The sequence below is a fragment of the Salmo trutta genome, chromosome 13 (assembly GCF_901001165.1).
Source record: "Salmo trutta chromosome 13, fSalTru1.1, whole genome shotgun sequence".
Lineage (NCBI taxonomy): Eukaryota > Metazoa > Chordata > Actinopteri > Salmoniformes > Salmonidae > Salmo > Salmo trutta.
The window spans coordinates 84127877-84188636 of record NC_042969.1 but is presented as its reverse complement, the minus strand read 5'-3'; the positions used below and the strand labels follow the sequence as shown (position 1 = coordinate 84188636).

The 60760-nt window shown below is 43.9% G+C and overlaps 1 protein-coding gene across 1 annotated transcript; it reads left to right on the top strand.

Moving 5' to 3' along the window:
• Positions 1–2241: 2241 nt before the first annotated feature.
• gmps (guanine monophosphate synthase) lies at positions 2242–59450 on the top strand. The gene is made up of 17 exons (XM_029773795.1): positions 2242–2537; positions 5301–5476; positions 6560–6674; positions 39055–39152; positions 40191–40294; positions 40473–40666; positions 40962–41127; positions 41568–41719; positions 42453–42626; positions 45091–45196; positions 46491–46606; positions 46825–46950; positions 55975–56090; positions 56196–56326; positions 57199–57371; positions 57480–57610; positions 58576–59450. Exons 1-16 carry the CDS (start codon positions 2511–2513, stop codon positions 57579–57581), a joined length of 2076 nt encoding a protein of 691 aa, XP_029629655.1. The 5' UTR covers positions 2242–2510; the 3' UTR covers positions 57582–57610; positions 58576–59450.
• Positions 59451–60760: the final 1310 nt, after the last annotated feature.

The following is a 60760-nucleotide window of genomic DNA, read 5'->3' as shown; positions in this document are numbered from 1 at the left end:
ATATCAAATTATGTATCCAGCAGCTTTCTTTATTATTTTACATAAGAGGATTTACTTTTAAAATAGAGATAAGAATCCTAGGTGAATCAAACCAGTATGTTCCGCATGAAACTGAAAGGGTGAAACACGATCCTGCAGCACAAACAGTTAGATCATTTATTTATTATTATTATTTATTTAACTCGGCAAGTCAGTTAAGAACAAATTCTTATTTACAATGACGGCCTACTAAAAGGCAAAAGGGCTTCTGCGGGGACGGGGGCTGGATTAAAAATAAAATATAGGACAAAACACACATCACGACAAGAGAGACACCACAACACTACATAAAGAGGAGACCTAAGACAAGAACATAGCAACCACATGACAACAACATGGTAGCAACACAACATGGCAGCAGCACAAAAACATGGTACAAATGTTATGGGCACTAGACAACAGTACAAAGGGCAAGAAGGTAGAGACAACAATGCATCACACGAAGCAGCCACAACTATCAGTAAGAGTGTCAATGATTGAGTCTTTGAATGAAGAGATGGTGGCATTGTCTTTTTGCTGTGAGATTCCTCTCCACTGCCCTCCTCAGCTTTTTCATAATTTAACGGAAGGTACACAAAACAGAGCCTGAACATAGGTTCACACATACATCCTACATCCACTCCAACAGCTGGGAACATTATTTAATAGTCCCTTTCAGAAAGTCAGAAGACCCTTCTTCATATTTGTCCCTTACATGCAGTTTACATGCAGTGTACCATGTTTACATGCAGTGTACCATGTTTACATGCAGTGTACCATGTTTAAATGCAGTGTACCATGTTTACATGCAGTGTACCATGTTTACATGCAGTGTACCATGTTTAAATGCAGTGTACCATGTTTACATGCAGTGTACCATGTTTAAATGCAGTGTACCATGTTTACATGCAGTGTACCATGTTTACATGCAGTGGACCATGTTTAAATGCAGTGTACCATGTTTACATGCAGTGTACCATGTTTACATGCAGTGTACCATGTTTACATGCAGTGGACCATGTTTAAATGCAGTGTACCATGTTTACATGCAGTGTACCATGTGTACATGCAGTGTACCATGTTTAAATGCAGTGTACCATGTTTAAATGCAGTGTACCATGTTTGCATGCAGTGTACCATGTTTAAATGCAGTGTACCATGTTTAAATGCAGTGTACCATGTTTACATGCAGTGGACCATGTTTAAATGCAGTGTACCATGTTTACATGCAGTGTACCATGTTTACATGCAGTGTACCATGTTTAAATGCAGTGTACCATGTTTAAATGCAGTGTACCATGTTTACATGCAGTGGACCATGTTTACATGCAGTGTACCATGTTTACATGCAGTGTACCATGTTTACATGCAGTGTACCATGTTTAAATGCAGTGTACCTGGTTTACATGCAGTGAGTGTGCAAATACTCTGTTTCCTCGAGTTGAAGTTGAATCTATGATCACGACTTACTGGTGTCTGGATTTCCTTTCATAGCTCCTGTTACACTTCACCCACAGAGGGATCCAAAATTATCCCCTCCACTGATAGGAGAAAGAGAGGGGGACAGCTAGCACACAGCGCTCACCTGAAACCAAAGAGGCCTCTTGGAGGCTGGATCTGATTCTCCCTGTCTACTACTTTACCCTACCGACAAAAGGAGAGTAGTAGCCCAGCCTGCAAAAATCCACCAGACAACTAAAACCAACACACACACAAAGAGAATGGATACATCCCTTGCTATTTCTTTGTCATGATTTCCCTGGAGAGTGGCTGTCTTCTAAATGGTTTTAAACCACATTTTGAGTGTTGTTTTTTGTCCTTTGTGTCTTTGATAAATTGACACAATTGTGTGCCCCTTGTCTCCCAATGACGTAGTTCTGGATTCAAGGGTTACAGTAGATGCTATGGCTGCTATATGAAGGTGCTGAGGTGTTGGGGCCCCAGAGGAACACAGAGGTGCTATTTCTGTTAAAGTTCATGGCGGTCAACATCATGGTAAGGGGTGTTATGATTTAGGCCTAGTGCCCTAGGATAACATAAATCCTTCATTACATTGCGGACTAAACTCCACTCTATGGTGAAGGAGTTCATCAGTAAGTTATTTCACCATGGAGTTGGAGTTTTAATCCGCTATGTAATTACATAGCCGATCTAAATTATTCACGTGATATAGACAATTGGACATAGGGCACTTCTTCCGCTGGTAAACTGCTGAAGATTTTCCATAATAAACTTTTTCATTGAATTATCCAGGAGTAATTCGTCCGTAAAAGCCCAAATTCCCACGCAGACAGCCATTAGTACTCACTACTCTCCGAGAAGGGAGGGAACAGCCACATGCATTGAGCGAAGTAAGTCGAACAGCCAGCCAGTGAGTATTGTAGTAGTGAAGTACTCGTTAGCGCACCAACTCGGCGAGCATCCCCACTAGTCTCTGTTGCCTACGAGATCTGGAAGACCGAGGAGGAGAGTTCATTCCGCTACAGTCATCCATGGCTCTGTGCAACGGAGAAACCAAGGTCAGTCAAACAACGGCCTATGTGCCGCTATGGGAGCAACACAGCCTGTTTCTTGTTCAAATGTTTTGGCTGCAGTTCATGGGCGCTGGGAGAGTCCCCGGTTAGCTACGGCCTGTGTCGTGTTTTCAGCAAACTTGCGGCGTGCGTGCTCCCCCGTCTGGGATGCCTGTCGCCTCGTCTTTTAAACGTATGTTTATGGAGTGTTTTAAAAAAAACATCCAGCATACAGTGAATGTAACTTTTATGCCACTGTGGCATCTTTCATTGTGTACATATTGCTAGCTAGTCGGCTAGCAGAAGCCGCGTGGAATGTAGCCTAGCTAGCTAGCTGCCGTCGCACAGCTGGATATGTAGCTAACGTTGGCTACAGCCCGTTATATAGTTAACCCACACTAGCACAACAGCTAGCAGTTTCAGATGGTCGTGGACTTTATATCATGTTTAACCCTTATAGCAACAGTTGGAGATTTCGTATTACGAGCATGTACATTTGTTGGGTAATTGAACATAAATAATCGGGTTGACAGCTAACGCTACATGGCTAACTATGACTTGTTAGCCAGCTAGCGCCCGGTCTCCAGTCCGTCCACCCACCACAGTTGTACCAACTGCAACATAGGCCAACCATCGTATTATTTTCATATCCACAAGTACTCCATTTTACTTTCCAAGGAAAACAGGCCCAGTGTGACAACTCGGCATCGAAGTGGTTTTATATTCAATGTTTTAGTGCTTTTATGGTGTCACTTGCCGTGCTTGATACACGAGCGAATGCCTGTTGTTTTTCATTGACGGAAGCACGTAGTGTCAGAAACCACGTGGGGACCCGCTGCTCTCTATTTCACAGTTTACTTGAGTGGTACATTTCATGTTTTGCCCATATCTAATGCCCCAATGTAATGCATGAGAAATGTACAGTTTTGATAGGAATATTAAGCTTGTAAACCATAATGATAAGACAATCTCCCTTGGTAACATTGACTGATCACATCAATTTATCAATGGCTGCCTACATCAATCATGCATAAGGGGCAGGCATATATATTTGTATATTTAACTGTGAAACAACTTGTGTAGATCTATCTATTCTAAAGTAACGTCCATTGGCTTGTGAATCCTGGCTAGAAACATCTATAGAGTCACTAGAAATTTAAAAGGGTGGGTTAAAGCCTCCAAGTTTGGCATCCGCTACTTCACTGTACGGTCTAGCTGGCCCCTACTGGACCTGGGCAGTCCTCTAGCTGGCCTCTACTGGACCTGGGCAGTCCTCTAGCTGGCCACTACTGGACCTGGGCAGTCCTCTAGCTGGCCACTACTGGACCTGGGCAGTCCTCTAGCTGGCCACTACTGGACCTGGTAAGTCCTCTAGCTGGCCTCTACTGGACCTGGGCAGTCCTCTAGCTGGCCACTACTGGACCTGGGCAGTCCTCTAGCCCTCCACTACTGGACCTGGTCAGTCCTCTAGCTGGCCCCTACTGCACCTGGGCAGTCCTCTAGCTGGCCACTACTGGACCTGGGCAGTCCTCTAGCTGGCCTCTACTGGACCTGGGCAGTCCTCTAGCTGGCCACTACTGGACCTGGGCAGTCCTCTAGCTGGCCACTACTGGACCTGGGCAGTCCTCTAGCTGGCCACTACTGGACCTGGGCAGTCCTCTAGCTGGCCACTACTGGACCTGGTAAGTCCTCTAGCTGGCCTCTACTGGACCTGGGCAGTCCTCTAGCTGGCCACTACTGGACCTGGGCAGTCCTCTAGCCCTCCACTACTGGACCTGGTCAGTCCTCTAGCTGGCCCCTACTGCACCTGGGCAGTCCTCTAGCTGGCCACTACTGGACCTGGGCAGTCCTCTAGCTGGCCTCTACTGGACCTGGGCAGTCCTCTAGCTGGCCTCTACTGGACCTGGGCAGTCCTCTAGCTGGCCACTACTGGACCTGGGCAGTCCTCTAGCTGGCCACTACTGGACCTGGGCAGTCCTCTAGCTGGCCACTACTGGACCTGGGCAGTCCTCTAGCTGGCCACTACTGGACCTGGGCAGTCCTCTAGCCCTCCACTACTGGACCTGGTCAGTCCTCTAGCTGGCCCCTACTGCACCTGGGCAGTCCTCTAGCTGGCCCCTACTGGACCTGGTAAGTCCTCTAGCTGGCCCCTGGTAAGGCCTCTAGCTGGCCTCTAGCTGGCCCCTGGTAAGTCCTCTAGCTGGCCTCTACTGGACCTGGGCAGTCCTCTAGCTGGCCCCAGGTAAGGCCTCTAGCTGGCCCCTGGTTAGGCCTCTAGCTGGCCCCTACTGGACCTGGCAAGGCCTCTAGCTGGCCCCTGGCAAGGCCTCTAGCTGGCCCCTGGTAAGGCCTCTAGCTGGCCCCTGGTTAGGCCTCTAGCATCTGTGTGACTCATGTGATCCTCATGAGGGACTGAATGAGTGTGTAACGTCTCCTCACGTGTGTCCTCTTCTCAGTGCTGAGACTCACATGTCTCAAATTGCATTATGGCATTAACGAATCTCGTTCCTGTGAGGTTGGTGAAGTGGAGGCCATTCACCATTGCAAATGTTTTGCCTGTCTTTGAACGAGTACAAAGTTTTGCAACGCTTTTTTGAACACCCCTTGATTCAACCACTGTTGGGAATTTAGGCTGTTGTATCTTCATTCAAAACATCCCTTGATGAGTCTATATGGCTGAAGGCTATTCCACACGTAGGCCTGTGTTGTTGTCCTGATTGAGTGTTCGTACGTGATCAGGACAGTGTGTGTGTGTTTTTTCTCCCCCAGCTGGACATCAGCAGCGTTGAGCCTCAGAATGGTTCATGTGAGGGGGCGGTGGTCATCCTGGATGCCGGGGCTCAGTACGGCAAGGTGATTGACAGGCGGATCAGAGAGCTGTTTGTCCGCTCAGAGATCCTCCCACTAGAGACGCCAGCCTTCGCCATCAGAGAACAAGGCTTCAGGTGAGACTGACTGACAGCACACTTGCACCTAGGTGGCATTTACAAGTCAACAAACCTGGACCGAACGTTTTGAAATGAATAAGAAAAATGCATATGGTGTGAAAGAGAGAACCTGTCAGAACAATAACACTAGTGTGATAATTTCCAAGATCTCCTCTTTCTGTCCATCGTCTTTGAAGTCTGTGGAGGAACACAGTGGTCAGGACAGCCTGAGAGAGAGTCTGCAGTTCTATATAAAAGGAACACAGTGGTCAGGACAGCCTGAGAGAGAGTCTGCAGTTCTATATTAAAGGAACACAGTGGTCAGGACAGCCTGAGAGAGAGTCTGCAGTTCTATATTAAAGGAACACAGTGGTCAGGACAGCCTGAGAGAGAGTCTGCAGTTCTATATTAAAGGAACACAGTGGTCAGGACAGCCTGAGAGAGAGTCTGCAGTTCTATATTAAAGGAACACATTGGTCAGGACAGCCTGAGAGAGAGTCTGCAGTTCTATATTAAAGGAACACAGTGGTCAGGACAGCCTGAGAGAGAGTCTGCACAGACCAGTGACTAGACTAAGCAGGTCTTTGTAAGTGTGTTACATGTTTCTATATATTTTGTCTGACATTGAAGGAAGGGAGGGAGTGTTCACACAGCATTCTACTGCTTAGGACAGGTCCCCATCTCTCTGCAGAGGAGTGAGACGGAGAGCTTTTTAGGAGACACTATTTTTTCCATTACAGTTTGTGAGAAATCATCACTCCACCCCTACAGAATAGATGTACCCACACCATTCTAGAATGCTTCAGTTTAAACAGACATATGTCTGATCGATGAGCAGACTCATGTTTGTGTGTATGTTACTAGTCCTGAAAATGACTACTCTTGAGTATGGTTACATTTTAAATCCCATTTAGTAGAGGCTTTTATCCAAAGTGACGTAGTCATGAGTGCATACGGGTGGTCCCGGGAATCGAACCCACAACCCTGCCGTTGCAAGCACCATGCTCTACCGACTGAGCCATACAGAAATAGATTGTTTGTCTTTGAATATTTCTCCTCCCTCGTTCTTCACTCTTTACTCCTCCCCCTTTCTCTCTCCAGAGCCATCATCATCTCTGGCGGTCCTAATTCTGTGTATGCTGAGGATGCCCCCTGGTTTGACCCTGCCATATTTACCATTGGAAAGCCTGTCCTGGGTATCTGCTATGGAATGCAGGTAGGAGGGCCCTGAGAAATACACATACAGCGCCTTCGGAAAGTATTGAGACCCCTTGACTTTTTCCACATTGTTTGGTTACAGGCTTATTCTAAATAGTTTTTTCCCCTTAATCTATTCAAAATACCTCAATGACAGCAAAACGTTTTTTAGAAATGTTTGCCAATTTATTTAAAATAAAAAAGAAATGGAAATATTGAATGTACATAAGTATTCAGACCCTTTACTCAGTACTTTGTTGAAAAACCTTTGGCAGCGATTACAGCATCAAGTCTTCTTGGGTATGACACTACAAGCTTGGTACACCTGTATTTGGGGAGTTTCTCCCATTCTTCTCTGCAGATCCTCTCAAGCTCTGTCAGGTTGGATGGGGAGCGTCACTGCACAGCTATTTTCACGTCTCTCCAGAGATGTTCGATCAGGTTCAAGTCCGGGCTCTGGCTGGGCCACTCAAGGGCATTCAGAGACTTGTCCTGAAGCCACTCCTGCGTTGTCTTGGCTGTGTGCTTAGGATCCTTGTCCTGTTGGAAGGTGAACTTTTGCCCCAGTCTGAGGTCCTGAGAGCTCTGGAGCAGGTTTTCATCAAGGATCTCTCTGTACTCTGTTCATCTTTCCCTCGATCCTGACTAGTCTCCCAGTCCCTGCCGCTGAAAAACATCCCCACAGCATGATGCTGCCACCACCACCATGCTTCACCGTGAGGATGGTGCCAGGTTTCTTCCAGACGTGACGCTTGCCATTCAGGCCAAAGAGTTTAATTTTGGTTTCATCAGACCAGAGAATCTTGTTTCTCATCGTCTGAGAGTTTTTAGGTGCCTTTTAGCAAACTCCAAGCGGGACGTCATGTTCCTTTTACTGAGGAGTGGCTTTCCGTCTGGCCAGTCTACCATAAAGGCCCGAATGGTGGAGTGCTAAAGAGATGGTTGTCCTTCTGGAAGGTTCTCCCATCTCCACAGAGGAACTTTAGATCTCTGTCAGAGTGACCATCGGCCCTTCTTCCCCGATTGCTCAGTTTGGCTGGGCGGCCAGCTCTAGGAAGAGTGTTGGTGGTTCCAAACTTATTCCATTTCATGGAATGATGGAGGCCACTGTGTTCTTTGGGATCTTCAATGCTGCAGAAATGTTTTGGTACCCTTCCCCACATCCGTGCCTCTATACAATCCTTTTTCCGAGCTCTACGGACAATTCCTTCGACCTCATGGCTTGGTTTTTGCTCTGACATTCACTGTCAACTGTGGGACCTTATATAGACAGTTGTGTGCCTTTCCAATCATGTCCAATCAATTGAATTACCACAGGTGGACTCCAATCAAGGTTGTACAGAAAAATCTCAAGGATGATCAATGGAAACATGATGCACCTGTGCTAAATGTCAAGTCAGCATAGCAAAGGATCTGAATACTTCTGTAAATAAGGCATTTCCGTTTTATAATTGTTAGTCATAATGGGGTATTGTGTGTAGATGCTGATTACTTCCTTTTTATTCAATCCAATAAGGCTTGTAACGTAACAAACTGGTTGGGGTCTGAATACTTTCCCGAAAGGCACTGTACATAAACCTCTGCCCAGAATCCCCTAGCATAAAACTCAGGGTTCATGACTTCACCACCTACAGTCAATTACCTAAAAATAAAAAAACCCGCTAAGAATCACTTTTCTTATACATATAAATTTAAATGACATCTTTCAATCAATAATTAAAAAAATGGAAAACAACTGATTTTAAGAGGCTAATGATGTCCTCTCCCAGATGATGAATAACGTTTTTGGAGGAGGACAGTACACAGGAAGAGTGTGAGAGAGGATGGAGTGTTCAACATCGGACTGGACAACACCTGCTCTCTCTTCAGGGGGTTAAGAACAACTAAAGATCTTCAGAGTAGACAGCTAGAAAAGAGTTTCACCAGAACCACTCAGAGGCTATTTCAAGAACAAAGTTTTTTTTTAACCGTGGGTTTGTCCCAGAGCCATGTGTTTGACGCCGACTGGACCCAAAAATTCCACAACAGTCACATCGTTTCAGTGGCTGTCACACAAACACTCCAAAATAAGAAAACCACAGTCCTCCCTCTCAGACATTACACACAGTTGGACCACAAAGCACATTGAGTTCCAAAAGGCTTCTGAACAGCTTCTACTCCCAAGCTATAAGACTCCTGAACAGCTAATCAAATGACACCTGAACCTTTAGCATTGACCCCCCCCCCACACTAATCTCTTATCTATGCATAGTCACTTTACTTCTACCTAAATGTACATGTTAGTTCGACCAACATTGACTCTTACCGTAACACCCTGTATATAGTCTCCACATTGACTCTGTACCGGTACCCCCTGTATATAGCCTCCACATTGACTCTGTACCGGTACCCCCTGTATATAGCCTCCACATTGACTCTGTACCGTAACACCCTGTATATAGCCTCCACATTGACTCTGTACCGTAACACCCTGTATATAGCCTCCACATTGACTCTGTACCGGTACCCCCTGTATATAGCCTCCACATTGACTCTGTACCGGTACCCCCTGTATATAGCCTCCACTTGACTCTGTACCGTAACACCCTGTATATAGCCTCTACTGTTGTTTTATTGTGCTCCTTTAATTTTTAATTTTAATTTTTACTTCAGTTTATTTTGTACAGTTTAGTTTACTTTTTTAACCAACAATGCAGTTAAGAAAAGTTAAGAGCTTTTAAGTAAGCATTTCACTCTGTCTACACCTGCTGTATTCGGTGCATGTGACTAATACAATTTGATTTGATGCTTGCTGCCACTTTTTCCCTCTGGTTCCAGATATGGGTGGAATTGTTTCATTGTGATTGTGTGTGAGTGTACTTCCTTTCTGACCTTTGACTCTGTCTGTCACCTGATTGTTGTCAGGGGCTGCAGAAAGAGGAGCTGGTGCTGTTGACTCATGGGACAGTGTGGACAAGGTGGCCGATGGCTTCAAGGTGGTGGCCCAGTCAGGGAGCATCATTGCAGGTAAGCATTCTGGGAAAGCATCCTGGGCCTAGGATCCTAGTCTACCACCATACTTCCCTAATTTCAGTCAATTCCACAATATGATCATGAAGACCTTGGCCCTCAATGCTCTTCCTCCCTACCCTTTGACCATTCCCACACCTCACCACTGCCCCCCCACCGTTTGTTCTCCGACCGGTATTGCCAACGAGCAGAAGAAACTGTATGGGAACCCAGTTTCACCCGGAAGTGGAACTGACAGAGCGGGGCACAGAGATATTACGTAACTTCCTGTTTGAAATCGCCGGATGCACCTCCAACGTTCACCGTCCAGAATCGCCAGCAGTCCCTGCATCACAGAGATCCAGGAGAAAGTTGCAAGTCCAAAGTACTGGTGAGAATCTACACTATGGTTAGATGCCAGTATGTGGGCCAGGTATATGCCCCATAGTATAGTAACATAGGACCCCTGGAGGGTTGTAGTACGTTAATCTTGAGCTATTTTAAACACAGGAAAGTAGACAAGCGATATTGAACTGTGTTCCTCTGCTTGAAACATCCATTGTGATCGACTCTCTGCTCCAGAAGTGGGTTTGTCCCTCCAGAGAGCAGAAACGGGCGGGAGGTGAAGAAACAGAGATCTGTGGGTTTTGAAGTCATTCTAGTTCTGTTGATTGACATGTCTGGTTCCAATGTTGTCCCCAGGTTCTGATGAGTGGCAGGGGGGACTCCACGGGTGTACGGCCCTGCTGAACAAGCTTGAACAGGAAGCAGGTCATCGCGGTGCACCATCGACAACGGCTTCATGAGGAAAAAGAGAGATGCCAGAGCGTTGAGGAGGCCCTCACAAACTGGGCATCAACCTCAAAGGTGAGAGGTCAATCCAAACTGGGCATTAACCCAAAGGTGAGGGGTCAAGTTAGGCGTCAACACCTCAAAGGTGAGAGGTCAAGCCAAGCTGCTGTCCCACACATGTCCAGAATGACTCAAATGTAGCATTGTGGAATGTAGCTGTCAGTCTTCAACCAGACCATACATGTGCCTGTCCTCTCTCTCTCTCATATATATATATATTTATTTATTTATGGCTATGTGTTGTGACAACGTGCAAGTAGTTGAAGTATAAAGATAGAATACAACTTATCTTATCTGTTTATTTAATGTTGTTTGTGTTCCACTGGTTCCATTTTTCTCATGGCAACGGGCCACACATCTTACTGCTGTGATGGCACACATGGGAGATATGAGAGTTATAATGTTTGATTTGTTTTCAAGTTCTTTGTGGGTCTGTGTAATCTCTTCTCCTCCAGTGGTGAACGACAGCACACACTTTCTATAACGGCACGACGACCCTGCCATCTCCGACGAAGACCGGACGCCACGGAAACGCATCAGCAAGACCCTCACATGACCACCAACCCAGAGGAGAAGAGGAAGATCATCGGAGACACCTTCGTCAAGGTACTGCCTGTCTGTCTTCAGCTGAAGATGACAACGGCTAGAGGATTCTAATATGCCACGACAACGGACCAGCTATGGTAGTTATAGCAACGGTGCTGGTAGTTATAGCAACGGTGCTGGTAGTTATAGCAACGGTGCTGGTAGTTATAGCAACGGTGCTGGTCCCATGAATCTGTTTATTTTCAAATAACTTCCACATGGAATCATAACTTGTCCTAACATTTATCTTCAACCTAGTCTGTTATCTGCCTCTGTCTGTTATCTGTCTGTTATCTGCTTCTGTCTGTTATCTGTCTGTTATCTGCTTCTGTCTGTTATCTGCCTCTGTCTGTTATCTGTCTGTTATCTGCTTCTGTCTGTTATCTGTCTGTTATCTGCCTCTGTCTGTTATCTGCTTCTGTCTTATCTGTCTCTCTGTTATCTGCCTATCTCTTGTTATCTGCCTCGTCTGTTATTCTGTTATCTGCTTCTGTCTGTTATCTGGTTATCTGCTTCTGTCTGTTATCTGCCTCTGTCTGTTATCTGCTTCTGTCTGTTATCTGTCTGTTATCTGCTTCTGTCTGTTATCTGCCTATGTCTGTTATCTGTCTTATCTGTCTGTTATCTGCTTATGTCTGTTATCTGTCTCTGTCTGTTCTGTCTGTTATCTGCCTCTGTCTGTTTGTCCCTCTTTAAAAAAAATAATCTAATACTATGAATGGACTTCCTTTGTGTGTGATTGGCGTCTGTAGGTGGCCAATGAGGTGATAGGGGAGATGAACCTGAAGCCGGAAGAGGTGTTCCTAGCCCAGGGCACCCTGAGGCCAGACCTCATAGAGAGTGCTTCTCACCTCGCCAGCGGCAAGGCAGAGGTCATCAAAACACACCACAACGACACAGAGCTCATCCGCAAGCTCAGAGACGAGGTACACACACACAACACACTCACTGCAATAAACTTCCAACACAACCTTGTTGGACCACCTCTGGCTCTTCTGTTGGAGCCAGAGAAGTCTCAAGTCGTGTCCCAAATAGAACTGGTTGAGTCAAGTTCAAGTCCTGCATTCTATAAGCAAGTCAAGTCTCAAGTAAAAAAAATCCCCATCTTAACAGGCAATGACTACAAATCTTTGTCTATTTATTGAGGCTACCAGACAGCCATTTTCATTATTTTGTCTACAACACATGATTATGTAATAATACATTTTAACAACAAATTCCAAATGCTTCACAAGCAATGTTGACATACCAAAAGACCAGTAGACCTATGCTAGTAATTGGTTCTTGATGCCTCATTGCTGGTGAGCTTGCAAAGTAAATAAATAGTTCATATTCGTGATTACTAAGTTTTTATTTTTTTGGAGCTGCGTGTTTATTTATTATGGCAATCCTCTCTCCCTAAAAATGTGACTTTCGTGCTGCACCCGATCCTATATCTGTACAGCAATCTGTACACTTGCTCAGTGGTTTTCAGACTTTAGTCCCACAACCCCTAAAAAGGAGTGGTTCAGAGCTTGCGAGCTCCGCGAATGCAGCCTGTCATTATTATAGCCATAAACAGTGATGCGTTTTTCAAAACGCAAGATCCAGAAATAAACCCCGCTTTGATCTGAAAGTCTTTCATCGTAGCAGTCAATATCAACTAGGGATAATATCATGTCACATTGTCCCTTCTCTGAAGTCCAGAGCAAGCAGGATCATACGCCTGTACGCAGCGGATCAGATGAAATGCATGATCTGTCTGTAGGCTTTTTCTTCCTCACAAATATGGTAATGAATTGGCCAGAATGTTACATCTTCAGCCTATAAGTATTGAAGGTAGTGTGACATCACACTATCTTGAGACATACAGACAGAAGCACCACTGAGGTCTAGAATTATAACCCACCCAAACTAGGCCCAACTGAAACATGAAAATAATCAGTGAGATCACCTGCTAGCCTGTTGTTGTGGCAAAGATGTGTTTGTAGCAGATTGCTAAACATTACTTTATATGGATTAAATATATATATCGTAACAAATAAATAAGAGTGGGGAAAAAGTTGCGGAAATTATATGACTACCGTAATTTCCGGACTATAAGCCGCAACTTTTTTCCCAGACTTTGAACCTCGTGGCTTAAACAATGACGCGGCTATATGGATTTTTCACGCTTTCAATTTTTTCTCTCCAAAAAAACACATTGTGACGTGCTCAGTTTTTTGGCGGCATGAAGCTTTCATTAGACCAATGAAATTGCCGAACGGGTTAAGGTCAAACAACTTTTGGTTTACTGTTTAGATTAAATCGAGCGCTCTCAAACTTCCCATCATTCTGATTACGGTAGTCATTTTGTCACCCTCATCATGGCAAAGACATGGAGAAATGCATATGATGCAGCTTTCAAGTTGAAGGCGATTGATCTGGCTGTTGGAAAAGGAAATAGAGCTGCTGCACGGGAGCTTGGTCTTAATGAGTCGATGATAAGATGTTGGAAACAGCAGCGTGAGGAATTGACTCAGTGCAAAAAGACAACTAAAGCTTACTGCTAATTATTATTTTTTTGTTACAAGCCGTGTTTCGTTAAAGTCTATTTATTTTGTTACAAGCCGTGTTTCGTTAAAGTCTATTTATTTTTGTTACAAGCCGTGTTTCGTTAAAGCCTGTGTAAAGTTCATTTGTTTCAATGTACCGGTAGGCACCTGCAGCTTATTTATGTTCAAAATAATCATTTAAAAAAATTCAGTGGGTGCGGCTTATATTCAGGTGCGCTCAATAGTCCGGAAATTACGGTATATAAATATATATTATATATAATATATATGACTATATAATATATGCTATTTTGTTTTTGCCAGGTAAAACTGGAGAAAATATATTAAATAACCCGCCTTTTTGAGACAAATGCTGATGACTGGTCATTGGTCAAAATGTGCAACATTTTGGTTCTTAAGCACAGATTAGATGTTTTTGAAACAATAATTTTGTGCTTATGTTAGTCACCAGATCGAATAAGCAAAGGTATAAATACAAATGTTAGGAATAGCCTATTAAAATAGTCAGTTCACACTTCCCCTAAAACTGACTGTGCTAGCTGACCTGACCTGTGTTGATTGACAGTTTGCTTGTGCGTTTCACTAGGCAATCTTTTTTTTTTTTTTTTTTGCATGTGCAATTCTGTCTCTGGCTGCGTGGAGAGTATTCCACGAATGCTCGGTGACTCAAAATGAGTGACATTACGTTCCAAAACCTGGCCAGATAATTAAGTCATGAGTCTCAAGTCAAAGTCGAGTCTGGCTTATTTATTTCTTATTTTAAGTCTAGTCTCAAGTCATGAAATGTTGTGACTCGAGTCCCACACTCAGGTCTGAGCTGTCTCCTCTCCTCACTCCCTCCAGGGAAAAGTCATTGAGCCGCTGAAGGACTTCCATAAGGATGAGGTTCGGGCACTGGGCAGAGAACTGGGACTGCCAGAGGACATCGTCTGTCGACACCCTTTCCCTGGTCAGTACCCCACCGTACACAGTGTACCCCACCGTACACAGTGTACCCCACCGTACACAGAGTACCCCACCGTACACAGTGTACCCACAGTGTACCCCGCCGTACAGTGTACCCCACCGTACACAGTGTACCCACAGTGTACCCCGCCGTACACAGTGTACCCACAGAGTACCCCACCGTACACAGTGTACCCCGCCGTACACAGTGTACCCACAGAGTACCCCACCGTACACAGGGTACCCCACCGTACACACAGGACAGAATGTTATATAGTCATGGAACATTTAGAACCAACACAGGACAGAATGTTATATAGTCATGGAACATTTAGAACCAACACAGAATAGAATGTTATATAGTCATGGAACATTAAGAACCACAGAATAGAATGTTATATAGTCATGGAACATTTAGAACCAACACAGAATAGAATGTTATATAGTCATGGAACATTTAGAACCAACACAGATAGAATGTTATATAGTCATGGAACATTTAGAACCAACACAGACAGAATGTTATATAGTCATGGAACATTAGAACCAACACAGAATAGAATGTTATATAGTCATGGAACATTTAGAACCAACACAGGACAGAATGTTATATAGTCATGGAACATTAGACAGTAGAACATCACACAACAAATATAGTCATACATAAGAACCGACACAGAATAGAATGTTATATAGTCATGGAACATTTAGGACCAACATGGAGCATAGCAGAAGTATGGCTGTGATGTTAACCTCATCCTCTCCTGTAGGTCCTGGCCTGGTCATCAGAGTGATCTGTGATGTTAACCTCATCCTCTCCTGTAGGTCCTGGCCTGGCCATCAGAGTGATCTGTATTGTTAACCCTCTCCTGTAGGTCCTGGCCTGGCCATCAGAGTGATCTGTATTGTTAACCCTCTCCTGTAGGTCCTGGCCTGGCCATCAGAGTGATCTGTATTGTTAACCCTCTCCTGTAGGTCCTGGCCTGGCCATCAGAGTGATCTGTATTGTAAACCCTCTCTGTAGGTCCTGGCCTGGCCATCAGAGTGATCTGTATGTTAACCCTCTCCTGTAGGTCCTGGCCTGGCCATCAGAGTGATCTGTTATTGTTAACCCTCTCCTGTAGGTCCTGGCTGGCCATCAGAGTGATCTGTATTGTTAACCCTCTCCTGTAGGTCCTGGCCTGGCCATCAGAGTGATCTGTATTGTTAACCCTCTCCTGTAGGTCCTGGCCTGGCCATCAGAGTGATCTGTATTGTTAACCCTCTCCTGTAGGTCCTGGCCCTGGTCATCAGAGTGATCTGTGATGTTAACCTCATCCTTCCTGTAGGTCCTGGCCTGGCCATCAGAGTGATCTGTGCAGATGAGCCCTACATCTGTAAGGACTTGCTTGAGACCAACAACATCCTCAAGTCATCACAGACTTCTCCGCCATGGTCAAAAGGTCAGAGAGCATCACTTGTCTATGACAGGAAGAACACTGTGCTGATAACAGTGTTTGTCTCAATTCCATTTCAATTTGAACCAACTGGACATACAATTCTAGAATGGACTGTAGATGGAATTGACCCCAACTGTCCTTCTTTATGCACCAACATGCTGATAAGTAACTGTCTAGTATGTCAGACTAGCTAATAATAATCATCACTTACTCTGTCCCTCCAGCCCCACACGTTGCTGCAGAGAGTGAAGTCGTGTATATCAGACGAGGAGGAGGAAAAACTCCTGCAGATCACCAGTCTTCATTCACTCAATGCCTTCCTGCTGCCAATCAAGACTGTGGGAGTCCAGGTAACACACTTTATACAGTATACTCACACTCAGCACTGCTCGGCCACGAGGCTGCTCTGTCTGTCTGTCTGTCTGTCTGTCTGTCTGTCTGTCTGTCTGTCTGTCTGTCTGTCTGTCTGTCTGTCTGTCTGTCTGTCTGTCTGTCTCTGTCTGTCTGTCTGTCTCAATGTAATGTAATGTATGAATGAGACCTCTGACTTGTAGAAATGTACGGGTGGCCCCGGAAAATTGATCCCACTATTCCTGGCGTTGCAAAAGCCATGCTCTCATCAAGTGAGTGACAGAGGACCACTGATCTCCAGTTATCTACTGGTCACCTGACTGAGGCCTTTCTTAATGGTCTGACTGCTCGTCTATAGTAGAGCAGGAATAGATGGCTTTATCTGATTCTTAGTGCTGAGTGATTTGAGGTTGGTTCGGATTTGGTTTCGGTTTGGATTTTCATTTAAACAAAAGGTTAAAGGCATTGTGGGTGGAATGTTGTAAGAACACCTAATAAAAACAAACTGCCACTAACCATCATTTATTCACATGACTTAAATAAAATATTTTTGGTTCTGTATATTACATATTTGTTATTAGTATGATGATGACTTTATTATTTATAAATCCCCAGTGATGGTTGGCTAGTGACTTCCTTTTGTAGTTTATCACTATAAAGCTGTCGTGAGTGGCGCAGTGGTCTAAGCCACTGCATCTCGGTGCAAGAGACGTCACTACAGTACCTGGTTAGAATCCAGGCTGTATCACATCCGGCCGTGATTGGGAGTCCCAAAGGGCGGCGCACAATTGTCCCAGCGTCGTCCGGGTTTGGCCGGAGTAGGCTGTCACTGTAAATAAGAATTTGTTCTTAACTGTCTTGCCTAGTTAAATAAAAAAAATAATTCACATTACTTTAATTTCAGTTGTGATGTAATTGTTGCTTCTGTCCGTCTTCTCGCCCCAACTGGGCTTGAACCAGGGACACTCTGCACACATCAACAACTTGCCTCCCACGAAGCATTGTTACCTATCGCTCCACAAAAGCCGCTGCGCTTGCAGAGCAAGGGAAACTGCTTCAAGGTCAGAGCGAGTGACATCACCGATTGAAACGCTGCTAGCAGGCACCGCTAACTAGCTAGCCATTTCACAATGGTTACATTTATTTCAGTTGACTGATTTCCTTCTATCAACTAACTCAGTAACGTTTTTGAAATTGTTGCGTTTTTATATTTTTGTTCAGTATAAATATATTTAGGTTACAAGCTTTGGTTTTTTCCATTTACGTTTTGAGGTTGGACTTTAGCCACATAAAGCTTGTTAGCAATGTAGGGCGCACTGATTGGTGTCACCTCATTAGTCAGTATGTGTTACACCTGGTTTCCATCTCGTTAGTGGGAAGGTGTTTGTACCTGTGCTGGTTCCATCTCGTTAGTGGGAAGTGTTGTACCTGTGCTGGTTTCCATCTCGTTAGCGGGGGGGGAAGGTGGTTGTACCTGTGCTGGTTTCCATCTCGTTAGCGGGAAGGTGTGTACCTGTGCTGGTTTCCATCTCGTTAGCGGGAAGGTGTTGTACCTGTGCTGGTTTCCATCTCGTTAGCTGGGAAGGTGTTGTACCTGTGCTGGTTTCCATCTCGTTAGTGGAAGGTGTTTGTACCTGTGCTGGTTTCCATCTCGTTAGCGGGAAGGTGTTGTACCTGTGCTGGTTTCCATCTCGTTAGTGGGAAGGTGTTGTTACTGTGCTGGTTTCCATCTCGTTAGTGGGAAGGTGTTGTACCTGTGCTGGTTCCATCTCGTTAGTGGGCAGGTGTGTACTGTGATGGTTTCCATCTCGTTAGCGGGAAGGTGTTGTACCTGTGCTGGTTTCCATCTCGTTAGTGGAAGGTGTTGTACCTGTGCTGGTTTCCATCTCGTTAGTGGGAAGGTGTGTGTACCTGTGCTGGTTTCCATCTCGTTTAGCGGGAAGGTGTTGTACCTGTGCTGGTTCCATCTCGTTAGCGGAAGGTGGTTGTACCTGTGCTGGCCCAGGTGCTATTTAAGAGTGTCTGGTCCTGTGCACCAGTTGTCTTGATAGAGGGTTAACACCTTTAGTTGGCTCTCCCCATTTTGATTTCTAGACAAATAAGCCTTTATCTGATTTTTGTTTTGCTCACCTTTTTGGTTTGCTTCCTGTCTTTAAGTTTGGTTTGGGTTTTTTCTTTTGTTGCCTCATGGTTGGTGTCTTTTTAAGTTCTATTTGTTGTTGCTAGTCAACTTTCAGGGGAACCCCTCATGAGTGTCTTTCAGAACCCTCTAAAAAACCCACCTGTTTCGTTTTGGTGGATGGTCAGTGACTTTGCTAGTTCCCTCTTCTGTTTGAGCAACATTTTGGGTTTTCTTGCTGGGGAACATAACATGTCACCAAATAATTGATTTAAAACACACTGTTTTGCAATGGAGGTCTACAGTAGCCTCCACAGCACTCTGTAGGGTAGCACAATGGTGTAGCCAGAGGACAGCTAGATTCCGTCCTTCTCTGGGTACATTGACTTCAATACAAAACCTAGGAGGCTCGTGCTTCTCGCCCCTTACATAGACTTCCATAGTAATTATGACAACTTCTGGAGGACGTCCTCCAACCTATCAGAGCTCTTTTAGCATGAACTGACAAGTTGTCCACCCAATCACAGGATCAGATAATTGTTCTAGTACTTAAGCATAAGCTACTGCTAGTTAGCACTGCAGTGCATAAGATGTGGTGACTAGTGACTCAAAGAGAGAGAAAATAGTTGAACAGTTTTGAACAAATTAAGTTCTTAAAAATGAAAGAAGCGAGAGCTAGCTAGCTATATTTCGTTGTATTTTTTTCCCCCTCCTTTTTCACTTAGCTAGTTTAGCCTACTCAAACCCCTGGCTCAAACAGAGAGGGATGGTATGTTAGCTAGCTGGCTATGGCTGTTTAACACTGGAACTGTTCCAAGTCAAGGTAAGCTTTTGGTATTATTAATTTATTGCCACCGTGGCCCGCGAGTGTAACTGCTACACTGCTTGCTGACTGTACACTGTACTGCATGTTGGAGCGGGTTTACTAACGCATTAGTTCTAGTAGCTATGTTGACTAGCTATGAAATTAGCTAATATGGTGACAACAATGTAGGCTGTGTGTAGCAGTTAGCGGTTATGATATGAAGGCTTGGCAAGGTTTTTTTTTCTCCTGGTCACAGACAGCTGATGTGGTGTTCACTGAAGTCCACAAGCAAGGGAAAAGGTGAGAGGAGAAGAGCACGTAGATGTGGGAAGGAATTCTACAATGAGCAAAATGATCATGCTGTTTGTATGTGGCTGCTATGAAAGTGAACTGTGTCTGCGTGTGATCAGGGGTGTCTTCATTCTGCTGATTCTGTTGGGGGGAAAACCATTTTAAATGGAAGCAAACAGAACAAAACGGGGATAAACATACTTGAATTTGTCCAATAGAAACGCTCTCGTTTGCATCTGTTGGACTAATGATTACACCCTAGATCAGCTAGATGCAGGCAAGGTGGGATTTAATGTCAGTCTGTCACCTTGATTGCTCACATTTTTCTCTCTACCTGTGCGCACGTACGTTGTAATCTTTCATTCATAGGGTAGGTAGTAACAACCTCATGATGGGTATAGGGAAAATTAGAGTATCATGTAGTAGCCTAAACGTATCGATGTTACATTGAACTGGGTGAATGGAATATGAATGACAGTCATCCATTATGCTGTAATACCGCCAGTGTAGGGAACATAGAGCTGCGGAAGTTTGTCGTCGCACCAGTGGTCAACAGCACCCTCTTTGACCCAATTGGCTGAATGTGTCTGTCTGCCCATTTACTTCACCTAGGCTCTGTGTTCAACAGCACCCGTGATGTGGGCTATATGTTGCCGTTTGCCTCGTTTACATTACCTCGGCTCTGTGTTCAACAGCACCCGTGATGTGGGCTATATGTTGCCGTTTGCCTCGTTACATTACCTCGGCTCTGTGGTCAACAGCACCCGTTATGTGGGCTATATGTTGCCGTTTGCCTCGTTACATTACCTCGACTCTGTGGTCAACAGCACCCGTTTATGTGGGCTATATGTGCCGTTTGCCTCGTTACATTACCTCGGCTCTGTGGTCAACAGCACCCGTTATGTGGGCTATATGTTGCCGTTTGCCTCGTTACATTACCTCGGCTCTGTGGTCAACAGCACCCGTTATGTGGGCTATATGTTGCCGTTTGCCTCGTTACATTACCTCGGCTCTGTGGTCAACAGCACCCGTTTATGTGGGCTATATGTTGCCGTTTGCCTCGTTACATTACCTCGGCTCTGTGGTCAACAGCACCCGTTATGTGGGCTATATGTTGCCGTTTGCCTCGTTACATTACCTCGACTCTGTGGTCAACAGCACCCGTTATGTGGGCTATATGTTGCCGTTGCCTCGTTACATTACCTCGACTCTGTGGTCAACAGCACCCGTTATGTGGGCTATATGTTGCCGTTTGCCTCGTTACATTACCTCGGCTCTGTGGTCAACAGCACCCGTTATGTGGGCTATATGTTGCCGTTTGCCTCGTTACATTACCCTCGGCTCTGTGGTCAACAGCACCCGTGATGTGGGCTATATGTTGCCGTTTGCCTCGTTACATTACCTCGGCTCTGTGGTCAACAGCACCCGTTATGTGGGCTATATGTTGCCGTTTGCCTCGTTACATTACCTCGGCTCTGTGGTCAACAGCACCCGTGATGTGGGCTATATGTTGCCGTTTGCCTCGTTACATTACCTCGGCTCTGTGGTCAACAGCACCCGTGATGTGGGCTATATGTTGCCGTTTGCCTCGTTACATACCTCGGCTCTGTGGTCAAACAGCACCCGTTATGTGGGCTATATGTTGCCGTTTGCCTCGTTACATTACCTCGGCTCTGTGGTCAACAGCACCCGTTATGTGGGCTATATGTTGCCGTTTGCCTCGTTACATTACCTCGGCTCTGTGGTCAACAGCACCCGTTATGACACAGTAGACTATATGTCTCTGTTCTTGAATCTGTTTTTCTTTCGTGAATTCAGACAAGCTGTTTGTATTAAGGAGAAATCCATAGTGCCTACATTGTAGAACAGAACAAACCTCAGTCTCATTCTTCTTTGTGTCCCTCTCTGACAGTGTGGTGTAGCTAGGCCTAATGTTAGCCTGTGGTTTGGGTTCTGATGCCAGGACTGTTATTCCTTCACTGAGCAGCCATGTCAAGACTAGTTCGACTCTCCCTGTTATTCCACTTAGCAGCCATTTCAAGACTATTTCGACACTCCCTGTTATTCCTTCACTGAGCAGCCATCTCCCTCTCACTACAACATGAGGACACTGCTACTGTCAGGGCTGAGTAGGTGAAACTCTCCCCTAATCACTGATACCGTGTCAGATATGTGTTTTTTGTATCCTGCTAAGGGTTAGGATTGGGGCAGGTCAATCTGATCCTAGATCAGTGGTTAGGGGCGATGTCTGTTTGGCCTCTCAGCGGTGTCCTTCATTTCCCTTCAGCCTCAGGTTGTGGGATCCACGCGGGGTCGTCGTGGCTACACAATGTTTTGTTTGTTTGACAAGTGCATGGGTAATGGAATGATGACACAGCTGGCTCCGCCCATTCAGTAGTGGGTGTGTCTCCCCTTCACTTCCTGCCACAGAGGACTAAATTTACCCCAGAAAGAGAGAGTGTGTGTGTGTGACTGTGTGTGTTGGTAACAGTGGGCAGGAGACACGGCAGTATAACAGAAGAGCGTATTATTCTCTGGAGTTACGGTGAGAGAAGAGGGAAATAACAAAGGCCTCAAATCCCCCAGAGTCTGTTTTAATGAAGTCTGAATGTGAAGGATGGACCCCAATAGATCACTTCCGATGAATCATCCCAGTAATGAAGTGTTGGTCAATAGAGAACCTCTGTAGCATACAGGACTGGTCCTAGCTGGAGCTCTAGTGTGTGTTCTCTCTGTGGGGGGGGTGACTGTCGGTACTATAGCTGTGTGGGGGGTGACTGTCGGTACTATAGCTGTGTGGGGGGTTGACTGTCGGTACTATAGCTGTGTGTGTGGGGTGACTGTCGGTACTATAGCTGTGTGTGGGTGAATGTTGGTACTATAGCTGTGTGTGGGGTGACTGTCGGTACTTTCGCTGTGTGTAGGGTGACTGTCGCTACTTTAGCTGTGTGTAGGGTGACTGTCGCTACTATAGCCGTGTCTGTGGGGGGTGACTGTCGGTCCTATAGTCCTATAGCTGTGTGTGTGTGTGGGGGGGGACTGTCGGTCCTATAGCCATGTGTGTAGGGCAGAGGTCGACCGATTAATCGGAATGGCCGATTTAATTTAGGCCGATTTCAAGTTTTCATAACAATCGGTAATCGGTATTTTTGGCCACAGATTTTTATTTTTTTACACATTTATTTAACTAGGCAAGTCAGATTTAGAACACATTCTTATTTTCAATGACGGCCTAGGAACGGGGGTTAACTGACTTGTTCAGGGGGGATTCGGGGATTCGTTTTTACAACCTTCCGGTTACTAGTCCAACGCTCTAACCACCTGCCTTACATTGCACTCCACGAGGAGCCTGCGTGGCAGGCTGACTACCTGTTACGCGAGGGCAGCAAGAAGCCATGGTAAGTTGCTAGCTAGCATTACATTTATCTTATAAAAAAAACTCTCAATCTTAACATAATCACTAGTTAACCACACATGGTTGACGATATTACTAGTTTATCTAACGTGTCCTGCGTTGCATATAATCGATGCGGTGCCAGTTAATTTCTCATCGAATCACAGCCTACTTCTCCAAACGGGTGATTATTTAACAAGCGCATTCGTGAAAAAGCACTGTCGTTGCACCAATGTACCTAACCATAAACATCAATGCCTTTCTTTAAAATCAATACACAAGTATATATTTTTAAACCTGCATATTTAGTTAATATTGCCTGCTAACATGAATTTGTGTCACTTCTCTTGCGTTCTGTGCAAGCAGTCAGGGTATATGCAGCAGTTTGGGCCGCCTGGCTCATTGCGGACTGTGTGAAGTCCATTTATTCCTAACAAAGGCCGTAATTAATTGTACATAATTATGACATAACATTGAAGGTTGTACAATGTAACAGCAATATTTAGACTTAGGGATGCCACCCATTAGATAAAATACGGAACGGTTCCGTATTTCACTGAAATAATAAATGTTTTGTTTTCGAAATGATAGTTTCCGGATTTGACCATATTAATGGCCAAAGGCTCGTATTTCTCTGTGTTATTATGTTATAATTAAGTCTATGATTTGATATTTGATAGAGCAGTCTGACTGAGTGGTGGTAGGCAGCAGCAGGCTCGTAAGCATTCATTCAAACAGCACCTTCGTGCGTTTTGCCAGCAGCTCTTCGCAATTCTTCAAGCGTTGCGCTGTTTATGACTTCAAACCTATCAACTCCCAAGATGAGGCTGGTGTAACCGATGTGAAATGGCTAGCTAGTTAGCCGGGTGCGCGCTAATAGCATTTCAAACATCACTCGCTCTGAGACTTGGAGTTGTTGTTCCCCTTGCTCTGCATGGGTAACGCTGCTTCGAGGGTGGCTGTTGTCGATGTGTTCCTGGTTCGAGCCCAGGTAGGAGCGAGGAGAGGGACGGAAGCTATACTGTAACACTGGCAATACTAAGTGCCTATATGTAACGGCTGTCGTAGAGAGGGGACCAAAGCGCAGCGTGTTGATTGCTCATGATGAATATTTATTTTAACTCAGACCACTAAAGAAAAAATAACAAAGGGAAAACGAAAGCGCACAGTTCTGTCAGGTACATAACTAAACAGAAAACAACATCCCACAAACACAGGTGGGAAAAGCCTGCCTAAGTATGATCCCTAATCAGAGACAACGATAGACTGCTGCCTCTGATTAGGAACCATACTCAGCCCAACACAAAGAAATACAAAACATAGAATGCCCACCCCACACCCTGACCTAACAAAATAGAGAAATAAACCGTCTCTCTCAGGTCAAAGCTATATGAAATACAATGGTATAGAGAGAAATAGTCCTATAATTCCTAGAATAACTACAACCTAAAACTTCTTACCTGGGAATATTGAAGACTCATGTTAAAAGGAACCACCAGCTTTCATATGTTCTCATGTACTGAGCAAGGAACTTAAACGTTAGCTTTTTTACATGGCACATATTGCACTTTTACTTTCTTCTCCCAACACTTTGTTTTTGCATTATTTAAACCAAATTGAACATGTTTCATTATTTATTTGAGGCTAAATTGATTTTATTGATGTATTATATTAAGTTAAAATAAGTGTTCATTCAGTATTGTTGTAATTGTCATTATTACAAATAAATTAATTAATTAAAAATTGGCCGATTCATCTATCAGTTTTTTTTGGTCCTCCAATAATCGGTATCGGCGTTGAAAAATCATAATCGGTCGACCTCTAGTGTAGGGTGACTGTCGGTACTATAGTCGTGTGTGTGTGTGGTGGGGTGACTGTGGGTACTATAGTCGTGTGTGTGTGTGGGGGGTGACTGTCGGTACTTTAGCCGTGTGTGTGGGGGGTGACTGTCGGTACTTTAGCCGTGTGTGTAGTGTGACTGGCGGTCCTATAGCCGTGTGTAGGGTGACTGTCGGTACTATAGCCGTGTGTGTGTGTGTGTGTAGGGTGACTGTCGGTACTATAGCTGTGTGTGTGTAGGGTGACTGTCGGTACTATAGCCGTGTGTGTGTGTGTGTGTGTGTGTAGGGTGACTGTCGGTACTATAGCCGTGTGTGTGTGTGTGTAGGGTGACTGTCGGTACTATAACCGTGTGTGTGTGTGTGTAGGGTGACTGTCGGTACTATAGCCGTGTGTAGGGTGACTGTCGGTACTATAGCCGTGTGTAGGGTGACTGTCGGTGCTATAGCCGTGTGTGTAGTGTGACTGGCGGTGCTATAGCAACGTTTGTGGGGGGTGACTGTTGGTACTATAGCGATATGTGTAGTGTGACTGTCGGTACTATAGCCATGTGTAGGGTCACCAGTAAAGAGGCTGCTAACCTGTTCTCTCTGTGTGTGTGTGTGTAGGGTGACTGTCGGTCCTATAGCTATGTGTGTGGGGTCACCAGTAAAGAGGCTCCCCACTGGGAATCCCTCATGTTCCTGGCCAGACTCATCCCTCGCATGTGCCACACCATCAACAGGTAACACAGTACATGTTAGTAGATGAAGTAGAACCAGTTACTGCTAGCAGGATGCCATATGGACCGTCTTTCCTCTCTCCTGCCTCCCTCCCTCCCTCCCTCCAGAGTTGTGTATGTATTTGGGTCCCATGTGAAGGAGCCCCCCACAGACATCACCCCTACCTTCCTGACCACGGGCGTTCTCAGCACACTCAGACAGGCAGACTTCGTGGCCCACTCCATCCTCAGAGAGACTGGTAAGTGGTTTCCTGCTTGGGAGGGGGAGGGGTCAGAATGCCGGGTAGAAATTCCTTAGATTCAGTGTAGAGCGGGGAATATAGTATAGAAATAGAATGTATACGGTTATTCCAATATCCAAGCGGACGTTAGTATTCAAATGATTTTTGTGAGATGATTAAAAAAAAATTATAGGCCTTTTTTTAACACAGTCTTTTTCTAAATGTAAAATATCCATGTGACATTGTTACATGTACTGCTATACCATGACATTTAATAATGTAATAAATCAACAAACTTTTCAGTGTTGTTTTTATGTGCCGTGCCGTGGTAGTCGACAGGTGGCCTTCAACGTTTGTCGATTATGTTGGCCAATCAAAAGAGGCTCACTGTGTAGCAAGTAGAGAGAGAGTTCACTAATGCAATGCAAGATGGGGAGGGGGAAAAAATGACACCATTTTAAAGTTAATGAGGAGTAAGCTACAATGAGTAACCAACAGGTAGGCTGTGGTTTTACTGAATGGGCTTGGGGAGAAAGCACAGTATGTGGCGTCAATTAGACTACCTATCTTCTCTAGTCTACTCCAGTCAAGACAGACACTGTTATATGGGGTGATAAATAACATTGTGGCTGCTACAAGTTAGCGAGTGTTGCGTTGGCGTCTCTCTCCCTCCGTCTGCTTGATCCCATCACTCCACCACCTCCACAGTTGCAACAATAGATGGCCAGAGTCTCTCTCTCGCACAGCAGTGCTAAGGTTTAAATAAAAGACATGTATATCAGATATCCAACACACATTCATGATACTATTCGAACAGTGAAATGATTTCAAACCCCTGTTCGTTGGTAACCCTGTCTGCTGTGGTAACTCAGTGCCCTCCGTCTCCCAGGTTACTCTGGGAAGATCAGTCAGATGCCGGTCATCCTGACCCCGCTGCACTTTGACCGCGATTCCTCACAGAGGCAGCCGTCCTGTCGGCGCTCTGTGGTCGTCAGAACTTTCATCACCAGCGACTTCATGACCGGGATACCTGCCACGCCCGGAAACCACATCCCGGAAGAGGTACTACGGCTCGCCCCCAGATGGGGATTAGACAGACAGACATTGTTCTGTTGCTCTCAGTGCAAATGTATAAACCAGTCTCCAGTTTTAACCCTTTTCTCTTCTTCTTGTATTATCTATCATGTCTCCCCAGGTGGTGCTGAAGATGGTGAATGAGATCAAGAAGATCCCTGGCATCTCCCGGGTGATGTTTGACCTGACCTCCAAACCTCCCGGCACCACAGAGTGGGAGTAGAGCTCATGGAGAGAGAGAGAGAGAGAGAGAGAGAGAGGTGTGGTGAGCTCCTCTCCTAACACCTCCACACTCCCCTGGCCTGCCCTCCCCTCCCAATCTCACCCCTCCTCTCCTCCTTTCTTTCCCTCTCCTAACACCCCCCCCCCAACTTCACCCCTCCTTTCCGATCACCCGCCCCCGTAGAACATTCCCATGGAAAGCAGGCAGTACTGTGACCAGCGCACACTTGAAGCTGCCGCTCTGCCCCCCCCTCCCCCTTCATTTTTTTGGGAGGGGTGATTGAATAGATATGACTATTCATCCTTCTTTTTGGATCCGTTTCTTCGTGCGTGACAATACTTTTTTTTTCCCTTTGGTGTAAGTGCCGCTTCCTGTTTGGAAACAGTTAGTTGAGGTCAAGAGTTAAGGAGTTCAGGAAGTGGATTGTGTACACGGTATGCCTCAGATTACAGCGAGACCAACAACTGAAGAAAGCAAAACGACATACTTGTATGACATAACGGAAGAGCAGCAACTAGCCAGTGGTTTAAAAAGTCATCCATCGTTTTTTTTTGTTTTTTGTTTTTTTGCTTTTTTTTTGTTACACTTCTGACAGTTCTTTTTGATGATGATTTTTACTCATCATTTACGTTTCAACTGTATACTGTACAAAGAGACAGGGGTTGCCTGCCCAAAGTCATTCAGCAGAGAAACTCTGACCAATTAGTATTTTTATTTTTTTTTACTTTTCATTTTGCCAAATGTAGATGAGCTGTGGTGAAATTAGATCTGGGTTATTATCTCTTGTTAACGATCCACTTAAATCAAAATGGTGATGGTTAAGCTACCGACCGCGGTCAACAGAAAATATTAGTTTATTATCACAGATGTGTAACTGTGTGGGAAGCCCCCAAAATGACGGGGTGTCCTTTTGTTTTGCCTGTTTCTTTGCTCCTCCTTTGTTTTGTTTCATTCTTTTTTTCTTCATGTTTTTTCAGAGAAACAAGAGGACTGACAATGGATTCAGATGTTAGTTTAGTCTAATTGATGTGTGAATGTCATCTTTGTTGTTATCACCTCCTACAGGTGTGTAGGAGCAACGTTTGCACATTTCTCTTTTTACCCATAAAGCCATGGTGCTTTCCTGACGCGAAGGGAATGTACTTCCAGTTGACGGATTTTAAAACCCAATCACGAAGTGTCCCCCTTTTTTTTATAGTGTCAAAGGTCAAATTGAAGACCGGCAGTGGCCGTCTTGAACGCTTGAACTACCAGAGGAGTCCCCAAATAGGCACTCCCAGTAACCTGGTTCTACGAATGCTTTCAACATTCATTTAATGAGAGAGTCCTCAGCTAGTCCAGGACTCGGCGTTTTACTGGGCCTGAAACAAGCCGTCTTAAGGACCCCTGTCTGCCCCACGTCCAGCCTGTAGGTCATGTTTTACTGTGCGATAATACTGATTTACATGCCTCTGTGTTTGACTTTATACCCCTCACCTTAGATATTATTTAGTTATAACAGCAAAATAGCCAATGCAAAATGAATCTGTTCCTTAACTGTCTTAATTGCAACTTGTTCTTAATGTCTCTCCTTTTGTGTTGCCTTTTACTTGTGTATTTTATGATACACATGTTTACTTGGAAAACAAAAACGGCTTTAAAATTTATGGGTTTAATTTTATAGTTGGATTTTACTGCAATATTGAAATGATTAAGTTATGCAATTCTGTGTCAAGATCGTTTTGTTTAAAATGATCAATGCTCATTTTTCCTTAGTAACGTGCCTCACAACAAGCCACCGCATGCAGTTTCACGATGACATTTGTATAATGAAAACCAAGCTTTAATAAATAAGTCCATGTTGAATCTGTATTCTCACACTCTTGGCTAACTATTGAAAGATGTCTAGATTTATTTTCACAACCAACAGATGTTTTAATGTTTTTGTATTTCGCAATACTTTTCTAGTATTCTGTTTGTAGCAGAATACTATATATAGGTCCTCGAGAACTGGCGTATCTCTTATTAGGTTTGAGACCGGAGCGTGACTAATTGATGTCTGGCATTGAACTTCCCGTCACGAGGGACTGTGGAACCTTTGCACGTGCCTCTGGGTCGGAAAGGTCATGAGAGCTCAATTTCTACTGGCTCTTCTGTCTACATCCGTAGATTTATGAGGTAGTTAGGGAAGTAGATGTGTGCAAAGTTGTGATCAAGACAAAGGGTGGCTACTTAGAAGAATCTCAAATATAAAATATATTTTTTGATTTAACACTTTTGTTGGTTAATACATGATTGTGTTATTTCATAGTTTTGATGTCTTCACTGTTATTCTCCATTGCAGAAAATAGTAAAAAATAAAATAAAGAAAAACCCTTGAATGAGTAGGGTGTGTCAACTTTTGACTGGTGCTGTACATACACACAGTGTACAGTGCATTCAGAAGGTATTCAGACCCCTTCACTTGAAGGTCCCCAAGAACACTAGCCTCCGTCATTCTTAAATGGAATAAGTTTGGAACCACCAAGACTCTTCCTAGAGCTGGCTGCCTGGCCAAACTGAGCAATCGGGGGAGAAGGCCCTTGGTCAGGGAGGTGACCAAGAACCTGATGGTCACTTGTGACAGTGCTCCAGAGTTGGGTCTGAGTACTTTCCGAATTCACTGTATAATTTCAAAACGTGTCACTAGGTGTAGGCAAGACCATCAGCAAATAGGTAAACTGGGATATGACTAGTTAAGCAGGGTAATTTTTCCACAAATAGACAAATATTTTCCTTTCTATGGTAGTAAGATCTTATCTATTTGTTGCTAACTTTCTATGAAAATGTGTTGTAGTGAGAATGTCTTTCTTTCAGGATTTGTATGCTAAGTATATCCACATCCCGTCAGACCATTTTATTGGTAAACTACTCAGTAATGTAAAACTTGTATTTTTTTTTAGTGATCCAATATGTAATATAGTAAGTGCACATCATAATTTGGTTGTAATCCAGAGAGGTTAGAACAGGTATCTAGATCCTCTGAGGCTGTGGAGGGATTCTAATTGGGGATTTTAAAGAAAACATAAATCATCAGTTTACAATGACACCTTTGTTTTTAAGCCCTGGATTTCTAATCCCTTAATATTATTGTTTGATCTAATCTTAACAGCTAACATTTCAATGGCAATAATAAATAGATATGCCAATAGTGGACAACCTTGTTTTACTCCTCTTGACAGTTTTAATACTTTCTGAGAAGTAGCCATTATTTACTATTTTACACCTGGGGTTACTATACATAACTTTAACCCATTTTATAAGAGATTCTCCAAATATAAATACTCCAGACATTTTATATATAAATTCCAGTTGTAGGTCATCAAAAGCCTTTTCAAACTCCGCTATGAATAGCAGGCCTGGTTTCCCAGATTTTTCATAGTATTCTATTGTTTCCAGTACTTGTCTTTTATATTATCTCCAATGTATCATCCATGTAAAAAAAACAAAAAAAAAAACCTGTGTGATTAGAATGAATAATATCCGACAATACCTTTTTAATTCAATGCGCTATGCATTTTGCTAGAATTTTCTCATCACAACACTGAAGGGTCCTTTTTAATTTTTTTTTTAAATGGACTGGATCTTTATACACTGCTCAAAAAAATAAAGGGAACACTAAAATAACACATCCTAGATCTGAATGAATGAAATAATCTTATTAAATACTTTTTTCTTTACATAGTTGAATGTGCTGACAACAAAATCACACAAAAATAATCAATGGAAATCCAATTTATCAACCCATGGAGGTCTGGATTTGGAAGTCACACTCAAATGAAAGTGGAAAACCACACTACAGGCTGATCCAAATTTGATGTAATGTCCTTAAAACAAGTAAAAATGAGGCTCAGTAGTGTGTGTGGCCTCCACGTGCCTGTATGACCTCCCTACAACGCCTGGGCATGCTCCTGATGAGGTGGCGGATGGTCTCCTGAGGGATCTCCTCCCAGACCTGGACTAAAGCATCCGCCAACTCCTGGACAGTCTGTGGTGCAACGTGGCGTTGGTGGATGGAGCGAGACATGATGTCCCAGATGTGCTCAATTGGATTCAGGTCTGGGGAATGGGCGGGCCAGTCCATAGCATCAATGCCTTCCTCTTGCAGGAACTGCTGACACACTCCAGCCACATGAGGTCTAGCATTGTCTTGCATTAGAAGGAACCCAGGGCCAACTGCACCAGCATATGGTCTCACAAGGGGTCTGAGGATCTCATCTCGGTACCTAATGGCAGTCAGGCTACCTCTGGTGAGCACATGGAGGGCTGTGCGGCCCCCCAAAGAAATGTGACCCCACACCATGACTGACCCACCGCCAAACCGGTCATGCTGGAGGATGTTGCAGGCAGCAGAACGTTCTCCACAGCGTCTCCAGACTGTCACGCCTGTCACGTGCTCAGTGTGAACCTGCTTTCATCTGTGAAGAGCACAGGGCGCCAGTGGCGAATTTGCCAATCTTGGTGTTCTCTGGCAAATGCCAAACGTCCTGCACGGTGTTGGGCTGTAAGCACAACCCCCACCTGTGGACATCGGGCCCTCATACCGCCCTCATGGAGTCTGTTTCTGACCGTTTGAGCAGACACATGCACATTTGTGGCCTGCTGGAGGTCATTTTGCAGGGCTCTGGCAGTGCTCCTCCTGCTCCTCCTTGCACAAAGGTGGAGGTAGCGGTCCTGCTGCTGGGTTGTTGCCCTCCTACGGCCTGCAGAACCACTCCTTTATTGGGGGTGTCTTGCTAATTGCCTATAATTTCCACCTGTTGTCTATTCCATTTGCACAACAGCATGTGAAATTTATTGTCAATCAGTGTTGCTTCCTAAGTGGACAGTTTGATTTCACAGAAGTGTGATTGACTTGGAGTTACATTGTGTTGTTTAAGTGTTCCCTTTATTTTTTTGAGCAGTGTATATATACACCACTTGGATCCTGTTTTAGTAATAATGAAATCAGACCTGGTTGAGTATCTGATAATCTACCATTTTTATAGGAGTGGTTAAAACGTGCTAATAACGAGGTTTGTTATACCTCAACTGGTATGCCATCCAGCCCTGGAGTTTTCCCGGACTTAAAGGCTTAATTGCATCAAGAAGTTCCTCCTCTGTAATTTTGGCCTTCACATGAGTCTTTTGGTTGTTCATTTTACATTATTAATAGAAAAAAAATCCATACAATTTGCTTTGGATAGAGGAAACAAACAAAAACACATGCTTAATAGTCTTTACTTAATCTGTCAATATCATTTGGTAAATCATGGGTGACTTTGTCATTTGTAACAAGTTTCAGTAAATTTATTTTTGGTAGCATTTCTATGTTGAAGATTAAAAAATAATTTGGTGCATTTTCCCCCATATTCTATCCATTTTGCTTTATTTTTATAATATATTACACTTTATCTTTCTTGAATAAGTTCATCCATTTCTTTTGTTTTTTCCTCTAACTTATTATGTTTCTCTGGTATCGTTAATATGGACTCTTTTGACCTAAATTGCTTTTGTTTTATAGATGAGTACTGAATTGCATGGCCTCTAAAGGCACATTTTAAAAGTGTCCCATACAATAAGGGGATCTGCTGTACCTATGTTATGTCGGAAAAAGTCAGTTATAAATTATTCTGTCCTAGTTAAAAACAAGTTATCATCCAATAGGCTTTGATTAAATTTACAATATCCTCGCCCACGTGGAAATTCTGTAAGAGTAATATATATGCTAATTATCTGATGGTCCGACTGCATTCTGTCCCCTATCAACACTTTTTAAACTTTTGGTGCCAGAGAGAATGACATAAGAAAGTACATAGTCAAGACGACTAGCTTGATTGAGCCTCCTCTATGCATATCTCACTAGGTCAGGGTATTTAAGCCTCCTCCATGTATATCTCACTAGGTCAGGGGTATTTAAGCCTCCTCCATGTATATCTCACAAGGTCAGGGGTATTTAAGCCTCCTCCATGTATATCTCACTAGGTCAGGGGTATTTAAGTCTCATCCATGTATATCTCACTAGGTCAGGATATTAAACCTCCATGTATATCTCACTAGGTCAGGATATTAAACCTCCTCCATGTATATCTCACTAGGTCAGGGGTATTTAAGCCTCCTACATGTATATCTCACTAGGTCAGGATATTAAGCCTCCTCCATGTATATCTCACTAGGTCAGGGGTATTTAAGCCTCCATGTCTATCTCACTAGGTCAGGGTATTTAAGCCTCCTCCATGTATATCTCACTAGGTCAGGGGTATTTAAGCCTCCGACATGTATATCTCACTAGGTCAGGGGTATTTAAGCCTCCTCCATGTATATCTCACTAGGTCAGGGGTATTTAAGTCTCCTCCATGTATATCTCACTAGGTCAGGGGTATTTAAGCCTCCTCCATGTATATCTCACTAGGTCGGGATATATAAGCTTCCATAAATGCACCAGTTCCAATATATCCATGATATTTGTGATTTTCCTTAAGTGCATAAGGGTGATAGTTTGTAGTGTGATTTCCTTTACGGTCCATAGAGGTATTTAAGACCGTATTATAATCTCCCACCATAATAATAGTCTTGTATTGCTTGTAGATTTGATCATTTATTATATATATATATATATATACAGTGAGGGAAAAAAAGTATTTGATCCCCTGCTGATTTTGTACGTTTGCCCACTGACAAAGAAATGATCAGTCTATTATTTTAATGGTAGGTTTATTTGAACAGTGAGAGACAGAATAACAACAACAAAAATCCAGAAAAACACATGTCAAAAATGTTATAAAATGATTTGCATTTTATTGAGGGAAATAAGTATTTGAGCCCCTCTGCAAAACATGACTTAGTACTTGGTGGCAAAACCCTTGTTGGCAATCACAGAGGTCAGATGTTTCTTGCAGTTGGCTACCAGGTTTGCACACATCTCAGGAGGGATTTTGTCCTACTCCTCTTTGCAGATCTTCTCCAAGTCATTAAGGTTTCGAGGCTGACGTTTGGCAACTCGAACCTTCAGCTCCCTCCACAGATTTTCTATGGGATTAAGGTCTGGAGACTGGCTAGGCCACTCCAGGACCTTAATGTGCTTCTTCTTGAGCCCCTCCTTTGTTGCCTTGGCCGTCTGTTTTGGGTCATTGTCATGCTGGAATACCCATCCATGACCCATTTTCAATGCTCTGGCTGTGGGAAGGAGGTTCTCACCCAAGATTTGACGGTACATGGCCCAGTCCATCGTCCCTTTGATGCGGTGAAGTTGTCCTGTCCCCTTAGCAGAAAAACACCCCCAAAGCATAATGTTTCCACCTCCATGTTTGACGGGGGGATGGTGTTCTTGGGGTCATAGGCAGCATTCCTCCTCCTCCAATCACGGCGAGTAGAGTTGATGCCAAAGTGCTCCATTTTGGTCTCTTCTGACCACAACACTTTCACCCAGTTGTCCTCTGAATCATTCAGATGTTCATTGGCAAACTTCAGACGGGCATGTATATGTGCTTTCTTGAGCAGGGGGACCTTGCGGGCGCTGCAGGATTTCAGTCCTTCATGGCGTAGTGTGTTACCAATTGTTTTCTTGGTGACTATGGTCCCAGCTGCCTTGAGATCATTGACAAGATCCTCCCGTGTAGTTCTGGGCTAATTCCTCGCCGTTCTCATGATCATTGCAACTCCACGAGGTGAGATCTTGCATGGTGCCCCAGGCCGAGGGAGATTGACAGTTCTTTTGTGTTTCTTCCATTTGCGAATAATCGCACCAACTGTTGTCACCTTCTCACCAAGCTGCTTGGCGATGGTCTTGTAGCCCATTCCAGCCTTGTGTAGGTCTACAATCTTGTCCCTGACATCCTTGGAGAGCTCTTTGGTCTTGGCCATGGTGGAGAGTTTGGATTCTGATTGATTGATTGCTTCTGTGGACAGGTGTCTTTTATACAGGTAACAAACTGAGATTAGGAGCACTCCTTTTAAGTGTGCTCCTAATCTCAGCTCGTTACCTGTATAAAAGACGCCTGGGAGCCAGAAATCTTTCTGATTGAGAGGGGGTGAAATACTTATTTCCCTCATTAAAATGCAAATCAATTTATAACATTTTTGTCATGCGCTTTTCTGGATTTTTTTGTTGTTATTCTGTCTCTCACTTCAAATAAACCTACCATTAAAATTATAGACTGATCATTTCTTTATCAGTGGGCAATCGTACAAAATCAGCAGGGGATCAAATACTTTTTTCCCTCACTGTATGTTCAAAGCAGCGTGGATAATCATTATTTGGATCATATTGATTTAATGAGCCATATTTTTTTGTTGTGTATTTGGATTTATTATGGATCCTCATTAGCTGTTGCCAAGGCAGCAGCTACTCTTCCTGGGGTCCAAACACATTAAGGCACTTACATTACATATAAAACCAACAATAAAACACTACATCATATAACATTATTACACCACTACATATCTACAACACAAAATGTATAATACCACCATACAACAATATTAAAATGTGTGCGTGTGTCTGTGTCTCTTCACAGTCCCTGTTGTTCCATAAGGTATTTTTTTACCTGTTTTAAAGAAAATCTGATTCTACTGTTTGCATCAATTATCTGATGTGGAATAGAGTTCCATGTAGTCATGGCTCTATGTAGTACCCTGCGCCTCCCATAGTCTGTTCTGGACATGCGGACTGTGAAGAGACCTCTGGTGGCATGTCTTGTGGGGTAGGTATGGGTGTCTGAGCTGTGTGCTAGTCATTTAAACAGAACTCTGGTGGCATGTCTTGTGGGGTATGCATGGGTGTCTGAGCTGTGTGCTAGTAGTTTAAACAGACCTCTGGTGGCACGTCTTGTGGGGTATGCATGGGTGTCTGAGCTGTGTGCTAGTAGTTTAAACAGACACCTTGGTACATTCAGCTTGTCAACACTTCTTACAAAAAACAAGTAGTGATGAAGTCAATCTCTCTCCCACTTTGAGCCATGAGAGATTAGCATGCATATCATTGTTATTTCCCTGTGTACCTGTGTAACAAGGGCCTTGTTCTGAGCCAATTGTAATTTTCCTAAGTCCCTCTTTATGGCACCTGATCACACGACTGAACAGTATTCAGGTGCGCTAAAACTAGGGCCTGTAGGACCTGCTTTGTTGATAGTGTTAAGAAGGCAGAGCAACACTTTATTATGGGCATATTTCTCCCCATTTTAGCTATCAATATGTTATGACCATGACAGTTTACAATCCAGGGTTACACCAAGCAGTATAGTCTCCTCAACTCGTTTATGGTCCAATAACATATTTAAAATCATCCATCTACCTTGTGGATCTGTTTGGACAATTTTCACATTCAGATCAAAATTATGAATTGATATCATCACCCCTTTTGAGTTTCTTAGTCCATGGGAGAAGTATATTTTGTTCCCCCCAGTCCATTTTCCACAAAACTTCATATTACATTTTTTAATGAGTTGCCTGTAAACGATAGATATTATATTCCTTCTCTTTGAGCCAGGTAAATACTGATCGTCTTTTCTTATCTGCTAGGCCATTACAATTATAACTGGCTATACCTATTTCACCATTTACCATAAAGAGATACACATTTTAACTCTGTTTATCATAATATATGTTTGTAAACTTACCATTAAAAAGGTACTGTAGTGTTTGAGTGTCCATATAGCTGTACCATGATATTTGCATTGCTACTAAATAAACCTCCAACAATTGTTCTCTACTATTCCACCCGTTAAGTTGGCTTGTCATCCCAGTGACCGGCAGACCACCCCTGTCCCGCCCGGATCCCAGGGCCCCTGAGAGACCGGGATCCATCCTTGGAAAAGAGCACACAGTGAAACCCACAGAACAGAAGCAGATCAACCGTCAAATGCATTTCTATCACCCTCACCTTGATTTGAATTATATCGTTATTGAAAAATATTGTGTATCTTAATTTGTACAATTAACAAATAATATTTGTAATAATGTAGGCAGGTCATGAGAAGGATTGTTAGCTATAACCAGGATTGCCATTTACAAAAATTACAGTTTTGGCAAGCAATTATTTTAGCAAACAATGATTGTGATTCATTCTGTATTGTCCCTAACATCATTACCCCATAGCAACAGATGTGGGATATACACACACACACACACACACACACACCGTTACACACACGACTCCTCTCCCACCACAAACAACCACAAGCTCAGATGTTCAACATTTGTTCCATCCCTGAGCCCAACTCATGAGAAGACTTCATGTGTGAATACATATACAGTTGTAGCTGTTTGAGAAGGCCATGCAACACTGACCAAGAATGGAAGATTTGATTAACCAATGTCAAGTTCTAGCTGATGGTTCTCAGATACACCCCCCTACCCTGAAACACTCACATGCTGTTGTGACCATTTTCCCAAGAATCTCTGTGCAGTCAAACCTTTGATGATTTTGTGCCACCAGGGCCACAATAATTTGCCCCCTCTCGGCTAGGTACAAGGTCATCAAGGTTTTCATTAGCAGCTTGGAGAAATTCCTTGTGTATTATGCTCTCCCATCAAGGGGCTTTGGCTTGAGGCAGGCTCAGAATCTTGAGGCAGGCTCAGAATCTTGAGTCAGGCTCAGAATCTTGAGTCAGGCTCAGAATCTAGAGTCAGGCTCAGAATCTTGAGTCAGGCTCAGAATCTTGAAGCAGGCTCAGAATCTTGAAGCAGGCTCAGAATCTTGCTCAGAATCTTGAGTCAGGCTCAGAATCTTGAAGCAGGCTCAGAATCTTGCTCAGAATCTTGAGGCAGGCTCAGAATCTTGAGTCAAGCTCAGAATCTTGAGGCAGACTCAGAATCTTGAGGCAGGCTCAGAATCTTGAGTCAGGCTCAGAATCTTGAGGCAGACTCAGAATCTTGAGGCAGACTCAGAATCTTGAGGCAGACTCAGAATCTTGAGGCAGATTCAGAATCTTGAGGGAGCGCTGCTGCTGCCACCACCACCATGCTTCACCGTGAGGATGGTGCCAGGTTTCTTCCAGACGTGACGCTTGCCATTCAGGCCAAAGAGTTTAATTTTGGTTTCATCAGACCAGAGAATCTTGTTTCTCATCGTCTGAGAGTTTTTAGGTGCCTTTTAGCAAACTCCAAGCGGGACGTCATGTTCCTTTTACTGAGGAGTGGCTTTCCGTCTGGCCAGTCTACCATAAAGGCCCGAATGGTGGAGTGCTAAAGAGATGGTTGTCCTTCTGGAAGGTTCTCCCATCTCCACAGAGGAACTTTAGATCTCTGTCAGAGTGACCATCGGCCCTTCTTCCCCGATTGCTCAGTTTGGCTGGGCGGCCAGCTCTAGGAAGAGTGTTGGTGGTTCCAAACTTATTCCATTTCATGGAATGATGGAGGCCACTGTGTTCTTTGGGATCTTCAATGCTGCAGAAATGTTTTGGTACCCTTCCCCACATCCGTGCCTCTATACAATCCTTTTTCCGAGCTCTACGGACAATTCCTTCGACCTCATGGCTTGGTTTTTGCTCTGACATTCACTGTCAACTGTGGGACCTTATATAGACAGTTGTGTGCCTTTCCAAATCATGTCCAATCAATTGAATTTACCACAGGTGGACTCCAATCAAGTTGTAGAAAAAATCTCAAGGATGATCAATGGAAACATGATGCACCTGTGCTAAATGTCAAGTCGCATAGCAAAGGATCTGAATACTTATGTAAATAAGGCATTTCCGTTTTATAATTGTTAGTCATAATGGGGTATTGTGTGTAGATTGCTGATTACTTCCTTTTTATTCAATCCAATAAGGCTGTAACGTAACAAAATGGTTGGGGTCTGAATACTTTCCCGAAGGCACTGTACATAAAACCTCTGCCCAGAATCCCTTAGCATAAAACTCAGGGTTCATGACTTCACCACCTACAGTCAATTACTAAAAATAAAAAAAACCCGCTAAGAATCACTTTCTTATACATATAAATTTAAATGACATCTTTCAATCAATAATAAAAAAATGGAAAAAAACTGATTTTAAGAGGCTAATGATGTCCTCTCCCCAGATGATGAATAAAGTTTTTGGAGGAACAGTACACAGGAAGAGTGTGAGAGAGGATGGAGTGTTCAACATCGGACTGGACAACACCTGCTCTCTCTTCAGGTGGGTTAAGAACAACTAAAGATTCTTCAGAGTAGACAGCTAGAAAAGAGTTTCACCAGAACCACTCAGAGGCTATTTCAAGAACAAATGTTTTTTTTTAACCGTTGGTTTGTCCCAGAGCCATGTGTTTGACGCCGACTGGACCAAAAAATTCCAACAGTCACATCGTTTCAGTGGCTGTCACACAAACACTCCAAAATAAGAAAACCACAGTCCTCCCTCTCAGACATTACACACAGTTGGACACAAAGCACATTGAGTTCCAAAAGGCTTCTGAACAGCTTCTACTCCCAAGCTATAAGACTCCTGAACAGCTAATCAAATGACCACCTGAACCTTTAGCATTGACCCCCCCCCCACACTAATCTCTTATCTATGCATAGTCACTTTACTTCTACCTAAATGTACATGTTAGTTCGACCAACATTGACTCTGTACCGTAACACCCTGTATATAGTCTCCACATTGACTCTGTACCGGTACCCCCTGTATATAGCCTCCACATTGACTCTGTACCGGTACCCCCTGTATATAGCCTCTACATTGACTCTGTACCGTAACACCCTGTATATAGCCTCCACATTGACTCTGTACCGTAACACCCTGTATATAGCCTCTACATTGACTCTGTACCGGTACCCCCTGTATATAGCCTCCACATTGACTCTGTACCGGTACCCCCTGTATATAGCCTCCACATTGACTCTGTACCGTAACACCCTGTATATAGCCTCTACTGTTGTTTTATTGTTGCTCTTTAATTTTTAATTTTAATTTTTACTTCAGTTTATTTTGTACAGTTTAGTTTACTTTTTTAACCAACAATGCAGTTAAGAAAAGTTAAGAGCTTTTAAGTAAGCATTTCACTCTGTCTACACCTGCTGTATTCGGTGCATGTGACTAATACAATTTGATTTGATGCTTGCTGCCACTTTTTCCCTCTGGTTCCAGATATGGGTGGAATTGTTTCATTGTGATTGTGTGTGAGTGTACTTCCTTTCTGACCTTTGACTCTGTCTGTCACCTGATTGTTGTCAGGGGCCTGCAGAAAGAGGAGCTGGTGCTGTTGACTCATGGGGACAGTGTGGACAAGGTGGCCGATGGCTTCAAGGTGGTGGCCCAGTCAGGGAGCATCATTGCAGGTAAGCATTCTGGGAAAGCATCCTGGGCCTAGGATCCTAGTCTACCACCATACTTCCCTAATTTCAGTCAATTCCACAATATGATCATGAAGACCTTTGGCCCTCAATGCTCTTCCTCCCTCCCCTTTGACCATTCCACACCTCACCACTGCCCCCCCACCCGTTTGTTCTCTGACAGGTATTGCCAACGAGCAGAAGAAACTGTATGGGACCCAGTTTCACCCGGAAGTGGACCTGACAGAGCGGGGCACAGAGATATTACGTAACTTCCTGTTTGAAATCGCCGGCTGCACCTCCAACTTCACCGTCCAGAATCGCCAGCAGTCCTGCATCACAGAGATCCAGGAGAAAGTTGGCAAGTCCAAAGTACTGGTGAGGAATCTACACTATGGTTAGATGCAGTATGTGGGCACAGTATATGCCCCATAGTATAGAACATAGACCCTGGGAGGGTGTAGTACGTTAATCTGAGCTATTAAACACGAAAGTAGACAGCGATATTGAACTGTGTTCTCTGCTGAAACGATGTGATCGACTCTCTGCTCCCAGAAAGTGGGTTGTCCCTCCAGAGAGAAGAAAATGGGAGGGGGAGAGAAACAGAGATTCTGTGTGTTGAAGTCATTCTAGTTCTGTTGATTGACATGTCTGGTCCAAATGTTGTCCCCAGGTTCTGCTGAGTGGCGGGGTGGACTCCACGGTGTGTACGGCCCTGCTGAACAAAGCTCTGAACCAGGAGCAGGTCATCGCGGTGCACATCGACAACGGCTTCATGAGGAAAAGAGAGAGCCAGAGCGTTGAGGAGGCCCTCACCAAACTGGGCATCAACCTCAAAGGTGAGAGGTCAATCCAAACTGGGCATTAACCTCAAAGGTGAGGGGTCAAGTTAGGCGTCAACCTCAAAGGTGAGAGGTCAAGCCAAGCTGCTGTCCCACACATGTCCAGAATGGACTCAAATGTAGCATTGTGGAATGTAGCTGTCAGTCTTCAACCAGACCATACATGTGCCTGTCTCTCTCTCTCTCATATATATATTTATTTATTTATGGCTATGTGTTGTGACAACGTGCAAGTAGTTGAAGTATAAAAGATAGAAATACAACTTATCTTATCTGTTTATTTTAATGTTGTTTGTGTTCCACTGGTTTCCATTTTCTCATGGCAACGGGCCACACATCTTACTGCTGTGATGGCACACATGGGAGATATGAGAGTTTATAAATGTTTGATTTGTTTTCAAGTTCTTTGTGGGTCTGTGTAATCTCTTCTCCTCCAGTGGTGAACGCAGCACACACTTTCTATAACGGCACGACGACCCTGCCCATCTCCGACGAAGACCGGACGCCACGGAAACGCATCAGCAAGACCCTCAACATGACCACCAACCCAGAGGAGAAGAGGAAGATCATCGGAGACACCTTCGTCAAGGTACTGCCTGTCTGTCTTCAGCTGAAGATGACAACGGCTAGAGGATTCTAATATGCCACGACAACGGACCAGCTATGGTAGTTATAGCAACGGTGCTGGTAGTTATAGCAACGGTGCTGGTAGTTATAGCAACGGTGCTGGTAGTTATAGCAACGGTGCTGGTCCCATGAATCTGTTTATTTTCAAATAACTTCCACATGGAATCATAACTTGTCCTAACATTTATCTTCAACCTAGTCTGTTATCTGCCTCTGTCTGTTATCTGTCTGTTATCTGCTTCTGTCTGTTATCTGTCTGTTATCTGCTTCTGTCTGTTATCTGCCTCTGTCTGTTATCTGTCTGTTATCTGCTTCTGTCTGTTATCTGTCTGTTATCTGCCTCTGTCTGTTATCTGCTTCTGTCTTATCTGTCTCTCTGTTATCTGCCTCTGTCTGTTATCTGTCTGTTATCTGCTTCTGTCTGTTATCTGTCTGTTATCTGCTTCTGTCTGTTATCTGCCTCTGTCTGTTATCTGTCTGTTATCTGCTTCTGTCTGTTATCTGTCTGTTATCTGCTTCTGTCTGTTATCTGCCTATGTCTGTTATCTGTCTTATCTGTCTGTTATCTGCTTATGTCTGTTATCTGTCTCTGTCTGTTCTGTCTGTTATCTGCCTCTGTCTGTTTGTCCCTCTTTTAAAAAAAATAATCTAATACTATTGAATGGACTTCCTTTGTGTGTGATTGGCGTCTGTAGGTGGCCAATGAGGTGATAGGGGAGATGAACCTGAAGCCGGAAGAGGTGTTCCTAGCCCAGGGCACCCTGAGGCCAGACCTCATAGAGAGTGCTTCTCACCTCGCCAGCGGCAAGGCAGAGGTCATCAAAACACACCACAACGACACAGAGCTCATCCGCAAGCTCAGAGACGAGGTACACACACACACACACACACTCACTGCAATAAACTTCCAACACAACCTTGTTGGACCACCTCTGGCTCTTCTGTTGGAGCCAGAGAAGTCTCAAGTCGTGTCCCAAATAGAACTGGTTGAGTCAAGTTCAAGTCCTGCATTCTATAAGCAAGTCAAGTCTCAAGTAAAAAAAATCCCCATCTTAACAGGCAATGACTACAAATCTTTGTCTATTTATTGAGGCTACCAGACAGCCATTTTCATTATTTTGTCTACAACACATGATTATGTAATAATACATTTTAACAACAAATTCCAAATGCTTCACAAGCAATGTTGACATACCAAAAGACCAGTAGACCTATGCTAGTAATTGGTTCTTGATGCCTCATTGCTGGTGAGCTTGCAAAGTAAATAAATAGTTCATATTCGTGATTACTAAGTTTTTATTTTTTTGGAGCTGCGTGTTTATTTATTATGGCAATCCTCTCTCCCTAAAAATGTGACTTTCGTGCTGCACCCGATCCTATATCTGTACAGCAATCTGTACACTTGCTCAGTGGTTTTCAGACTTTAGTCCCACAACCCCTAAAAAGGAGTGGTTCAGAGCTTGCGAGCTCCGCGAATGCAGCCTGTCATTATTATAGCCATAAACAGTGATGCGTTTTTCAAAACGCAAGATCCAGAAATAAACCCCGCTTTGATCTGAAAGTCTTTCATCGTAGCAGTCAATATCAACTAGGGATAATATCATGTCACATTGTCCCTTCTCTGAAGTCCAGAGCAAGCAGGATCATACGCCTGTACGCAGCGGATCAGATGAAATGCATGATCTGTCTGTAGGCTTTTTCTTCCTCACAAATATGGTAATGAATTGGCCAGAATGTTACATCTTCAGCCTATAAGTATTGAAGGTAGTGTGACATCACACTATCTTGAGACATACAGACAGAAGCACCACTGAGGTCTAGAATTATAACCCACCCAAACTAGGCCCAACTGAAACATGAAAATAATCAGTGAGATCACCTGCTAGCCTGTTGTTGTGGCAAAGATGTGTTTGTAGCAGATTGCTAAACATTACTTTATATGGATTAAATATATATATCGTAACAAATAAATAAGAGTGGGGAAAAAGTTGCGGAAATTATATGACTACCGTAATTTCCGGACTATAAGCCGCAACTTTTTTCCCAGACTTTGAACCTCGTGGCTTAAACAATGACGCGGCTAATATATGGATTTTTCACGCTTTCAATTTTTTCTCTCCAAAAAAACACATTGTGACGTGCTCAGTTTTTTGGCGGCATGAAGCTTTCATTAGACCAATGAAATTGCCGAACGGGTTAAGGTCAAACAACTTTTTGGTTTACTGTTTAGATTAAATCGAGCGCTCTCAAACTTCCCATCATTCTGATTACGGTAGTCATTTTGTCACCCTCATCATGGCAAAGACATGGAGAAATGCATATGATGCAGCTTTCAAGTTGAAGGCGATTGATCTGGCTGTTGGAAAAGGAAATAGAGCTGCTGCACGGGAGCTTGGTCTTAATGAGTCGATGATAAGATGTTGGAAACAGCAGCGTGAGGAATTGACTCAGTGCAAAAAGACAACTAAAGCTTACTGCTAATTATTATTTTTTTGTTACAAGCCGTGTTTCGTTAAAGTCTATTTATTTTTGTTACAAGCCGTGTTTCGTTAAAGTCTATTTATTTTTGTTACAAGCCGTGTTTCGTTAAAGCCTGTGTAAAGTTCATTTGTTTCAATGTACCGGTAGGCACCTGCAGCTTATTTATGTTCAAAATAATCATTTTAAAAAAATTCAGTGGGTGCGGCTTATATTCAGGTGCGCTCAATAGTCCGGAAATTACGGTATATAACATATATATATATATATATATATATGACTATATAATATATGCTATTTTGTTTTTGCCAGGTAAAACTGGAGAAAATATATTAAATAACCCGCCTTTTTGAGACAAATGCTGATGACTGGTCATTGGTCAAAATGTGCAACATTTTGGTTCTTAAGCACAGATTAGATGTTTTTGAAACAATAATTTTGTGCTTATGTTAGTCACCAGATCGAATAAGCAAAGGTATAAATACAAATGTTAGAAATAGCCTATTAAAATATTCAGTTTCACACTTCCCCTAAAACCTGACTGTGCTAGCTGACCTGACCTGTGTTGATTGACAGTTTGCTTGTGCGTTTCACTAGGCAATCTTTTTTTTTTTTTTTTTTTGCATGTGCAATTCTGTCTCTGGCTGCGTGGAGAGTATTCCACGAATGCTCGGTGACTCAAAATGAGTGACATTACGTTCCAAAACCTGGCCAGATAATTAAGTCATGAGTCTCAAGTCAAAGTCGAGTCTGGCTTTATTTTATTTCTTATTTTAAGTCTAGTCTCAAGTCATGAAATGTGTGACTCGAGTCCACACCTCAGGTCTGAGCTGTCTCCTCTCTCACTCCCTCCAGGGAAAAGTCATTGAGCCGCTGAAGGACTTCCATAAGGATGAGGTTCGGGCACTGGGCAGAGAACTGGGACTGCCAGAGGACATCGTCTGTCGACACCCTTTCCCTGGTCAGTACCCCACCGTACACAGTGTACCCCACCGTACACAGTGTACCCCACCGTACACAGAGTACCCCACCGTACACAGTGTACCCACAGTGTACCCCGCCGTACAGTGTACCCCACCGTACACAGTGTACCCACAGTGTACCCCGCCGTACACAGTGTACCCACAGAGTACCCCACCGTACACAGTGTACCCCGCCGTACACAGTGTACCCACAGAGTACCCCACCGTACACAGGGTACCCCACCGTACACACAGGACAGAATGTTATATAGTCATGGAACATTTAGAACCAACACAGGACAGAATGTTATATAGTCATGGAACATTTAGAACCAACACAGAATAGAATGTTATATAGTCATGGAACATTAAGAACCGACACAGAATAGAATGTTATATAGTCATGGAACATTTAGAACCAACACAGAATAGAATGTTATATAGTCATGGAACATTTAGAACCAACACAGGACAGAATGTTATATAGTCATGGAACATTTAGAACCAACACAGGACAGAATGTTATATAGTCATGGAACATTAAGAACCAACACAGAATAGAATGTTATATAGTCATGGAACATTTAGAACCAACACAGGACAGAATGTTATATAGTCATGGAACATTAAGAACCGACACAGAATAGAATGTTATATAGTCATGGAACATTTAGGACCAACATGGAGCATAGCAGAAGTATGGCTGTGATGTTAACCTCATCCTCTCCTGTAGGTCCTGGCCTGGTCATCAGAGTGATCTGTGATGTTAACCTCATCCTCTCCTGTAGGTCCTGGCCTGGCCATCAGAGTGATCTGTATTGTTAACCCTCTCCTGTAGGTCCTGGCCTGGCCATCAGAGTGATCTGTATTGTTAACCCTCTCCTGTAGGTCCTGGCCTGGCCATCAGAGTGATCTGTATTGTTAACCCTCTCCTGTAGGTCCTGGCCTGGCCATCAGAGTGATCTGTATTGTTAACCCTCTCCTGTAGGTCCTGGCCTGGCCATCAGAGTGATCTGTATTGTTAACCCTCTCCTGTAGGTCCTGGCCTGGCCATCAGAGTGATCTGTATTGTTAACCCTCTCCTGTAGGTCCTGGCCTGGCCATCAGAGTGATCTGTATTGTTAACCCTCTCCTGTAGGTCCTGGCCTGGCCATCAGAGTGATCTGTATTGTTAACCCTCTCCTGTAGGTCCTGGCCTGGCCATCAGAGTGATCTGTATTGTTAACCCTCTCCTGTAGGTCCTGGCCTGGTCATCAGAGTGATCTGTGATGTTAACCTCATCCTCTCCTGTAGGTCCTGGCCTGGCCATCAGAGTGATCTGTGCAGATGAGCCCTACATCTGTAAGGACTTTGCTGAGACCAACAACATCCTCAAGATCATCACAGACTTCTCCGCCATGGTCAAAAAGGTCAGAGAGCATCACTTGTCTATGACAGGAACACTGTGCTGATAACAGTGTTTGTCTCAATTCCATTTCAATTTGAACCAACTGGACATACAATTCTAGAATGGACTGTAGATGGAATTGACCCCAACTGTCCTTCTTTATGCACCAACATGCTGATAAGTAACTGTCTAGTATGTCAGACTAGCTAATAATAATCATCACTTACTCTGTCCCTCCAGCCCCACACGTTGCTGCAGAGAGTGAAGTCGTGTATATCAGACGAGGAGGAGGAAAAACTCCTGCAGATCACCAGTCTTCATTCACTCAATGCCTTCCTGCTGCCAATCAAGACTGTGGGAGTCCAGGTAACACACTTTATACAGTATACTCACACTCAGCACTGCTCGGCCACGAGGCTGCTCTGTCTGTCTGTCTGTCTGTCTGTCTGTCTGTCTGTCTGTCTGTCTGTCTGTCTGTCTGTCTCTGTCTGTCTGTCTGTCTCAATGTAATGTAATGTATGAATGAGACCTCTGACTTGTAGAAATGTACGGGTGGCCCCGGAAAATTGATCCCACTATCCTGGCGTTGCAAAAGCCATGCTCTCATCAAGTGAGTGACAGAGGACCACTGATCTCCAGTTATCTACTGGTCACCTGACTGAGGCCTTTCTTAATGGTCTGACTGCTCGTCTATAGTAGAGCAGGAATAGATGGCTTTATCTGATTCTTAGTGCTGAGTGATTTGAGGTTGGTTCGGATTTGGTTTCGGTTTGGATTTTCATTTAAACAAAAGGTTAAAGGCATTGTGGGTGGAATGTTGTAAGAACACCTAATAAAACAACTGCCACTAACCATCATTTATTCACATGACTTAAATAAAATATTTTTGGTTCTGTATATTACATATTTGTTATTAGTATGATGATGACTTTATTATTTCATAAATCCCCAGTGATGGTTGGCTAGTGACTTCCTTTTGTAGTTTATCACTATAAAGCTGTCGTGAGTGGCGCAGTGGTCTAAGCCACTGCATCTCGGTGCAAGAGACGTCACTACAGTACCTGGTTAGAATCCAGGCTGTATCACATCCGGCCGTGATTGGGAGTCCCAAAGGGCGGCGCACAATTGTCCCAGCGTCGTCCGGGTTTGGCCGGAGTAGGCTGTCACTGTAAATAAGAATTTGTTCTTAACTGTCTTGCCTAGTTAAATAAAAAAAATAATTCACATTACTTTAATTTCAGTTGTGTATGTAATTGTTGCTTCTGTCCGTCTTCTCGCCCCAACTGGGCTTGAACCAGGGACCCTCTGCACACATCAACAACTGCCTCCCACGAAGCATTGTTACCTATCGCTCCACAAAAGCCGCTGCGCTTGCAGAGCAAGGGAAACTGCTTCAAGGTCAGAGCGAGTGACATCACCGATTGAAACGCTGCTAGCAGGCACCGCTAACTAGCTAGCCATTTCACAATGGTTACATTTATTTCAGTTGACTGATTTCCTTCTATCAACTAACTCAGTAACGTTTTTGAAATTGTTGCGTTTTTATATTTTTGTTCAGTATAAATATATTTAGGTTACAAGCTTTGGTTTTTCCATTTACGTTTTGAGGTTGGACTTTAGCACATAAAGCTTGTTAGCATGTAGGGCGCACTGATTGGTGTCACCTCATTAGTCAGTATGTGTTACACCTGGTTTCCATCTCGTTAGTGGGAAGGTGTTGTACCTGTGCTGGTTTCCATCTCGTTAGTGGGAAGGTGTTGTACCTGTGCTGGTTTCCATCTCGTTAGCGGGAAGGTGTTGTACCTGTGCTGGTTTCCATCTCGTTAGCGGGAAGGTGTTGTACCTGTGCTGGTTTCCATCTCGTTAGCGGGAAGGTGTTGTACCTGTGCTGGTTTCCATCTCGTTAGCGGGAAGGTGTTGTACCTGTGCTGGTTTCCATCTCGTTAGTTGGAAGGTGTTGTACCTGTGCTGGTTTCCATCTCGTTAGCGGGAAGGTGTTGTACCTGTGCTGGTTTCCATCTCGTTAGTGGGAAGGTGTTGTACCTGTGCTGGTTTCCATCTCGTTAGTGGGAAGGTGTTGTACCTGTGCTGGTTTCCATCTCGTTAGTGGGAAGGTGTTGTACCTGTGCTGGTTTCCATCTCGTTAGCGGGAAGGTGTTGTACCTGTGCTGGTTTCCATCTCGTTAGTGGGAAGGTGTTGTACCTGTGCTGGTTTCCATCTCGTTAGTGGGAAGGTGTTGTACCTGTGCTGGTTTCCATCTCGTTAGCGGGAAGGTGTTGTACCTGTGCTGGTTTCCATCTCGTTAGCGGGAAGGTGTTGTACCTGTGCTGGCCCAGGTGCTATTTAAGAGTGTCTGGTCCTGTGCACCAGTTGTCTTGATAGAGGGTTAACACCTTTAGTTGGCTCTCCCCATTTTGATTTCTAGACAAATAAGCCTTTATCTGATTTTTGTTTTGCTCCACCTTTTTGGTTTGCTTCCTGTCTTTAAGTTTGGTTTGGGTTTTTCTTTTGTTTGCCTCATGGTGCGTGTCTTTTTAAGTTCTATTTGTTGTTGCTAGTCAACTTTCAGGGGAACCCCTCATGAGTGTCTTTCAGAACCCTCTAAAAAACCCACCTGTTTCGTTTTGGTGGATGGTCAGTGACTTTGCTAGTTCCCTCTTCTGTTTGAGCAACATTTTGGGTTTTCTTGCTGGGGAACATAACATGTCACCAAATAATTGATTTAAAACACACTGTTTTGCAATGGAGGTCTACAGTAGCCTCCACAGCACTCTGTAGGGTAGCACAATGGTGTAGCCAGAGGACAGCTAGATTCCGTCCTTCTCTGGGTACATTGACTTCAATACAAAACCTAGGAGGCTCGTGCTTCTCGCCCCCTTACATAGACTTCCATAGTAATTATGACAACTTCTGGAGGACGTCCTCCAACCTATCAGAGCTCTTTTAGCATGAACTGACAAGTTGTCCACCCAATCACAGGATCAGATAATTGTTCTAGTACTTAAGCATAAGCTACTGCTAGTTAGCACTGCAGTGCATAAGATGTGGTGACTAGTTGACTCAAAGAGAGAGAAAATAGTTGAACAGTTTTGAACAAATTAAGTTCTTAAAAAATGAAAGAAGCGAGAGCTAGCTAGCTATATTTCGTTGTATTTTTTTCCCCCTCCTTTTTCACTTAGCTAGTTTAGCCTACTCAAACCCCTGGCTCAAACAGAGAGGGATGGTATGTTAGCTAGCTGGCTATGGCTGTTTAACACTGGAACTGTTCCAAGTCAAGGTAAGCTTTTGGTATTATTAATTTATTGCCACCGTGGCCCGCGAGTGTAACTGCTACACTGCTTGCTGACTGTACACTGTACTGCATGTTGGAGCGGGTTTACTAACGCATTAGTTCTAGTAGCTATGTTGACTAGCTATGAAATTAGCTAATATGGTGACAACAATGTAGGCTGTGTGTAGCAGTTAGCGGTTATGATATGAAGGCTTGGCAAGGTTTTTTTTCTCCTGGTCACAGACAGCTGATGTGGTGTTCACTGAAGTCCACAAGCAAAGGGAAAAGGTGAGAGGAGAAGAGCACGTAGATGTGGGAAGGAATTCTACAATGAGCAAAATGATCATGCTGTTTGTATGTGGCTGCTATGAAAGTGAACTGTGTCTGCGTGTGATCAGGGGTGTCTTCATTCTGCTGATTCTGTTGGGGGGAAAACCATTTTAAATGGAAGCAAACAGAACAAAACGGGGATAAACATACTTGAATTTGTCCAATAGAAACGCTCTCGTTTGCATCTGTTGGACTAATGATTACACCCTAGATCAGCTAGATGCAGGCAAGGTGGGATTTAATGTCAGTCTGTCACCTTGATTGCTCACATTTTTCTCTCTACCTGTGCGCACGTACGTTGTAATCTTTCATTCATAGGGTAGGTAGTAACAACCTCATGATGGGTATAGGGAAAATTAGAGTATCATGTAGTAGCCTAAACGTATCGATGTTACATTGAACTGGGTGAATGGAATATGAATGACAGTCATCCATTATGCTGTAATACCGCCAGTGTAGGGAACATAGAGCTGCGGAAGTTTGTCGTCGCACCAGTGGTCAACAGCACCCTCTTTGACCCAATTGGCTGAATGTGTCTGTCTGCCCATTTACTTCACCTAGGCTCTGTGTTCAACAGCACCCGTGATGTGGGCTATATGTTGCCGTTTGCCTCGTTACATTACCTCGGCTCTGTGTTCAACAGCACCCGTGATGTGGGCTATATGTTGCCGTTTGCCTCGTTACATTACCTCGGCTCTGTGGTCAACAGCACCCGTTATGTGGGCTATATGTTGCCGTTTGCCTCGTTACATTACCTCGACTCTGTGGTCAACAGCACCCGTTATGTGGGCTATATGTTGCCGTTTGCCTCGTTACATTACCTCGGCTCTGTGGTCAACAGCACCCGTTATGTGGGCTATATGTTGCCGTTTGCCTCGTTACATTACCTCGGCTCTGTGGTCAACAGCACCCGTTATGTGGGCTATATGTTGCCGTTTGCCTCGTTACATTACCTCGGCTCTGTGGTCAACAGCACCCGTTATGTGGGCTATATGTTGCCGTTTGCCTCGTTACATTACCTCGACTCTGTGGTCAACAGCACCCGTTATGTGGGCTATATGTTGCCGTTTGCCTCGTTACATTACCTCGGCTCTGTGGTCAACAGCACCCGTTATGTGGGCTATATGTTGCCGTTTGCCTCGTTACATTACCTCGGCTCTGTGGTCAACAGCACCCGTGATGTGGGCTATATGTTGCCGTTTGCCTCGTTACATTACCTCGGCTCTGTGGTCAACAGCACCCGTTATGTGGGCTATATGTTGCCGTTTGCCTCGTTACATTACCTCGGCTCTGTGGTCAACAGCACCCGTGATGTGGGCTATATGTTGCCGTTTGCCTCGTTACATTACCTCGGCTCTGTGGTCAACAGCACCCGTTATGTGGGCTATATGTTGCCGTTTGCCTCGTTACATTACCTCGGCTCTGTGGTCAACAGCACCCGTGATGTGGGCTATATGTTGCCGTTTGCCTCGTTACATTACCTCGGCTCTGTGGTCAACAGCACCCGTGATGTGGGCTATATGTTGCCGTTTGCCTCGTTACATTACCTCGGCTCTGTGGTCAACAGCACCCGTTATGTGGGCTATATGTTGCCGTTTGCCTCGTTACATTACCTCGGCTCTGTGGTCAACAGCACCCGTTATGTGGGCTATATGTTGCCGTTTGCCTCGTTACATTACCTCGGCTCTGTGGTCAACAGCACCCGTTATGACACAGTAGACTATATGTCTCTGTTCTTGAATCTGTTTTTCTTTCGTGAATTCAGACAAGCTGTTTGTATTAAAGGAGAAATCCATAGTGCCTACATTGTAGAACAGAACAAACCTCAGTCTCATTCTTCTTTGTGTCCCTCTCTGACAGTGTGGTGTAGCTAGGCCTAATGTTAGCCTGTGGTTTGGGTTCTGATGCCAGGACTGTTATTCCTTCACTGAGCAGCCATGTCAAGACTAGTTCGACTCTCCCTGTTATTCCACTTAGCAGCCATTTCAAGACTATTTCGACACTCCCTGTTATTCCTTCACTGAGCAGCCATCTCCCTCTCACTACAACATGAGGACACTGCTACTGTCAGGGCTGAGTAGGTGAAACTCTCCCCTAATCACTGATACCGTGTCAGATATGTGTTTTTGTATCCTGCTAAGGGTTAGGATTGGGGCAGGTCAATCTGATCCTAGATCAGTGGTTAGGGGCGATGTCTGTTTGGCCTCTCAGCGGTGTCCTTCATTTCCCTTCAGCCTCAGGTTGTGGGATCCACGCGGGGTCGTCGTGGCTACACAATGTTTTGTTTGTTTGACAAGTGCATGGGTAATGGAATGATGACACAGCTGGCTCCGCCCATTCAGTAGTGGGTGTGTCTCCCCTTCACTTCCTGCCACAGAGGACTAAATTTACCCCAGAAAGAGAGTGTGTGTGTGTGACTGTGTGTGTTGGTAACAGTGGGCAGGAGACACGGCAGTATAACAGAAGAGCGTATTATTCTCTGGAGTTACGGTGAGAGAAGAGGGAAATAACAAAGGCCTCAAATCCCCCAGAGTCTGTTTTAATGAAGTCTGAATGTGAAGGATGGACCCCAATAGATCACTTCCGATGAATCATCCCAGTAATGAAGTGTTGGTCAATAGAGAACCTCTGTAGCATACAGGACTGGTCCTAGCTGGAGCTCTAGTGTGTGTTCTCTCTGTGGGGGGGGTGACTGTCGGTACTATAGCTGTGTGGGGGGTGACTGTCGGTACTATAGCTGTGTGGGGGGTGACTGTCGGTACTATAGCTGTGTGTGTGGGGTGACTGTCGGTACTATAGCTGTGTGTGGGGTGAATGTTGGTACTATAGCTGTGTGTGGGGTGACTGTCGGTACTTTCGCTGTGTGTAGGGTGACTGTCGCTACTTTAGCTGTGTGTAGGGTGACTGTCGCTACTATAGCCGTGTCTGTGGGGGGTGACTGTCGGTCCTATAGTCCTATAGCTGTGTGTGTGTGTGGGGGGGGACTGTCGGTCCTATAGCCATGTGTGTAGGGCAGAGGTCGACCGATTAATCGGAATGGCCGATTTAATTTAGGCCGATTTCAAGTTTTCATAACAATCGGTAATCGGTATTTTTGGCCACAGATTTTTATTTTTTTACACATTTATTTAACTAGGCAAGTCAGATTTAGAACACATTCTTATTTTCAATGACGGCCTAGGAACGGGGGTTAACTGACTTGTTCAGGGGGGATTCGGGGATTCGTTTTTACAACCTTCCGGTTACTAGTCCAACGCTCTAACCACCTGCCTTACATTGCACTCCACGAGGAGCCTGCGTGGCAGGCTGACTACCTGTTACGCGAGGGCAGCAAGAAGCCATGGTAAGTTGCTAGCTAGCATTACATTTATCTTATAAAAAAACTCTCAATCTTAACATAATCACTAGTTAACCACACATGGTTGACGATATTACTAGTTTATCTAACGTGTCCTGCGTTGCATATAATCGATGCGGTGCCAGTTAATTTCTCATCGAATCACAGCCTACTTCTCCAAACGGGTGATTATTTAACAAGCGCATTCGTGAAAAAAGCACTGTCGTTGCACCAATGTACCTAACCATAAACATCAATGCCTTTCTTTAAAATCAATACACAAGTATATATTTTTAAACCTGCATATTTAGTTAATATTGCCTGCTAACATGAATTTGTGTCACTTCTCTTGCGTTCTGTGCAAGCAGTCAGGGTATATGCAGCAGTTTGGGCCGCCTGGCTCATTGCGGACTGTGTGAAGTCCATTTATTCCTAACAAAGGCCGTAATTAATTGTACATAATTATGACATAACATTGAAGGTTGTACAATGTAACAGCAATATTTAGACTTAGGGATGCCACCCATTAGATAAAATACGGAACGGTTCCGTATTTCACTGAAATAATAAATGTTTTGTTTTCGAAATGATAGTTTCCGGATTTGACCATATTAATGGCCAAAGGCTCGTATTTCTCTGTGTTATTATGTTATAATTAAGTCTATGATTTGATATTTGATAGAGCAGTCTGACTGAGTGGTGGTAGGCAGCAGCAGGCTCGTAAGCATTCATTCAAACAGCACCTTCGTGCGTTTTGCCAGCAGCTCTTCGCAATTCTTCAAGCGTTGCGCTGTTTATGACTTCAAACCTATCAACTCCCAAGATGAGGCTGGTGTAACCCATGTGAAATGGCTAACTAGTTAGCGGGGTGCGCGCTAATAGCATTTCAAACATCACTCGCTCTGAGACTTGGAGTTGTTGTTCCCCTTGCTCTGCATGGGTAACGCTGCTTCGAGGGTGGCTGTTGTCGATGTGTTCCTGGTTCGAGCCCAGGTAGGAGCGAGGAGAGGGACGGAAGCTATACTGTAACACTGGCAATACTAAGTGCCTATATGTAACGGCTGTCGTAGAGAGGGGACCAAAGCGCAGCGTGTTGATTGCTCATGATGAATATTTATTTTAACTCAGACCACTAAAGAAAAAATAACAAAGGGAAAACGAAAGCGCACAGTTCTGTCAGGTACATAACTAAACAGAAAACAACATCCCACAAACACAGGTGGGAAAAGCCTGCCTAAGTATGATCCCTAATCAGAGACAACGATAGACTGCTGCCTCTGATTAGGAACCATACTCAGCCCAACACAAAGAAATACAAAACATAGAATGCCCACCCCACACCCTGACCTAACAAAATAGAGAAATAAACCGTCTCTCTCAGGTCAAAGCTATATGAAATACAATGGTATAGAGAGAAATAGTCCTATAATTCCTAGAATAACTACAACCTAAAACTTCTTACCTGGGAATATTGAAGACTCATGTTAAAAGGAACCACCAGCTTTCATATGTTCTCATGTACTGAGCAAGGAACTTAAACGTTAGCTTTTTTACATGGCACATATTGCACTTTTACTTTCTTCTCCCAACACTTTGTTTTTGCATTATTTAAACCAAATTGAACATGTTTCATTATTTATTTGAGGCTAAATTGATTTTATTGATGTATTATATTAAGTTAAAATAAGTGTTCATTCAGTATTGTTGTAATTGTCATTATTACAAATAAATAGATGAATCGGCCAATTTTTAATTAATTTATCAGTTTTTTTTGGTCCTCCAATAATCGGTATCGGCGTTGAAAAATCATAATCGGTCGACCTCTAGTGTAGGGTGACTGTCGGTACTATAGTCGTGTGTGTGTGTGGGGGGGTGACTGTGGGTACTATAGTCGTGTGTGTGTGTGTGTGTGGGGGGTGACTGTCGGTACTTTAGCCGTGTGTGTGGGGGGTGACTGTCGGTACTTTAGCCGTGTGTGTAGTGTGACTGGCGGTCCTATAGCCGTGTGTAGGGTGACTGTCGGTACTATAGCCGTGTGTGTGTGTGTGTAGGGTGACTGTCGGTACTATAGCTGTGTGTGTGTAGGGTGACTGTCGGTACTATAGCCGTGTGTGTGTGTGTGTGTGTGTGTGTAGGGTGACTGTCGGTACTATAGCCGTGTGTGTGTGTAGGGTGACTGTCGGTACTATAACCGTGTGTGTGTGTGTGTGTAGGGTGACTGTCGGTACTATAGCCGTGTGTAGGGTGACTGTCGGTACTATAGCCGTGTGTAGGGTGACTGTCGGTGCTATAGCCGTGTGTGTAGTGTGACTGGCGGTGCTATAGCAACGTTTGTGGGGGGTGACTGTTGGTACTATAGCGATATGTGTAGTGTGACTGTCGGTACTATAGCCATGTGTAGGGTCACCAGTAAAGAGGCTGCTAACCTGTTCTCTCTGTGTGTGTGTGTAGGGTGACTGTCGGTCCTATAGCTATGTGTGTGGGGTCACCAGTAAAGAGGCTCCCCACTGGGAATCCCTCATGTTCCTGGCCAGACTCATCCCTCGCATGTGCCACACCATCAACAGGTAACACAGTACATGTTAGTAGATGAAGTAGAACCAGTTACTGCTAGCAGGATGCCATATGGACCGTCTTTCCTCTCTCCTGCCTCCCTCCCTCCCTCCCTCCAGAGTTGTGTATGTATTTGGGTCCCATGTGAAGGAGCCCCCCACAGACATCACCCCTACCTTCCTGACCACGGGCGTTCTCAGCACACTCAGACAGGCAGACTTCGTGGCCCACTCCATCCTCAGAGAGACTGGTAAGTGGTTTCCTGCTTGGGAGGGGGAGGGGTCAGAATGCCGGGTAGAAATTCCTTGGATTCAGTGTAGAGCGGGGAATATAGTATAGAAATAGAATGTATACGGTTATTCCAATATCCAAGCGGACGTTAATATTCAAATGATTTTTGTGAGATGATTAAAAAAAATTATAGGCCTTTTTTTAACACAAAGGCTTTTTCTAAATGTAAAATATCCATGTGACATTGTTACATGTACTGCTATACCATGACATTTAATAATGTAATAAATCAACAAACTTTTCAGTGTTGTTTTTATGTGCCGTGCCGTGGTAGTCGACAGGTGGCCTTCAACGTTTGTCGATTATGTTGGCCAATCAAAAGAGGCTCACTGTGTAGCAAGTAGAGAGAGAGTTCACTAATGCAATGCAAGATGGGGAGGGGGAAAAAATGACACCATTTTAAAGTTAATGAGGAGTAAGCTACAATGAGTAACCAACAGGTAGGCTGTGGTTTTACTGAATGGGCTTGGGGAGAAAGCACAGTATGTGGCGTCAATTAGACTACCTATCTTCTCTAGTCTACTCCAGTCAAGACAGACACTGTTATATGGGGTGATAAATAACATTGTGGCTGCTACAAGTTAGCGAGTGTTGCGTTGGCGTCTCTCTCCCTCCGTCTGCTTGATCCCATCACTCCACCACCTCCACAGTTGCAACAATAGATGGCCAGAGTCTCTCTCTCGCACAGCAGTGCTAAGGTTTAAATAAAAGACATGTATATCAGATATCCAACACACATTCATGATACTATTCGAACAGTGAAATGATTTCAAACCCCTGTTCGTTGGTAACCCTGTCTGCTGTGGTAACTCAGTGCCCTCCGTCTCCCAGGTTACTCTGGGAAGATCAGTCAGATGCCGGTCATCCTGACCCCGCTGCACTTTGACCGCGATTCCTCACAGAGGCAGCCGTCCTGTCGGCGCTCTGTGGTCGTCAGAACTTTCATCACCAGCGACTTCATGACCGGGATACCTGCCACGCCCGGAAACCACATCCCGGAAGAGGTACTACGGCTCGCCCCCAGATGGGGATTAGACAGACAGACATTGTTCTGTTGCTCTCAGTTTTAACCCTTTTCTCTTCTTCTTGTATTATCTATCATGTCTCCCCAGGTGGTGCTGAAGATGGTGAATGAGATCAAGAAGATCCCTGGCATCTCCCGGGTGATGTTTGACCTGACCTCCAAACCTCCCGGCACCACAGAGTGGGAGTAGAGCTCATGGAGAGAGAGAGAGAGAGAGAGAGAGAGAGAGAGAGAGAGAGAGAGAGGTGTGGTGAGCTCCTCTCCTAACACCTCCACACTCCCCTGGCCTGCCCTCCCCTCCCAATCTCACCCCTCCTCTCCTCCTTTCTTTCCCTCTCCTAACACCCCCCCCCCAACTTCACCCCTCCTTTCCGATCACCCGCCCCCGTAGAACATTCCCATGGAAAGCAGGCAGTACTGTGACCAGCGCACACTTGAAGCTGCCGCTCTGCCCCCCCCTCCCCCTTCATTTTTTTGGGAGGGGTGATTGAATAGATATGACTATTCATCCTTCTTTTTGGATCCATTTCTTCGTGCGTGACAATACTTTTTTTTCCCCTTTGGTGTAAGTGCCGCTTCCTGTTTGGAAACAGTTAGTTGAGGTCAAGAGTTAAGGAGTTCAGGAAGTGGATTGTGTACACGGTATGCCTCAGATTACAGCGAGACCAACAACTGAAGAAAGCAAAACGACATACTTGTATGACATAACGGAAGAGCAGCAACTAGCCAGTGGTTTAAAAAGTCATCCATCGTTTTTTTTTGTTTTTGTTTTTTTTTGCTTTTTTTTTGTTACACTTCTGACAGTTCTTTTTGATGATAATTTTTACTCATCATTTACGTTTCAACTGTATACTGTACAAAGAGACAGGGGTTGCCTGCCCAAAGTCATTCAGCAGAGAAACTCTGACCAATTAGTATTTTTATTTTTTTTTACTTTTCATTTTGCCAAATGTAGATGAGCTGTGGTGAAATTAGATCTGGGTTATTATCTCTTGTTAACGATCCACTTAAATCAAAATGGTGATGGTTAAGCTACCGACCGCGGTCAACAGAAAATATTAGTTTATTATCACAGATGTGTAACTGTGTGGGAAGCCCCCAAAATGACGGGGTGTCCTTTTGTTTTGCCTGTTTCTTTGCTCCTCCTTTGTTTTTGTTTCATTCTTTTTTTCTTCATGTTTTTCAGAGAAACAAGAGGACTGACAATGGATTCAGATGTTAGTTTAGTCTAATTGATGTGTGAATGTCATCTTTGTTGTTATCACCTCCTACAGGTGTGTAGGAGCAACGTTTGCACATTTCTCTTTTTACCCATAAAGCCATGGTGCTTTCCTGACGCGAAGGGAATGTACTTCCAGTTGACGGATTTTAAAACCCAATCACGAAGTGTCCCCCTTTTTTTTATAGTGTCAAAGGTCAAATTGAAGACCGGCAGTGGCCGTCTTGAACGCTTGAACTACCAGAGGAGTCCCCAAATAGGCACTCCCAGTAACCTGGTTCTACGAATGCTTTCAACATTCATTTAATGAGAGAGTCCTCAGCTAGTCCAGGACTCGGCGTTTTACTGGGCCTGAAACAAGCCGTCTTAAGGACCCCTGTCTGCCCCACGTCCAGCCTGTAGGTCATGTTTTACTGTGCGATAATACTGATTTACATGCCTCTGTGTTTGACTTTATACCCCTCACCTTAGATATTATTTAGTTATAACAGCAAAATAGCCAATGCAAAATGAATCTGTTCCTTAACTGTCTTAATTGCAACTTGTTCTTAATGTCTCTCCTTTTGTGTTGCCTTTTACTTGTGTATTTTATGATACACATGTTTACTTGGAAAACAAAAACGGCTTTAAAATTTATGGGTTTAATTTTATAGTTGGATTTTACTGCAATATTGAAATGATTAAGTTATGCAATTCTGTGTCAAGATCGTTTTGTTTAAAATGATCAATGCTCATTTTTCCTTAGTAACGTGCCTCACAACAAGCCACCGCATGCAGTTTCACGATGACATTTGTATAATGAAAAACCAAGCTTTAATAAATAAGTCCATGTTGAATCTGTATTCTCACACTCTTGGCTAACTATTGAAAGATGTCTAGATTTATTTTCACAACCAACAGATGTTTTAATGTTTTTGTATTTCGCAATACTTTTCTAGTATTCTGTTTGTAGCAGAATACTATATATAGGTCCTCGAGAACTGGCGTATCTCTTATTAGGTTTGAGACCGGAGCGTGACTAATTGATGTCTGGCATTGAACTTCCCGTCACGAGGGACTGTGGAACCTTTGCACGTGCCTCTGGGTCGGAAAGGTCATGAGAGCTCAATTTCTACTGGCTCTTCTGTCTACATCCGTAGATTTATGAGGTAGTTAGGGAAGTAGATGTGTGCAAAGTTGTGATCAAGACAAAGGGTGGCTACTTAGAAGAATCTCAAATATAAAATATATTTTTTGATTTAACACTTTTTGTTGGTTAATACATGATTGTGTTATTTCATAGTTTTGATGTCTTCACTGTTATTCTCCATTGCAGAAAATAGTAAAAAAATAAAAATAAAGAAAAACCCTTGAATGAGTAGGTGTGTCAACTTTTGACTGGTGCTGTACATACACACAGTGTACAGTGCATTCAGAAGGTATTCAGACCCCTTCACTTGAAGGTCCCCAAGAACACTAGCCTCCGTCATTCTTAAATGGAATAAGTTTGGAACCACCAAGACTCTTCCTAGAGCTGGCTGCCTGGCCAAACTGAGCAATCGGGGGAGAAGGCCCTTGGTCAGGGAGGTGACCAAGAACCTGATGGTCACTTGTGACAGTGCTCCAGAGTTGGGTCTGAGTACTTTCCGAATTCACTGTATAATTTCAAAACGTGTCACTAGGTGTAGGCAAGACCATCAGCAAATAGGTAAACTGGGATATGACTAGTTAAGCAGGGTAATTTTTCCACAAATAGACAAATATTTTCCTTTCTATGGTAGTAAGATCTTATCTATTTGTTGCTAACTTTCTATGAAAATGTGTTGTAGTGAGAATGTCTTTCTTTCGGGATATGTATGCTAAGTATATCCACATCCCGTCAGACCATTTTATTGGTAAACTACTCAGTAATGTAAAACTTGTATTTTTTTTTAGTGATCCAATATGTAATATAGTAAGTGCACATCATAATTTGGTTGTAATCCAGAGAGGTTAGAACAGGTATCTAGATCCTCTGAGGCTGTGGAGGGATTCTAATTGGGGATTTTAAAGAAAACATAAATCATCAGTTTACAATGACACCTTTGTTTTTAAGCCCTGGATTTCTAATCCCTTAATATTATTGTTTGATCTAATCTTAACAGCTAACATTTCAATGGCAATAATAAATA

Coding starts and splice junctions, on each gene's coding strand:
- gmps (XM_029773795.1), top strand. CDS start 2,511: ATGGCTCTGTGCAACGGAGAAACCAAG. Junction 5,477..6,559: donor ATCAGAGAACAAGGCTTCAG/GTGAGACTGACT, acceptor TTCTCTCTCCAG/AGCCATCATCATCTCTGGCG. Junction 41,128..41,567: donor ACTGGGCATCAACCTCAAAG/GTGAGAGGTCAA, acceptor CTTCTCCTCCAG/TGGTGAACGCAGCACACACT.